Consider the following 72,089-nt stretch of genomic DNA (forward strand, 5'->3'; position numbering starts at 1 on the left):
ATGTTATTATTTTATCCTGACCTTCGTATTTGTTCTGTGTTGACCCTCTGAGGTATGTGGTTTTATCATGAAGGTGTCTCACAGTATGGCTGCTCAGATGCTACTGAAACCCGAAAGTCACATGTTGGGTCTGACTGGAATCCAGAGACAAAGAAGCCTTTAAGGTCTAGGGTCTCCAGGACGCTGTGGTGCAGTCACATCTGCACACCTAACATCTCAGACACCCCTCCACCTCCCAACACCCTCACACTCCCACAGCTCACAGAGGTTAATGGAGCAAAACAGGTGCATGTTTAGGTTAAAAATGTTAGGTTGGAAAAATCCCTGAGGTTCTTTTTGACACTCTTGGCAGAAGCCTTCCCTCTCCACTAGGAAGCTTAAGGGGAGTGGGACTGAAATCCCCAAGCAGGAGGTTAAGAACCAAAGTAAGGGGCATCTGTGCATGACCTACCATGATGCACCGGTGTCCTGCAGGAGCTGTACAGCTAGAGCTCAACCTATGATACACTAGCACTGCTCCTAGCAATTGGCCATCTCCAGGGCTGTCTCTCAACGCACAGCACAGGAAAATACACAAATCCTGCAGCTTACTGTTCTCAGGATTGATCTGTAGCTGTGGTCCTGCTCCACTGGAACAAGCATTGCACTGCACCTCTCTTTCTATGTCTTCAGTGAGAAGCTGTCTGGAGTCTAAAACATTAGCATCTCCAGTCAAAGGACTCTTGTTTGTCCTTTTTGACTACCCATCACTCCCCAGTCCACTGACCCCAAGACCCATCGGAAACATATACTAGCTTTTTAAACTTCAGTATGTGTATGGTGTGCACGTATGTTATTGAGTGGGTACACGTGTGCTGTAGCACTCATATAGAAATCTGCTACTCATTTCACCATGAGAGTACTGGGGCAGAAGATGTGCACTGTGGTGTGGAGTTTTTAAATGGGCTCTGGGGATTTGAACTCAGGTCTTCACAATTGCATGGCAAGTGCCTTACCCACTGAGCCATCTCCCTAGCACATGCTCTAGCATTGTTTATTTGATTATTACATTGTTCTACAACCACTGCAATGTTATGGAAGTTAACTTGGATTTCACCTCTCAGCACGTTGCCTAATTTCACCCCTAAAATCGCAGCCCACCGCCCTGTCCCTATAATATGCACATCTTATAACAAATATTATCAATTTCCTATATTATGTTCTGTTCCTGAAGCCAGGCTACTTCACGTGATAGTTTCTGCCCATCTCTCTTCTCTGTCCCCAGGCCTTTGATCACCTCTGGGATGACTCTCCTTCCCCTTCCCAGCTTGAACTTTCTTGTACTGCTCCATGGACATTGTGGTCCCGACATTTTCCTGCCTCCTGCCCATGTGATCTTTTTAACCATAGAATTATCTTTTGAGATACATATGAATTTTTATTTTATCCACCTATAAATACATTGCTTCAAATAGAAAATGCACTTAGAACCATCTTCAGAGTGCAGAAAGGAGAGGGACATAGCACACAGGAGTCTGGCCAGCAGCTCAGGTCAGCAGACAAACCACTGTGAGATGTGGTGAAGACAGCCCAGATAGAATGGGCAGGCCTATCAAAGACTATTGGCTTTCCAAATTATGAGAAAGTAGAAAAGCCATAGTAAACCCCTCAGGTTTCTAGATGACACTTAGTAGTCTTTTTTTATTTGATTAAAATTCAATCAATGGTAGCTAATATAACATAAAAATAACTGGGGATGTGGTAACTGTCTATAGTCCCAACCAGCTGAGGCAGGAGGATTATTTGAGCCTATACATTTTGGTCAGAAAAAAAACTTGTGAGAAAAAAGTGTGTGTGTGTGTGTGTGTGTGTGTGTGTGTGTGTGTGTGTGTGTGTGTGTGTGTTTTCATGATATGTGTGTTTGTGCATGGTTTGTGTTCATGGATGCACATGTGGTTGTGTGTGTGTGTGAACATACATGCCCATATGTGTATATGTATAACACAGAGAACAAGACCATCAGTTCATTTTGAACTCCCATTGATATTGTCAGCAATTTTTTTTTTTTGGTTCTTTTTTTTCGGAGCTGGGGACCGAAACCAGGGCCTTGCGCTTCCTAGGTAAGCGCTCTACCACTGAGCTAAATCCCCAGCCCCAGCAAATTTTGATAAATCACTTGGATGTCCACTTCTCAGTTTCCTTATGCATACAGTGGAATATATTATATCAATTCCTAGACTGAGTTAACTATTGTATAAAATGTGCATTCATATATAATATAATACTATAGTATAGTTTATACATATATAATTAAGCAAACAAGAGAAGAATCAATAAAACTACAGTCATTAGAATTCAATCCTCTCAAAATGGACCACTTTTGTTACAAAAATACTGTGAGGCAATTTACTAGCAGTAGATTCTCAACCAGTGAGTAGATATTTCTAAACTTCATTTTCTTCCAGGTGTTGGTGAAATAAAATTTCACTGTATGACCTCACTTTCTCCTATAAAGATATGGATGGTCCCAATCAGACAGCTACAGAATTTCTCCTCCTGGGATTCTCAGAGCAGGAAGAGGTTGTCTTTGGAATGTTCTTGGGCATGTACATGGTCACCATCTCTGGGAACCTTCTCATCATCCTGGCCATCAGCTGTGACCCTCGACTCCACACACCCATGTATTTCTTCTTGGCCAACCTCTCCAGTGTTGACATCTGTTTTTCCTCAGTCACTGTCCCCAAGGCTCTAGTGAACCATGTGTTGGGAAGTAAGACCATCTCTTACACAGAGTGTATGGCCCAGATGTACTTCTTGTTCATATTTGGCAACATGGATGGCTTCCTTCTGAGCGTGATGGCCTATGACCGCTATGTGGCCATCTGTCACCCTCTCCACTACACCATGATGATGAGGCCCAGACTCTGTGTCCTCCTGGTGGCCATATCATGGGTCATCACAAACCTGCATGCTCTCTTGCACATTCTCCTCATGGTTCAACTCACCTTCTGTTCCTACAATGCAGTGCACCACTTCTTCTGTGACCCCTATCTTATCCTGAAGCTCTCTTGTTCTGATACCTTCATTAATGATGTTGCAGCCTTCACTGAGGGCCCCTTGATATTCCTGACACCGTTTATATGCATTGTCGTTTCTTATGCCTACATCTACGCTAAGGTCTTGAAGATTCCCTCTGCCCATGGAATAAAAAAAGCTCTGTCCACATGTGGGTCTCACCTCACTGTGGTCTGCCTCTTCTATGGGGCAATCCTGGGAGTTTATATGCATCCTTCTTCCTCATACTCACTCCAAGATGCAGTGGCCTCTGTCATCTTCACTGTGGTGACACCCATGGTCAACCCTTTCATCTACAGCATGAGGAATCGTGACATCAAAGGAGCCCTAAGAAGGATAATCCTCACATCCTAGAATATGAAATTTCTAGAGCTGAGAAGACTCCTAGATATCATGTATTTCTTCAGTTTTATAAACAGAGATCCAGACAAGTCCAGTGCTTAGCATGACTGTGCCTGGGGTTAGTGAGAGATAATCAAGATCATGGTTTTGAAATTGATCCTGCCACATATTCTCTGTTAAACAGTCCAAAATTTATCTCTTCAAAGGGGTAATTCTAAGACACTCATTTTATAGACAAAAAAGGAAAAAACTGAGAACGTTTGAAATTACTCTTATGATGTGTTTAACATTTCTCTAAGACGCTAGCTGTCACAATGATCAGGGAATTTTGATCAATGATCAAGTCACCTGCTCCCATGGCCTCAGACAAGTAGGTCTGTGACTAATCTGGTAAATTACCCACAGAAAGTTTAGTCCACTCATGCTAGACAACTAGAAGTTGTTGGTTATAGAATTCTCCATGCTTGGAGCCTCTGGTGATTGTGGTGTTGGTAATTTCCCTTTTTTCTCAACCTGGGGTCCCTCTCCTGCATCCCACAGCTCAGAACATCACTTCCTGCCTTCTCTTCCCACCTAAAATTTCGGGGTTTTGTTCTTCAACATGAGCACTGCATGAGGATGTACTCTTAGGGATGCTTAAGAACTACCAGGAAGCTTGGGCAGTGGCTGTGCCTATCCATAAAATTCTTGATGTCTCTTCAACTTTCATGGGCTGCAGGAAGCAGAGACTTTCTTACAAAGGTGAAGTGTCTGTCTAGAGTTTCAGCAAGGCTGAGGGGCAATGGGACTTGAATTGATGTCAGGTTTATTGTAGTGCGTTGGTCTGGTACTGCTATGTGTTCAAATGCTAAATACTGGTCCCCAAGATCTGGTTACCTGTGATGAGGAGATCCTCAAGTACACCAAATGGTGCTATGTAACCTGGCTTCCCAAGTTAATTGGACAATGAAAGGTTAAGTCCTGTGATTGGGCAGTAGTTAGAGGCAGGTGGGGTTTCTGTTACCTGGCTGGGGCTCACAGATAGGAAAAGAAAGGACACAGAGGGTAGAAAAGGCCACCATGAGAGAACCATGAGCAAGTAGCAAGGGACATATGGCTAAGGTACAAGTTATAATAGCTCTAAAACTTGCCCAAGCTAGGCTTACAGCTTATAATTAACATGCCCGGATTGTGAGTCTTTTATATGGGCTAACAAGAATTTATAATTCATTTTACAAATTCTAATTGGATCTCAGGACTTCAGAGTACAAATTTAACTCTGGTCAAATTGTCCAGAGCTCCAGCCCTCTTCTACAGCGTCCTAAAGACTAGGTGCCCACAATGTCAGATGTAATGTTCTTTCCTCATGTCCAGACACATCTGCCCTCTGCCTACTGGGATGGGGCAGCAGTCACTCCTCAGGGCCTTTCCCTTTGTAGCCTCTGGATCCTTACTTCTTTTCCCCCCAAGTCTCCTGGCTTATGGGCCCTTGCTAGCATCCCCATTAGCTCCTTCCAGAATGTCCTGCCTCTGACTTCAGTGTTCTTGATGCTGATCTCACTGCTTTCCTATACACCGGCTCTATATGTTCCTCCTCAGGCATTGACTGGGTCCTGTCACCCAACTCTCACAGAAACAGAGGCAAGGTAAAAATACTCCTTCTTCATATAGAAAAGCCTTACAGTGAATTGGCTTCAGGATTCCCCACTAAACTCTTCTCCTGTCCCCCAGGAGCTCAGAGTATAGTACCAACAGGTTCCAGGTGGGTCTTGGAACTGACTACAATCTACCCCAAGTCTCCTCAATTCTGATGGCAGGAATATCTCCTCCCATGTTTGTCACTACAACATACAATGGCCTTTGTTAAAATAGTGTTGGAATCACAGTCCTAGACCAGATAGTTACTGTGGTGGTTTGGATGAGAATGTCCCTTAAAGGCTCTGATATTTGAACACTTGGTCTTCAGTTGGTGGTGCTATTTATGGGGTTTAGGAGATGTGGCCTTGCTGGAAGAAGTGTGCTATATGATCTTTCTAGTTCATTCTCGCCTTTGAAGATGAGTCCTCAGCATCTGCATCCTATAGCTTGCTGCTATGCTTCTCTGTTGTGACAGACGCTCATCCCTCTGGAACCATCAGCCAAAATAAACTCTCTTTTCTAAGTTGTCTTGGTCATGGTGCTCTATCACAGCCACAGGAAAGTAGCCAATGCTGTGACTCTCCTGCAAGAGTTGTTTTCCCTCGGCCTTTTGGTAACAGCACAGCTCCTTCCTGCTCTCCACAGTGTCTGCTTTGACCACTCTAGAATTAGTCAGCTGCTGAGTAAGCTGAGGGCTGACCGTCACAGAAATCTTCTGAGACTATTAGTATTGAGGATCACCTTTTGGTCACAAGAAGCATCGCTGAGTGCCTGGAGTTTGAAGCTCAGTATTTCATCTGTTTGTATCCCTGATGCTAGTGGTTCGGCTCCCTCTGGCTAAGGGCCACAAGTAGATAATTTTATAAAGTAGGACTTAGCAGAGGCTTTTATTGAGGGCTTACAGCCCAGCATGGAGGCAGGCATACATGAAAGAAGCTTGCCTGTCTGACAATGAATCTGAAAACTGATGTGGAAACTTCTAGTTCTTTGGAAAGTTAATTATGTCAAATGATGTTTTGCTGGGGCACACAGGTGAAGGACGTCTTGCTAAAGCAACTACATGAAAGACCGTTTTCCTGAAGCAGACACAGGGGAAAGAATATTTGGATATAGCAGATATATTAAAGGACCAGTTATGGAGTATAAATACAATCCCACAGACGGTGGGAGGGACACACTGAGCATTGGTTTGATTTGCTCCGCCTCCCTGTTCTTCGCTAACACACTCATATATTGGTTTGCCTTACATAGCGTTGTTGAGCTCAACTCTTGGTAACGCTGCCATTGAGAGAAACTCACCCCAGAACTGCTCGTGAGGTTCCTACAGCAGCTTGCTGCCTCCTCGGCCTTGCCTTAGGCCAGTTGGCAAATGTCTTAGTTAGGGTTTTACTTCCATGAACAGACACCCTGGCCAAGAAAAGTCTTATAAAGTACAATATTTAATTATAGGTTCAGAGGTTCATCAAGGTGGAAGCATGGCAGCATCCAGGCAGGCATGGTGCCGGCAGACTGAGAGGTTCTTCATCCAAAGGCTGCTAGTGGAAGACTTCCAGGCAGCTAGGATGAGTATCTTAAAGCCCACATCCACAGTGACACACCTACTCCAACAGGGCTACACCTTCTAATAGTGCCACTCCCTGGACTGAGCATATACAAACCATCATAGCACGCTGGGTGTTCCCTTCAGGGTTGAACTGCAGATGCCTGGTATCTGTTTGCTGAAAGGACTGGACCGTAGCTGCAGTTGTTAAGTTGTATTTGGTGTTTGCTACGGGACTGAACTACAGCGAAAGATAATCAAGCTCATCCCCAAAGAACTTTCACAAAACAAGTCCACTTCCCCCATATCCTAATAAGTTTTCTCCTCCACTGTCTCTCCTGAATGGTGGGCTAGAGGAGAGGTTGAACCCATATTAAAAGTAGGTTGCCAAAAATATATGCCTATGGAAACCCATGTCACGTCTCTAGCTAGAAGGTTGCTGTGGTGTGTGTGCACACAGCTTCTAGACTCTTCCAGCAGCAGCTTCTCACATGTGGACTCTAGTTCCACCAATTGCAGGTCTGTGTGTGCAGTCTCCTCAGTTAATCATGAGCTCACCACTGAGCTTCTGGTCTCTGGTGGCTGTGCTCTTCTAAGACTAGAGTAAGAACAGCTCTATCTCTGAGGCAAGGTCACTCAGAACTTTTGAAGTTTGTTATGGCTACCGAGAGCTGTCCTGAAGCCAGCACAAATTGTCTGGAATAGCCATGACTAGAGCACGGTCTCTTGAGAAGTTCTGACTTCAGCAGCCTATCTCAGCTACATAGCAACTTTGAGGCCAGTCTGGGATACATGAGGTTCTGTCTTTAACTAATTAACTAACTAACCAACTAACTAACCAACCAACCAACCAATTAACTAACTAACCATATATCTAACTAACTAACTAACTAACTAACTAACTAAATAAATAAATAAATAAATAGTAATTGTTTGATGGACAGCTCTTGTTCAAGATACCTGGGCAGAAGGGCAGGGTCTGACCATTGCCAATCAAAGGGTCAAAACAGTTCAGTTCCCAAGAACCCAGCTGTTCTGGCTAGTTTAATGTCAACTTGACACAAACTTAGAGTAAACTGAAAGGAGGGAACTTCAACTGGGAAAATGTCTACATATTATCCAGCTATGAGGCATTTTTTTTTCTTTTTTAAAAGGTATTTTTATTCTCTGAGAATTTCATGCAATATATTTTGACCACATACAGCCTTTACTCCTTCCTCAACCCTTCCAGGGTCTACCCCTCCTCCACTCCCTCCCAACTCCATATCTTCACCTTTGTTTATTTTAATAACCCACAGAGTCTAATACGCGCTGCCCATGTACTCCTGAGTATGGGGCATTTGTATTTTCTTAGTATTGATTGGAAGTGGTGTCATTCCTGGGCTGATCCTGGGTTCTATAAGAAAGCAGGCTGAGCAAATCATGGGAGCAAGCCAGTAAGCAGTCCTGTCATGGCTTCTGCATCAGCTCCTGCCTCCAGGATCCTGTTCTATTTGAGTTCTCGTCCAGACTTCCTTCAATGATAAACAGTGCTGTGGAAGTGTAAGCTGAATAAACCCTTTCCTCCACAAGTTTCTTTGGTCACTGTGTTTCATAACAGTGACAGTAACCCTAACTAAGACACTAACTTAATTAAAGGAAAGCGAATATTAAAGAGTGCCTACATTAAAGGCCTTCTGAACATTGTTGGTGTTCATAACTTTATATAACAGGACTTGATGCTCAAGCAAAGCTTTCGGGAGAGTTGTGATTTTCTATCTGAGTCAATGGGAAATTGAGAAGTAACAGACAACAAAACTTAGAGCCATGAAAATTAGAATCTAGAGAACTCCAGCCCTGCAAACCCACTGTGGAATATAAGAAGTTTCATTGAATTCTGGACCCAGAGAAACAGTAACTGAAAGGACTGTGTGCAGAGCCCAGGGTTTTATTTGGCTGTTTTTAGGGTTGAGTCTTCTTGTGTTTTCCATTCTAGATTAAAACTCTTGTGTTCAGCAATCCTCCTGCCTCAGGTGCCAAATAACTAGTACTGCTGGTGTCTGAGCTTCAAAAGTTGGATGTGAATGACACTCATCTGATGGTATAAAGACAGATTATTGAAAGTGTAGTTAAGAATTATGTAGGTCGTGCTGGAGAGATGACTCAGTGGTTAAGAACACTGACCGCTCTTCCAGAGGACCTGAGTTCAATTCCCAGCAACCACATGGTGGCTCACGGCCAACTGTAATGGGATCTGATGCCCTCTTCTGGTGTGTCTGAAGATAGCAACAGTGTACTCACATAGAAATAAATAAATCTTTTTGAAAAAATGACGTAGGTTTAGTAGTGTTGCTTGTAGGTTCTCCTCTAAGAATCATGCTATCACTAGCTCTGGGTAGTTGGTTAGCTTTTGAGTAGCATGACTTTTCTGTTTGTGAGCAAATCCTGAGTCCAATTTAGAAAGCTGCTGGTTACTGCCAAGGTAAGCATGTCACTACAGTATCCTTAGGAATATGGTGCTATTAAGGTCACTCTTCCTTACAACAGAGGAGATCAACACAGAAGACCACAACCAATCAGAATGTACAATCATGGAGCCCAGTTGAAATGGATACATCTACAAGACAACTCCTGTGTCCAAGGCTCAGGAAACATTTGGCAAGAGGGGACAGAATGTTTAAGATCAGGGAGTTTTCTATGAGATTGTGTCTCTTGGAAAAGTAAGAAGATACACTCATAAAGTCTCACATACATGATTGCCTAAGTAGTAAGATGAATAAGGACAACAACAGACTCATGAAAGTGGACTGGGGAAAGCCCAGGAGACCTCAATGCTATACAAACAACTACAGGCAACTAAGGGATGCCAAGAGCAGAAGAGATTGTCTTACACACACACACACACACACACACACACACACACACACACACAGAGAGAGAGAGAGAGAGCTGCTGTGTGTGTATTTGTTTGCATATATGCATATAACAAAAATTAATGAAACAAAAGAGGCCATGAATTGAAGGAGAACAAGAAGGTTTATATGGGAGAGTTTGGAGGAAGGAAAGGGAAGGGGGAAATTATGTAATTGTATTATAATTTCAAAAGATAAAAGAAATATTTTTAAGTTGAATGAGAGGAGAATAGAGGATTAAGATGTAGGAAAGTCAATGACATTATTAAAGGATCAAGAGACAAAGGGGAAGCCATTCTCTATCCACATGTGTCCCATGTGAATTATCTTAGAAACTCATTATTTACTAGAAAGCTATATTGTTGTGCCCATGACATGCTGGTTAATTCTACACAAACTTCTTGGTTTTCATTCTTCTTCATGTGAGTGCCTACTTCTGTGCATCTGTCTATCTTCCTGAATCATTTCTCTCCAGCTTCCTGTACAGAGAGACACCAGAAGAAGGAAGAGATTCCTGCAGGAGTCTGTAGGCAGACTCCTCCTGGTCCTGGTTGTCTCTCTGTGAGGAACTCATGAGTAAGAAGAACAAGGTCCCAAGGAGGGTCCCTGGTGCCCTCTTCCCTCAGAGGCAGATACTGTACCAAAGTGGCATCTTGCTCCCCAGTGGTAGCCACATTGTCTGGTGACTTACCTCCCAAGACCTGAGTTAATAGAGACCAGACCTGGCCCTTTCTTTCCTCAGCCTAGACTCCAGAGAGACTGTGTGTACTCCTTTCCACACGCAATTCCTATTTACTATTAATTAGCCTTTGGGGAGTTGTCTCTTGGTGTGCCAATTAAACAACTTTAAAAAAAGTTTGATGTCAGCTCAGTGGATGTTGAAACAGTCATCCCTCAATGCTGCACAGTCCCCCAGACACTGCTCTCCCAGAGGGACCTGTGACTGTGGCACATTAGGGCCACTGGAGTCTCATGGAATCACCTCCCTTACACATGTGCACCAAGGCTATGAGCTTGCCAGGCCTATGTCTGTTACAAGCAGAAGAAGCCTCCATGCTATGGGCTGCCTATTATGACCTTCTGGAAATTATTGCTCTGTGGTAGTTTGACTCCTGGGTCTTCAAGGCATGGGCAAAGCTTTCTGGAACTTTCTTTCACACAAAGTCAATGAATGTTCAGTGGATGGCTTTGTTCTGGGCATTGCCCTCTTGCCATGTGGACTTAGATGTTGGCTTTGTCTACTTCCTGAGCTGAGTCCTGAACTTGGCTGTCTAGACTGAGTTCTCCTATTTATGTCTGAACATGTTTCCAAATACCTGGCCAGTGTGTGTGTGTGTGTGTGTGTGTGTGTGTGTGTGTGTGTGTGTGTGTGTGTGTGTGTGTGTGTGTGTGTGTGATAAAGCTCTGGGGCACCTTGTTCTGTAGAAAGGGAGTGATTTCCAAGAAGTGGGAAGGAAAGGGAGGAGACAGGGGAAAGGGGTGAAGAAAAGACCAGAGAAAAAAGAGGGATAAGGCTTGCCAAAAAGACACAGAAGCCAGAACGAAGGTGCTCCCCATGGCTAACAGACAACAGATAGAGTGTGGAAGAGTCCAAATTCTGAAATTTTAACATCCCCACCCCCAAGCCTGAGACTTTTTGGATGCGGACAGGATACAGAAATCCTTCAGGTGACCTAGTGTTCCCTGAAACAGGCACACTAAAGACACTGTGTAAAATCACCTCAGGCTACGTATGCACATGCAGGGGACCCATGAAACTAACACAGAGCTTCATGTTTACGCTGGGACCCCATTCCCATGGCGTTTCATTATCTATGTGCAAATATCTCAAGATTTGAAGAATTTGAAACACTAAACACTTCTGTTCCCAAACACGAAATGTATATTTCTCTCCATTTAGATATAAACACACATTATAAAGTTTTTACAATCAAACCCGTGAGCAGTCTAAAAGTTCTGCAAGTTATAATAGAAAATCTAGAAATACATAAAGATGCAAAATGGTGGAGCAGTTATCTCTAGGGTCTTCTGCTCAAAATAATCAGTAAAGATAAAGAGGGCTGGAGAGATGGCTCAGAGGTTAAGAGCACTGACTGCTCTTCCAGAGGTCCTGAGTTCAAGTCCCAGCAACCCTGTACTAGGAGGTCAGGACAGGCGTTTCATGAGGTTTGGTTCATCCTAGGCTTCATAAGGAGTTCCAGGCCACTCCAAGCTACTTAGCAAGACACAATTGTTAAAATGCAAAAGTAAATAAGAAAACAAAACCTTACGATTATTTATTGGAAACAACTATTCTTCCAAAATGAAGAGAAAATTAAGGTGTTTCTGGATTAGCACACACTGAGGAGTGCATTTTCAGTAAATTTGTACAATATATAGTAAAAGGAAACCTTTAGGCTGAGACGAAAGTGTGCTAGACATTGATGGTGGTAAACACACAGGCTGGTGATTATTGTGCTTGGGCCAACAATTCTCCCTTTCTATGTGATTCAAAGGCCAATGCATAAAATATTAATTATGCATTGATATTAGTTGTCGTACAATGTATAAAGATGTAATATGTGACCCGGATAAAAGGGAGAGACAGCAACGTTTATGAACTCATTTGAACCCAAGATATTGAGTCTTAAGTTGGTTTTACTCAGGCAAGGTTGTTAAAAGATTGAGATGTTAATTTCAGTTTTCAAAATAATAGTCAAGAAAACAACTTGAAATACAAAGAAAAAGAGATGAGAGGATCAAAGTAGAATGATACAAAAACAAAACAAAAAAAAAGAATCAACTGAATAACAAAAATTGACAATAAGAACTGAGAAACCAAGGATAAGACATGGAAAAAGCAACTTAATGGTAGAGGTAAACCCTTCTTTCATGGTAATCCTATTAAATGTAAATGAATTAAATTAGTTTTGATAAGCCGAGATGCATTTCAAAAAATATCCTTCTGCACTGAAGTTCTCACAGGCATCTGTAATCAGTGTGTGTGTGTGTGTGTGTGTGTGTGTGTGTGTGTGTGTGTGTGTGCAGACAGCATGCAGTAAGGTAATTGTTAGGAAGATGGGTTTGGGGTAGGGAGGTGGAGGAAAGGTAGAGAGGATGAGAGGATCTGGAGTGTGAAAATGCCCTAAACTCAGTATTTACGTATATGAAATTGTCAAAGGAAAAAAAAAACAAGGCTGGCATAGAATCCCCATGTAAATTGTATCCTGCTACCTGAAGTACTCTTATAATGTAGGGGAGGCGGGCATTTATTGTATTTTGTAGCCATATCTGGGCTACTGTAAAGGTCCTTGCTATGACAACTTAAAACTATCGCTTTATATATTTGGATAAGAGGGCAGGAAAAACATGGTTTAGTTAGTAAAGATGCTTGCTGGTAAGCTCTGGGCTCACTGGGTCCCCAGAACCAACACAGTAGAAGGAGAGAACCAGCTCTGACCTGCATATGTGCCCTCGATCACCTACACATACACAGGAAAGAAGGTGGAGAGGAAGAAAGGATAAAACAAGGCTGGAGGGACAAAGCACCTTGCCTGGCATGTGTGAAGCTCTGGTTTAAAACCTCAGCACAGCAATAAAATAATAAAATAAAAATAGTGAAGACAGCATGCTCACATTAATTGATGATAAATTAGCAAAATTATCCAGTGACAATTGAGTCGTCCTCACTGTCTACTTGGGGCTTGAATAGTGGCTCTGTCTTGAGAAGTACTCTAGTATCCCAGTAGACATCTAAATAGAGTAAAACTTGGGGCCGAAGAGGAGGATGATGGGTTAAGAACACTTGTTGCTCTTCTGGAGGACCCAGGATGAACCCTCAGCCCCCACATGGTGCTTGCTAATGTCTCTAACTCCAGTGACACTCCTAGCTCCTCCATCATTGCACGCATGGTACATAGACGTGAAAAGGCTCATATGCATAAAAAATAAAAATTAAAAACAGCAAAAAAAATGTATCTCCAAGGGTTTTCAGTTTCTATTTTGTGTGTACTGCATTTCCCATCTCAGAGTTTACAACTGGCTTTGGATATAAGCTACTTCCTCATGAGAGTGTGTGATGCTTTGTATATACTCAGCCCAGGGAGCAGCACTATTAGGAGGTGTGGCCCTGTTGGAATAGGTGTGTCACTGTAGGTGTGGGCTTTAAGACCCTTATCCTAGCTACCTGGAAGCCAGTATTCTGCTAGCAGCCTTCAGATGAAGATGTAGAACTCTCAGCTCCTCCTGCACCGTGCCTGCCTGGATGCTGCCATGCACCTGCCTTATGATGATGGACTGAACCTCTGACCCTGTAAGGCAACCCCAATTAAATGTTGGCCTTATAAGAGTTGCCTTGGTCATGGTGTCTGTTCACAGCAGGAAAACCCTAACTAAAACATAGTACATCTCTTCTCTGCCCTTTCTCTCACTGGCTTGTCAAAGAACAGGAAAGGAAAGAGAGGCAAGGAGGCCATGTCTGTACCAGTGTTTCATAAAAATTGATTTCAGGACAATATTTTCAGTGTTCAGACAGAACACAAACAGGGAGCATTTAGTATTTGTCCCTAGTGGGGACCTCCAGGGAATGGGCCCTAGGGGTGCCCCAGTGTGTTAGTCATTGTCACGGCAACCATGATCACCAGGGGTGGTGAGTCTATTAATTTACTCACTGAAGCTTGACCATAGACAGCCATGCATCACTTCTAGATGCTCTCCATTGGTGAATGCCCCACAAATGAATTGGCCCAAATCTTGCACCAAGCATGGAATCCACAGAGATGAGAATTATGTGAAAGCCACAGACGACACAGACAGTAACAGGTGAGTCAAACTGGGCAGGTAAATGGGCATCTCGGCATCAGACAGGATCACTGAGCCACAACCCAGGGAATGTATGTGGTATAAACTAGGTCCAGGATCAGAGGGAGCTTCTTGGTCAACACTCAGAACTTTGTCAAGATGTGCTGCTGCCCACCAAGAACAGGGCAGTCTCTCCCCAAGACTTTTCCTGATAGGAAAAGGAAGGGGGCCAGTTAGGTTTAGCAGGGCAAGAAACAAAGACTGCAGTTTACTGAGAAGCTTGGCCAGATGTAGCCAACCAAGAGGTGGGAGGGAGGAGAAGGAAGAGAAGAAAGATAGGGAAGAAGTAGGAAGGAGAGAACAAGAGCGTGAGAGTGACAGGGGGTGGGGAGGAGATGGAGTGAGAGTGAAATTGAGGGAGAAAGAGACATAGAGAAACAGAGACACTGAAAGATAGTCTCTGGGTAAATTCTCCAAACGTCTGCCTTGGTATTTCACTTTTATGTCTATTCATTGTGATCTGTGATCACACGAGGAATGTGCTTCTGACTAAAGCTACTTGGATACTTAGTCCCATGGAGGGACAGTGGTTGATTCTGGCCCAGGGAGTAACATCCTGCATTTGGAGATTCAGGGTCACCAGCACCCAATGATGTAGACACATCAGGCATTTCAAACACAGCCACACATCCTGTGACTCCCAAAAGATTAATGTAAGTCAACTAAATGTACATGTCAAAGGTAGTATTGGAGACCTCTCTCTCTCTCTCTCTCTCTCTCTCTCTCTCTCTCTCTCTCTCTCTCTCTCTCTCTCTCTCTCAAATCTTCAAAGGAGCTGAGTAAGATTTATAAGATATGTGGTGACTCTCCAGTCACAGCAGGAGGAACCATGGTGTAGTGGGTTCCCTACCGAATCAGAACATGACACTTTAAACCATGAAATGTACAATTCCAACACAACTGAACAGATCCCTCTTGCCATGCTACTCTCTCTCCCAGGGAAGCCATCTGCCATGAAGACCAGCATAGTATAAGCAACAGCCAGCACACTCCCTTTCTGCCTCATGACCTATCCCACAACCTCCCCTGACCCCTGACCTCTCAGTTCCATGTCCCCCTCGCTTTACCTGTGACCCATTGGCACTGTCTTCTAGCTTATCCACTGTGGTTCTAGATGATAGTGCGGGTAAGATGAGCTTACATCTCTGCACTGTGCTCCTGTTTTCACCAATTTCACTCACATGGGCTGGCACCTCACTGTCTCTATGATGTACATCTTTAGCCAACCCCACCAGGGCTCTCTCTGCTCTGGACGATCCAATACCTTCTTTTGGCTCCATAGACAGTACACTCAGCTGTACATATACACACAGAGACATACACAATAAATAAAGAAAGAAAGACAGAGAGAGGGAGGGAGGGGGAGAGAGAGAGAGAGAGAGAGAGAGAGAGAGAGAGAGAGAGAGAGAGAGAGAGAGAGAATCCTCAACAGTAATTCATTCAATTGTATCTGCCCTTCTTCTTGGGATGCAGGAAGTTGTTGGAGCTTGTGTGGAACTAGAGCAGTAGACCAAGAGCTGTGATCTAGGGTGAAAATGGCTTTGCGGTAGATAAAATGCTGAGAGTTTAAAACCAGTACACAGACTTATCGAAGCCCAAGGACATCCCAAAATTCTAAGAAAAGAGCATAGCTGCAAATACAAGTGCACTTTTGTAGGACAGCCTTTAACTAACACTTTGCTGTGTGGTTAAACTGCCGACAAATGGCAGCTGTATGCAGCACAGCAGAGAGATTGCCAGTTGGGTACTTCAACCCACAATCCCCAGTGCTGAGACCCCTAAGAGTGGGGGGATAGCAAATCGCTTGAGTCCATGATATCAAGACCAACCTGAGTGCCATAACAATGCTATGTGTACCTGCTAGTTTTGTGTCAACTTGACACAAACTAGAGCCATCAGGTAGGACAGAGTTTCGGTTCATGGAGGCATTTCCTCTATGGGGCAATCCTGAGCATTTTCTCAATTAGTGATCAATGACAGAGGGCCTATTGCCCTGTGAGTGGTTCCATCCCTGGTCTGGTGGTCCTGGGTTCTATAAGAAAGCAGGCTGAGAAAACCATGGACAGCAAGCCAGTAAGCAGCATTCCTCCATGGCCTCTGCCTCAGCTCCTCCCCCCAGGTTCTAGCCTTGTTTGAGTTCCTGTCCTGGCTTCTTTCAATGCTGGACTATGATCTGGAAGTGCAAGCTGATTAAATTCTTTCCTCCTCAGCTTACTTTTTGGTCATGGTGTTTGGTCATAGTAACCCTAAGACATCCTATCTCAAAAATATATAGCTTGTGTGCACACACGTGTGCATGTGCACACAGACACACACACACGTATGTGTGTTTATATGGTAAAAGGAAAATCACTAGATTATTTTGAATTCTCCTTTTTAATGTGTAATTGATTAATTGCATGACAGCTTCTATAGGTTTCTTTATCCATAAAGTGAATTATATTACCTCAATCATTAGACTAAATTTAATATTGTGTGTGGGGGGGAAGCAATCAAGTTTTGACAAATCAGTAGGAGTAGTTTACAAAGCAATAGCCACTTATAAGTGAAACATGTTGAAACTAACCAGGACTTTGTTTAAAATGACAAAAGAGACAATTCAGTTTCAGTTAGTTCTCAATCAATCACTAAACTCTTTTAAATTTTATGTTTTTGCTCAAATGCTAGCAAATGATCTGACTGCATGACAAAACTGTCCTCCACAGACATGGATGGGGACAATCAAACAACAGTCACAGAATTCATCCTCCTGGGACTCACTGGACAGTCCGAGAAAGAAGAGATTGTGTTTGGAATGTTCTTGTGGATGTACTTGGTCACCATTTCTGGGAACCTTCTAATCATCCTGGCCATCAGCTGTGACCCTCATCTCCACACACCCATGTACTTCTTCTTGGCCAACCTGTCCAGTGTTGACATTAGTGCTCCATCTGTCATTGTCCCCAAGGCACTGGTGAATCATATGCTGGGAAGCAAGTCCATCTCTTACATGGGGTGTATGATCCAGATCTATTTCTTCATCACGTTCAGCAACATGGATGGCTTCCTCCTGAGTGTGATGGCCTATGACCGATATGTGGCCATCTGTCACCCACTCCACTACACCATGATGATGAGACCCAGACTCTGTGTCCTCCTGGTGGCCATATCATGGGTCATCACAAACCTGCATGCTCTCTTGCACACTCTCCTCATGGTTCGACTCACCTTCTGTTCCCACAATGCAGTGCACCACTTCTTCTGTGACCCCTACCCTATCATGAAGCTCTCTTGTTCTGACACCTTTATCAATGACCTGATGGTCTTCACCATTGGTGGACTGGTATTTCTGACTCCATTTACATGCATTATTGTTTCCTATGCCTACATCTTCTCTAAGGTTCTGAAGTTAAAATCTGCCCATGGAATAAGGAAAGCCCTGTCTACATGTGGGTCTCACCTCACTGTGGTCTCCCTCTTCTATGGGGCGATCCTGGGCATCTATATGCATCCTTCATCTACATACACAGTACAGGACACAGTGGCCACCGTCATCTTCACAGTGGTAACACCCATGGTCAATCCCTTCATCTATAGCTTGAGGAATCGTGACATTAAAGGGGCTCTGAGGAAGATAATTCTCCGACCTTAGTATTTGAAGAAAATTTTTTATTTATTTGTTTATTTTATATGAGTACACTGTAGCTGTCTTCAGACACACCAGAAGAGGTCATCAGATCCCATTACAGATGGTTGTGAGCCACCATGTGGTTGCTGAGATTTGAACTCAGGACCTCTGGAAGAGCAGTCAGTGCTCTTAACCACTGAGCCATCTCTCCAGCCCAGTATTTGAAAATTTTAGGACTGAGAGGACATTGTGCTTTGTTCATCTTTACAGAGAAAACAATGTATATAGGTCCACACCTCACTGTAACCATTCCTGGAATTAAGGCTATGTGATCATGATCGCCTTTTAAATATGAAATTGACAAGAGGTTATTATGCCCCCAAAAACAATTTCTTATGTTTTTAAAGGGCTAGTTTTTGGTTCTTTTTTTTTTTTTTTCGGAGCTGGGGACCGAACCCAGGGCCTTGCGCATACTAGGCAAGTGCTCTACCACTGAGCCAAATTCCCAACCCCAAAGGGCTAGTTTTAAAACGTATTCACTTTATAGTCAAGGAAATTTGAAGTTTGGACATATTTGAAATTATTTGTCTGGGGAAAGTTTCAACAATCATCTAAGGCAAAGCTCCTATAGTGTACCAAGGACTTCAGAGGACTAACAGAGGACCCTCTTCAGAGTTTCAGGTCCCCAGAGGCCTCAGTTATCCTGGTGACTTACATAGAAAGACTAGTTTTCTTGGGCCTTAATAACTATGGGCTGTTAACTACAGAATGGTCATCTCTATTGTAAGGGTTCCTTCATTGCTGTCGGGAGCAGAGGGAACCCTGAGTAAATGTGCTTTGTTGGCACAGGCACAGCCATGTAGAGGAGTCCGTGGAGAGGCAGGTAAGGCTCAATTGGACTGGTAAAGCTTTCCTTGGGAATGCACGTGTGAGTGAGTGACCAGCGTGTGCAATGATTACCAACTATAGCTTTCTCCTCCAGCATGTTGCAGCTTGACACTCCTCACCTACAGAGAGCTCCTATGGAGATTAGCTAACCACTATCCCTATGGAGTAGGTAATAAACACACTGAGGTTCTGAGGGGTGGTGATAGTAGGTGCCCTCCATCAGGGTGAGCACACCTCCACCTGATCCCACCTTTACATGGGCCTGCCCTTTCTCCATTGCTTCATCACCATGTGTCAGGGTTCCAGGATCCAAGCTGCACCAGGTGACAGTTCCTTTCTATTTGGATGCCCCTTCCTGTGTCTTATGCCTATCATAGCTCAGGTTACAGTTCTTTTTTTTAAATGTTAAATACTCTTTATTTGATATCATACATAAACCACAGTAAATGCCTTTCAGTGGTGAAAGGCAGCATCATTGATGTAGGGAATTCTAATTAAAACAGCATTGTCAAGAATAGTTCCTTCCTGGTGTTTAGCATTGCCTGTCAGAGGCCGGTGAACACACACTGAAGCATGGGTGAACCTTCTTGTTTCTGAGACAGTGACAGAATTTTCCCAGTGTTTAAACGTATTCATATACCCAGTTATATAAATCTAAGTATAAAACCATTCAATAGGTTTGAGGCAACACCCCCATATTTATGGAAAGTAAAACATTACTAATTAAGTCCAATCTTATCTTGAGAAAGGGAGAGCAGGGATAGCATGTATACAACTGGAAGTGTTACTTTAAAAAAGATCACATCCACTTTATGACAAGTCAGTTTTACTTAAATCGGGGCTGTCCAACAAAAACATTGTTCGCCATTCATGATCTGAATTTGGTGTATGAATTAAATTATGGTATACATTAAAAGTCATGAGACATTTGTTTTGTAATAAATAAGGCAGTGGAATTACTCATTAGTAGCCTTTTTAAGATAAGCTATTAGGTCCGCCCTTTCTCCCTTCTTCTTAATTCCAGCGAAGATCATTTTTGTTCCAGAGATGTACTTTTTGGGATTTTCCAAATACTCCATCAGGGCATCCTCTCCCCAGGTGATGCCTTTGTTCTTGTTGGCATCTGTGTAAGAGAATCCAGCAGCCTGGCCTGTCTTCTGCCCAAGCAGACCATGGAGGTTTGGTCCAGTCTTATGCTTGCCTCCTTTTTCCACAGTGAGGCACTGGGCACACTTCTGAACAAAAATCTTCTTGCCTTTCTCAACATCACCCATTTTAAATTCGGTCCAGGCTGGTCAACACCACAAACAATCAGACTCTTGGACAGACGTCCCGCTCTCTAGGTTACAGTTCTTTATGAGCTCTCCAAGATACACACATTCACACAACCTGAGCTTTTTGGTGTTTCCTACTGAGCACAGGTACTAGACAGGGATGGGCAGTAGAAGCTTCAGATAGCATCTGCGTCCCAGATGCAATCCTCACTGTCCCTTCCAGTCTCTGCTGGAATCAGAGATTATATTAAAGTTGAAGTGTCCTACATTACTATGGCATCTTAGGGACATAGGGACATACATAACAAGAAGAGTAAGGAGCTGGTGAGATAGCTTGCTATATAACCTGACCACTTGGGTGGATCCCTGGATCACACAATGATCAGAGAAAAATGATACTCAAAAGATGTCCCCTGACCTCCATACATGTTCTGTGCCACACATGGACCCCACTCTCCAATAGTAAAATAATCAAAAAGGAGGATGAGGACAGTCAGTGTATTTGTCAAAGGATAATGAGTCAAAAGGAGGAAAAAAAATCACTTTACCTCCAACCTGTTGGTAAATCATGATTTGTCATAGCGAATGTTATGCTCAGAAGGAGTAAAAGAGTGTATATAGTTGAAATATATTATATACACTTGTGAAAAAGTCATACTGAAACTCATCATCCTTTATAGATAGTATCTGCTAATTAAAAAAAAAAACAATAAAAGCTTTAAAAAGAAGTGGGAATATGCAAGACCTCCATAAAGGACCCAGGCAATTTTTTTCTAAGGCTTGAGTTAGTAGACTTCAGGCCTAGTCCAAGAGCCCCTTTTCCCTCAGCCTAGACACTGAGAGCACCATAGGGACAATCTCTGTCTAGAACTAATAAGCCTTTGGAGACTAACTATTTGTAAACCAATGAAAACAGGAGAAACGTTTGACCTCAGTGGTTGTCAAAATGGCTGTCCCTCCCTCTGTACAGTTCTCCAGACACCCCTGTATCTGGACAAACCAGAGATCATGGATTGTCCTGGGTCAGGACATATAGAGCCCCATGAATCACCTCCCCCGGGCTCTCCAAGTGTTCATTCTACAGCTAGACCCATAGCTGTCTATCAATGTCCCAGTGAGGCTGGGGATGCAAACTCCCAGAGACCATTATGGTTCTTCTGCTGGTGCTGCAGGGCAGAAGCAAAGCTTTCTGCTTTTGACCCTGTCAGCAGATGACTCAGTTTGGGACACAGCCTTTTTGGCTCATGATTTCCATCTATTCAGTGGATTCTGAGCCTTTTACCTGGTTGTCTAGACTGTGTGTGAGTCTCAGAGCTCTACCAGGACCATTTTCAACAGACCCTTGAAATATACCCTTGGCTGGTATGTTCATTAATTTTCTGTTGCTGTGATGAAGTGCCTTGACCAAAAATAACTTAGAGGAGAAAAGTCCCAGAAGGGTTACATGCAGAGAAAGATGGACAGAGATGACATTTCCTCCCTACAAGGAACATAGAGGAAGAACAGGGAGTGGTAACAGGTTATAAAACTCGAGACCCACACCCAGTGATAAATTTCCTCCAGCAAGGCCTTATCCCCTAAAGGTTCCATAACCTTCCAAAATAGTGCCACCAACTGGGGTCCAAGTGTTAGTGAGCCTGTTGGGGGCATCTTTCATTCAAGCCATCACATCAGGGAATGTAGCTCAGCCTAGGAATTTGCCAAGTGTTCTAGAGGCCCTAGGTTTAGTCTCCAGTGAGCTGCCACTGACCCTCTTCTAATCCTACTCAGATTCAAACACGCCATTTAGTGTTTGTACCAAAGTTCAAAGTTATGCTGTATTTCTTTCTGGTCCACCATTTCTGGTTCATGATCTTGGGGGAAAAATCTACTTAGTTTAGGTTTGTGACATCTTGGAGTATAGGTCAAGGGAGGGAAGGAAGGAATGAGCTGTGGGAAGACACCCACAAAGTCAACCCAAATGAACTCCAGATAGTCAGAGCCAGAACCATTTATCAAGAAGTAAATGTAGTATTACAGTGTGAGTACCCTGGCAAGAAAATCAAAGCCCTAAGATAACCCCAAAATCTCATATTGACAAGTACCAACATGATACTACAGGTAGAAAATTCCATAACTGACCTTACCAGGCAGATAGCAATCAAAACGTGGGTGCACTAAAATATTGTATGAAGTTACTTTTCGGTTATATGTGTAAGTTACATATAAAACACAAATATTCATTTTACATTTATGATTAGTCGCATTCCAAGTTGTTTTATTATACAGAGAAAAATACTATGAAATACGAGAAAACCTGAAGCCTGAAATACGATTGATCCCAGGCGTTTTGGACCCAAGATATCCAACTTGTATTGCATTGTGACTTAAAACATGAAATAGATTTCAGAAGTCCTACTGATTAAAATAATTATTTGAGTAAGCAAAGCGATGAATAGGAACAGGTTTTGCATATAGGAAAAATTCCAAATGGGATGGGTATCCTGTAGTGGTTTGGATAAAAATGGCTCCCCAAGGACCATGTTCAAATGATTATTCACCAAGGGGTGGAACTGATTGAGAAGGATTACAAGGATTAGGAGGTGTGGCCTCCTTGGAGGAGGTGTGGCCTTGTTGGAGGAGGCAGGCCATTGGGGGTGGCTTTGAGGTTTCAAAGGCTCATGCCAGGCCCAAACTCTCTTTCTGCCTTTGGATCAGGATAGAGCTCTGAGCTATTTCTCCAGCACTGGGAGGGGAAAGATGCCTTAATAACTCATAGGCACCAGGAAGGAGAACCTGGGCAAGTATATTTACTCCCTCTACCACCATGTTCATTCTGTCCAGGAGTCGAACCCATAACTGAAAGAATTTTTTTCTGGCTCATTGCAAGTAGTTTTTAGAAGCTGCATTACCTACCAAACCAAAGAAAAATCCTTAGGGAGAGATGTAGTGAGACCATCCAGACAGGAGTTGGGGAACCCTGTGATCATCTACCGCATTAAATTATTGTTGGGATTCACCATTAAGTCCCATGGGTTAAAGGGACACAGACAGAAGAATAAGAGGATTTATGCTCATTTCTCCTCCCACTCCCATATTTCTCACCCACTAAAGCCGAGTGAAAGCTATGAAGCCATGCCACAGACAGAACCCCTCCTGGCAATTCTAAGCCAGTGGATGGAAAGGCAGTGCTTTTGGGACTGTGTTCTTATATCCACCCCAGAGTTCAAGGCTGGACACAGTGCCAATTTGCTTCTGGGGAAGATGCTTCCAGACAAGAAGGCCCTCGTGAAATCTTTGGCATGTTTCCTTTGCTCAGTAGGTGAATATCGCTTAGTACGAGAATGCAAACAAACACTATGCACATGGCTTCCCTGACTCTCTGGCAAGAACTGCAGGATACATTTTAATAAAAAGATGTCTAGGCACTGCAGGAGACCATGAAACTTCTTCCAAGTACAAAGTAGATATAAGATGTAATGATTACATCTGTCACAATGGCATCTAATATCACACGGTTCCCTGGAAACTAGAAAGGTATGTACGTTCCAGTGCCCAAAAGTTGGGGGATTGAAAATCCTAATCAGAATGCTGTGGTGCTGGGATGCTGGGATGCTGTGATGCTGTGATGCTGTGATGCTGTGTTGTTGTGATGCTGTGATGCTGTGATGCTGTGATGCTGTGATGCTGGGATGCTGGGATGCTGGGATGCTGGGATGCTGGGATGCTGGGATGCTGTGATGCTGTGATGCTGGGATGCTGGGATGCTGGGATGCTGTGATGCTGTGTTGCCGTGATGCTGTGATGCTGTGATGCTGTGATGCTGTGATGCTGTGATGCTGTGATGCTGTGATGCTGGGATGCTGGGATGCTGGGATGCTGGGATGCTGTGATGCTGTGATGCTGTGATGCTGTGTTGTTGTGATGCTGTGTTTCCGTGATGCTGTGATGCTGTGATGCTGTGATGCTGTGATGCTGTGATGCTGGGATGCTGGGATGCTGGGATGCTGGGATGCTGTGATGCTGTGATGCTGGGATGCTGGGATGCTGTGATGCTGTGATGCTGTGATGCTGGGATGCTGTGATGCTGGGATGCTGTGATGCTGTGATGCTGGGATGCTGGGATGCTGGGATGCTGGGGTGCTGGGATGCTGGGATGCTGGGATGCTGGGATGCTGGGATGCTGGGATGCTGTGATGCTGTGATGCTGGGATGCTGGGATGCTGGGATGCTGGGATGCTTTGATGCTGTGATGCTGGGATGCTGTGATGCTGGGATGCTGGGATGCTGGGATGCTGGGATGCTGGGAAGCTATGATGCTGTCATTCTATGATGCTGTGATGCTGGAATACTGTGGTGCTGTGATGCTATTACTCTATGGTTGTGTGATGATGTGGTGCTGAGATGTTGTGGTGCTGGGCTGTGATGCTCTGATGATCCACCTTAATATTAGACTTTTATGGACTTAGGTTCAACATGGGAACCTACCTTTGAGCATGTCTACATATATGACTCCAAAAAAAGTTTAGCTGAGTGGATACCTACCCTGAATGTAGGAGCCACTATCCCAGGTGAGTTGAGCACCTCTCTCTCTGCTTCCTGACTGTAATATGGCTAGCTGACTCATATGCCACCATCATCGTGTTTCTCTATGATACACTGTGTCCCCTCAAACCAGGAGCCAGAACAAACCATTCCTCACCCTACTTTAGTCAGACATTTTGTCATAGAAGTAAGAAGAGACACTGAAGAGCAGAACCCGGTCCCGTGTCCCTTTCCTGAAATTCTCTAGCTCTCGGTGTCAATCAAATCTCCCCAAACTTTATTTTATTTTATTATTTTTTTCCATTTCATCCAACTTCAAACAAATATACTATAACTACACACTAGTTGGGTCCACTGCCAAATAGGATCTGTGCTCTTCACGTTTCTCCTCATCCTTTGATAAGAGTATATGAATGAGCACGGAATATTTAGAAAGGACACGGACAACATCTCTAGTGATTCTTCAGGAGTCCCATTTCTACTGGGATTGAATTATTTTTAAGTGACCCACTTTGAATGTACTATTAATCTACAGTATGGACAATCTTCCCCTTCCTTCGTAAGTCCTTAGGGAGTCAGAGGAAGCAGACAAACTCCCTCCTGAATCACCTGTAATAAGGCACTTTGGGGCTTCTCTCATTTCTAGACATCATAAAATGAACAACATGCATTAAATGCAACTATGTTCCAGCCCTAAAGGAAAGCAAACTATTCTTCCAGGAGGCCAGGTACAGCACCATCACCACAGAGCAGTGAGAACACAGGGGCCTGCAACCTACATAGGGGTAGCCGTTGTTGTTTGCTTTTGCTTTAATTGCTCAAAGGTTCATGGCACTTGCTCTCGTGCCTGGGAACAGTCAACAGTGGAGAAGGTAAGGAATTGACCTGTGGGAGAAGTCTTAATACATATTGATGTCTAGATAATATTTTGGATGCTGTTTCATAGTGGCTTGAGAGCACTACACCTCACCAACTCTATACCAAGTGGAAAATGTGTATTCGTTCATCCCTGGAGCCAGTGCTGTGGCCCCCTTATGTCCATAGTCACCCAGGTAGCTGCACATTCTCCGTCCCAAAAGTTCCCCCAGATTTACTTTGTCCTCTACACAATGACTTTGTAAAGTGTGCTTCAGACCACACTGCCTAAGAACTCAGAGCCACCCTAAACCCCAAAACTATAGAGGTTTTAAACATGTGAGTGGGAAGGAAGTAGACCACTTTGGGGAAATGTAAGGTCCCACCCCTGATGGGAGCCATGTGTTAGAAGGGTCAGATAGGTTTCAGAAAGGGTTCCGTGGGTGGCAGGTGGAACCATTCATGTCACCTCCCAGGACTCCTGCCAAATTCCTCTGCTCAGGTGGGCAGACATGGAACATCAGTTTGCTTCCAGAGAGACAAGAGGTCGCCAGGGCCAGAATCAAGGGATAGGAATTCAGACCAGCTCAGGCAGATGGGTAATATGAGGTTGGATTTGAGGAGTTGATTTGCACCTATGCCACCTAAACCTGAGGCAAGCATGATACATGAATGGACTGGGGTTTTGAGCCTGGGTTTCCATGTTCTTATTTCATTGTATAAAACTAAGGACAGAGATGTGTGCATAGTAGAAAACTGGAGAAGGTCTGGTGAAGGAGAAAGACCCTTCAGAGTAGGACAATTGTCCAGGGCTGGTGAAAGCCCAAAAGCCCAGGTACACTGAAACATTTGCACAAACCCTAGGTTTTCAGCACATGCTCCATTTCCTGTTAGCCCTGGTGAGTTCTCTGTCCTTCCTTTTCTCATGATAAACTACTGTGGCACTAATACTCAAACCCAGTGCCTTGTGCATGTGAGGTCAGTACTTAAACACTGAATTATCCCCTTGGTCCTCTCAATGCCTCTCCCTCCACCCTATTCTTTTGTTATTGTCCCCTTGGCCACATTGTGACTTTACTCAGTGTGGGAAGGGCCTGATAGTCTATTCTGCATTCTCTTAGTGTTCTGTCTGGTAGTGACTGTGATCAAATGAAATGTAGGACAGCCTGGTAGGTGTAACTACCAATTACCAGGGTGGAGTCAGACACTGTGAACACCCCCTCCCCTTGTTTCTCACTATTGTCACCCAGACCAGGTGATGGGGGACACTGAGAAGAGCCAACTGCTCAATTTCTAGATTAACCAGGAGCCAGGATGGGAGGAGAAGCACCAGCCTCCTCTGTCTTTGTCTGCCCACTTTCTTCTTGTATAGCAGAGGAGGGGATGTGGGGATCAGGATTGGGTCCCACTCAACGTACAAGGTTCTGATCAGCCAGAAAGGGTGCTAATGTTTCTCTTGAGATTATTAAATGATGGTAGGTAATATTGACTTTCAAAGACAATATTTTTAAATTGCTTTTTATCCTGTCATATTCTCCATACATTTTCCCAGTAAGCCAATCACCACATACCTCAGACTCTTAATAATTTTGATACATCTGAACTGTCCCTTCATTGTCTTTTGTATTCTTCCTTCTTCTTCCCCTCCCTTCCTTCCTTCCTGTATGCCTTTCTACCTGTTTGTAAGTGTATGTATGAATGCATTTTTGAGACAGGGTGTCATATACCTCTAGGCTGGACTCAAATTATATGGTTGAGGATGACTTTGAATTTCTGATCCTCTTGCCTCCACCTCTCAAGTGCTAGAATCACAGGTGTTTACCACCACCCCTGGTTTGTGCTGTGCTAGGGTTCAAAGCCAGAACCTCATGGATGCTAGGCTAGTGCTCCACTGAGTTACAGCCCTGTCCTTCCTGCCAAGGCTCAAAGTAGGAACCTCAGGGACACTAGGCAAGAACTCCACTCAGCTGCAGCCCTGCCCATCTGCCTCTCCTTCAAACTTTTCACTTATGTGTCTCTTTGGAGCTTTCTGGAACATATCGGTCTTATTAGAGGACAGGATCTGGTCCTGATTATCTGGTGGTTTGACAAGGATGAAACAGCACACTGCATGTGCCCCTTCTCAATGCCTGAGTGAGCTACTGGACAAGAGCCCCTCATGTCTGCCATTTACCTTGGACCTGAATGAAAATAAAAGGTGTTCTGTAAGAATTCAAACTGTGGGGGGGTTGGGGATTTAGCTCAGTGGTAGAGCGCTTGCCTAGCAAGCACAAGGCCCTGGGTTCGGTCCTCAGCTCTGGAAAAAAAAAGATTTATTTATTTAAGAATTCAAACTGTGATGGCTGCTATGTCTGTACCAGAAGGTGGAGGCAGAGTTCAGAAGTTCAGGGTTCATCTTTGGCTATATAGCAAGGTCAAGGCCACCCTGAGCTACATCAGACCAAGTGTCGAAAAAAAAAAGAAAAAGAAAAAGAAAAAAAAAGGAAAAGAAAGAAAGAAAAAGAAAACCATTAAGAATTTCTTACATGTTTTTCTGTTTCAAATGATCAAATGAATGGTCTATATCTAAAATTGCCTTGTCTTATTTTTTGGTTGTCAGCCTAACCTTTAACAGCTGAGCTATCTCTCCAGCCCTAAAATTGCCTTTTCTTCACAGACAGAGCTCTGTCTTTTTCTCAGCTTTTAGAACTGCTTCAGCGTCTCCACCAAACTGATCACCAGGCAGAACCTAGAAAGGGTAACAGACAGGAATTGTTCACACTCTGGACATTTCCCCCGAGGACTCCAACACCAGATGAACAGGAGACCATGGTGATCAGAACCGACTGCATGGAGCAGAGAATGTTTTCTCTGCTGCCCGGGGAGTCCCCTATCTCTGCTGTGCTTCCTAGTCTACTGGGGACATGTGTAAACTTACTACAGAGGAAGGCTCTTAAGGGACACAAAGGAAGTCAGCATAGAGAACATAGAGGGCATTTTCAAAAGTACAGAGATTTTTCATTGATTATTAATGTTTCCACTTTCCTGACTGACTGATGCCCTATGAGAAGGTGTGGAGAATTGTTCTCTGGCTAAGCTTTCCCTAAGAATCAGAAATCCAGGTTTCCTATGAAACTTTTGAACTATCATCATGACTGAAATGTTTTGCAGTACATTATCAATCTCTATTCATCAGGTTCCATTGCTATAAGTCACATCTGAGGCAGTCGACTTGAGAGATGGAAGGTTGATTTGGGCTCATGCTTTTAGAGGGGTTTTGCTCCAGAGTTCACTGCCTTCTTTGTTTGTGGCCTATGGTAAGGCAGCACATGGTGGTAGGAATGTGTGATGTAACAAACCCATGCATGTGGTAGGCAGAACAAGAAATATGAAAATGGAAGGACTGGGGTCACCTCAAGCACACAACCCAGGTGCTAGAAGACCTAACAGCAGTTCAATTGCAAAAAATTGTCTGTCTGTCATTCTGTCTGTCTGTCTGTCTATCCATATATATTTGATTTCTATCTACCTATGAATCTATCATCTTTATGTACCTATCTTTTTGTGTACCACATATCTATCACCTGACTATTCAATATCACCTATCTATTATCTATCATCTCTATCTACCTATCCATGTTTGTCTGTCTATTATCCATCCATCTATCTCTATCTATCTATCTATCTATCTATCTATCTATCTATCTATCTATCTATCTATCTATCTATCTATCTATCTACCTTTCTTTCTATTTATCTATCTATATTATCTATCTATCTATCTATCTATCTATCTATCTATCTATCTATCTATCTACTATTGCTTGCATGAGTATTTTGCCTGGAGCCCAGAAGAGGTCATATATCCCCTAAAACTGGAAGTGCATATTTTGAGCTGGCATGAGTGGCCAGCACACTTATCCAGCCTAGACACTGTTCCCAGCCCAGTCCCTTCTCCTTCAAATTTTCACCACTTCCCAGCAGTTCACCCTGGAAACCACAACAACATAGAAGCCTTTGTGGAACAGTCCAGATACAAGCAAATAGAAATACACATGGTGGCAAGGTGTGACTGGTAGAAACCTGTTTACCCACCGCTGATCTGAGTAGTCACAGGCCCTGTGTTACTAGGAGGCTCCACATGTCATCCTCTTCCATGGTATCACAGAAGAAACTCCTGTAGACCTTAGACTTGTCAACACTGGCCCTGACTGAACACTGTAAGGGTCAACTCTCAATTCTAACTATATAGGACTGAATCTCATGCTTTAAATGTCTGTTTTATTTTATTTTATTTTATTTAAAAAAATTTGTGTAGGGGGAGTATGTTCAGGCAGATACTTTTGGAGGCCAGAAGAGGGCACTGGACCAATGGAACTGGAGATTCAGATAGAGGGGTTAACCTCCTGCCTTGGATGCTGGGAACTATACTCCTGTACTCTGAAAGAGTAGGAAGTCCTGTTAAGCACTGAGACCTCTCACTTTTATTTCATCAGTGGGCTTCTTATTTACAACCTGACATTTCTATTGCAGCTGCGCTTTTATGTTGCTGGATTTTAGTGTGCAAGGCCTTTGTGAACATTCTTTCCTTTGACTACTTTCTTGGGCACCTACTATGCGTCAGGCATTGTTCCAGGCACTGAGCAGTGACTGAGACAGTTGTGTCTCTGTTCTGGGGAATGCATAGCCTCATGAGGAAAACACACCATAAATGACTCAATGAGGAAGCAAATTTGCATAGAGGTGTAAGTAAGGAGCTTGTACACAAAGGAACGCATATTGAAATTGCAGACAGAGTCTGGTGAGGTGGCTCAGAAGGTAGTCCTGGCTATGTTCCTTAATTAGTGATTGATGGGAGGGCCTAGCACATTGTAGATGGGACCAACCCTGAGGTGGAGGCTCTGAGACAATAAGGAAGCAGACTGAGCAAGCCACTAAGCAGCACCCCTTCATGGCTTCTGCATCTGCCATAGTTAGGGCTACTATTTCTGTAATAAAACACCATGACCAACACAACTTGGGGAGGTAAAGGTTTATTTCTCTTAGACCTCCACATTACTGTTCATCATTGGAGGAAGTCAGGACAGGAACTCAAACAGGACAGGAACCTGGAGGCAGAAGCTGATGCCATGGAAGGGTCCTGCTTTCTGGCTTGCTCCCTTTGGCTTGATTAGCCTGCTTTCTTATAGAATCCTGAACCCCAGGCACAGGCTTGGTACTAACCACAATGCCCCTCCCCCTGCTTCAATCCCTATTTAAGAAAATGCCCTACATATCTGACTGCAGCCTGATCTTATGGTTGAGTTTTCTCAGTTACAGCTCTCTCCTTTCCTATGACCACAACCTGTGTCAAGTTTACATAAAGCTCTCCAGCATACAATATGATCTTGCTTGCCTGAGTCCCATCCCTACAGCCAATGGTAGTGGGAGAGAACTGTCTCCTTAAAGTTCTCCTGTGACTTACACACACACACACACACACACACACACACACACAGAGAGAGAGAGAGAGAGACAGAGAGAGAGACAGAGAGAGAGACAGAGAGAGAGACAGAGAGAGAGACAGAGAGAGACAGAGAGAGAGAATTCTGATAGGAAGCTCCTCTATATGAGCTATGACTTGATTCTGAACACAAAATGAGTTGTAATGTTTGACTTATTTGCCTCAGGAGCCTAAGCAGCTGCAAGATGTCCAAGTGGGGAGAGAATGAGACTGGAGTCAGTGAGTTTCTCCTGCTTGGCATCACAAATGACCCACAACAGCAACGAATCCTCTTCTGGGCTTTCCTGTGCATGTACCTGGTCACGGTGGCTGGGAACACACTCATCTTCCTGGCCATCAGCTCTGACCCACACTTGCACACCCCCATGTATTTCTTCCTTGCCAACCTTTCCTTTGATGATGTCTGCTTCACCACCAATATCATCCCCAGGCTCTTGGCTAGCCACATGTCTGGAACGGAGACCATCTCTTATGCCTACTGCCTAACTCAGATGTATTTCCTAATTTCCTTTGGAAATGTGGACACCTTTCTGCTTGCTGCCATGGCACTGGACAGATTTGTGGCCATCTGCTACCCACTAGAGTACCACACTATCATAACATCCCGGCTCTGTGTGGGGCTGGCAGCTGTTGTGTGGATATGCTCTGGGCTCATCTCTCTGGTGCACACACTCCTCATGAGCAGACTGACCTTCTGCTCCTCCATTCCAGAGATCTCTCACTTCTACTGTGATGCTTATCTGCTCATGAAGTTGGCCTGCTCAGACACACGGATCAATCAACTTGTCTTCCTGGGAGCTGTGGTCTTCTTTGTGGCCCCCTGCATTCTCATTGTGTTCTCTTATGTCCGAATCTCTATGGCAGTCTTTCAGATACCTTCTGCCAAGGGCAGGCACAAGGCATTTTCCACGTGTAGCTCCCACTTAACTGTGGTCATTCTGTTCTATGGGACAGTTTTGGGGATCTACATACGACCTCCAGACTCCTTCTCCACTCAGGACACAGTAGCCACCATCATGTTTACTGTGGTTACTCCCATGCTGAACCCCTTCATTTACAGCCTGAGGAACAAGGACATGAAGGAGACGGTGACAAGGCTCCTCCATAGAGGCTCAAAGTCCTCGTAGCAGGTACGTATCTGTTTGGTGCCAGGATATCCCAGATCACAAAAATGGGGACTGACCTTGAATGTCACCTGTACTATCTCCTCCCTTTCTGCTACTCTGACTGTGTTTTTGAAGAGAAAGAAAAATCAGACATTAAAATAGAATATCACTATTATTAGCAGATACACTTGAATCTCAGTTTCGGGGAACAGAAAATCCTGATTATATTTAGTTAAACTAAATAAGAGTTTATGAGTATCATTATTTCCATAATTACAAATCCAAAATAGAAAATGCAAAGCCAGAAATGAGATTCTGTCCAGGCCTCTCCTCCATGATCCCTGCAGTAGGCCTGCCCTAGTGGGAACTTCACTGTTGTTGGTTCTTCTTGAGGCAGTGAAGGGATAAGAGTGTCGATAGAGGGTAACACTTTGTCCTAGGAAATATTTATGTTTGCTGTAAAATAATAAAAATTTTACCTAAGTCGAAATTACTATGGTACTGTAGTTGACCTGCCTTCTGTGATCCTCTGAGGCCAGAAACTGCAGTCTCTGGCACTTAGCACTTCCTCCTAAAACAGCAGGAGATTAAGTAAAGGATGAATTGCTAGAGCCTTTTCCCTTTTGTCCAGATGCTTCTTGCTTTTCAGGCTAAGGGGAAGTTTGGAGCAATAAATTTCTACTGAATCAAGCAAAGAGAATAATACTTGTAGAAGGAAAACTTTTACATAGGCCAATATGCATAAACTCACATACACAGATTCACATATGAGAATTTATACATTTCCATTCATACACGTTGGGTCCACCTTGCATGCAGTCTCACAATTACATACTTACATACACTTATCCATACTTAGATATGCATATGGAGATAAAGACCAAGCACTGGTACAGAAAGAACTCACTCATTCTGGATAAAAATGCAAGCTAAATCTTTATTGCATGGAGAAAGAAAAAGTGTCTATCCTTTTAATGCTAAATGAATTAAACCAAAGTTTGTAAGAAGAAAGCTTTGTTCCTTTAATAAGACTATGTCTGCCTTGTTATTGTGAAAAGACCTGTTCTGTCCTTGGTAAGGTGAAGCCTGCCTGCTCCTTCTGCTCTCTACAGCTTCTTCTTTTTCCTCGGCATTCTGCACATTGTTCTCTTATTTTTTATGTTACCTATAGTTTCTAAGTTATTCCATTCTGTATTCTCCTTATAATCTTGCTCTCTCCTCTTGCTCTGATGTCACAGTAATGCTCTTACTCTCAATGCCTTTTCTCCCAATGCTGTGTTTATACTTCTAAGTTCCTCTTGAGTTAAGTTCTGTCTAAAAAGTGTTGTGTCTAAAAACTTCTCCTCAGTTCCATTCTCTCTCTTCTCTTTGTCCTCAGCATTTAAAACATCTTTCAGAGTACATGATCACATGTTAAAAAGCTTATCACAAGTTCACACATAAAATCAAATCACAAATTGAAATAGAAGTTTACAACAGAGAATGTTTACATGTATAGCCATTAGGAACGATTATCTGGCTAAGCACCATCACAAGTGATGTCAGGACACAGGATGTCAAATGCACAGAGGACATGACTAGCAGACAAGCTGTGAATGAGTAAAGAATCCATACTGCTCCCATGCTGTAGTGACTAAGACAGCTCTAAGCCACATCCTCATCAGCCTCCTCCTCAAACTCTCCCTCCTCCTCAGCTGTAGCATCCTGGTACTGCTGGTACTCAGACACCAGGTCATTTATGTTGCTCTCAGTCTTGGTGAACTCCATCTCATCCATGCCCTCGCCCGTGTACCAGTGTAGGAAGGCCTTGCGTCAGAACATGGCTGTGAACTGCTCTGAGATGCATTTGAACAGCTCCTTAATAGCTGTGCTGTTGCCAATGAATGTGGCAGATATTTTTAGGCCCCGAGGTGTAATGTCACAGACAGCTGTTTTCACGTTGTTGGGGATCCACCCAACAAAGTAGCTACTATTCTTGTTTTGGATGTTAAGCATCTGTTCATCCACCTCCTTCATAGACATGTGGCCCCTGAATATGGCAGCCACTGTCAAGTAGCGCCCATGGCAGGAATCACAGGCAGCCATCATGTTCTTGGCATCAAACATCTGTTGGATGAGCTCAGGAACTGTCAGGGCATGGTACTGCTGGCTTCCTCAGCTGGTCAAGGGGGCAAAGCTAGGCGTGAAGAAGTGCAGGCGAGGGAAGGGCACCATATTTACAGCCAGTTTTCTCAGGTCAGCATTCATCTGGCCAGGGAATCACAGGCCAGTTTCTTCTTGCTTTTCAGAAGTAGTCACCCCACTCATGGTGGCAGACACCATAAGTGGGTGTGGTCAGCTTTAGGGTTCTGAAGCAGATGTCATAAAGTGGTTCATTATCAATATAATAGGTCTCATCTGTGTTTTCAGCAAGCTGGTGGACTGAAAGGGTGGCATTGTAGGGCTCAACCACTGTGTCCGACACCTTGGGGGAAGGAAACACACTGGAGGTGATCATGATTCTGTCTGGGTACTCCTCCTGGATCTTGCTGATAAGGAGGGTAACCATCCCAGACCCAGTCCCCCCACACAGGGAGTTGGTCAGCTGGAAGCCCTGCAGGCAGTCACAGCTCTCAGTTTCCTTCCTTACAGGGTCTAACAACGAGTCAACCAGCTCTGCACCTTCTGTGTAGTGCCCCTTGGCCCAGTTGTTCCCAGTCCCACTCTGACCAAAGAGTAAGTTATCAGGTCTGAAGATCTGCCCAAAGGGCCCTGAACACACTGAGTCCATGGTGCCGGGCTCTAAGTCCATGAGCAGAGTGTCAGGCACATACTTGCCACCAGTACAGGTTGTACTGTACTTGTAGTACAGGTTGATGTGCTCCAGCTGGAGGTCGCTATCTCCATGGTACGTAACAGTGGGATCAATGCCATGCTAGTCACTGATTACCTACCAGAACTTGGCACCAATCTGGTTGTTGCCCAGCCTGCAGGTGCATGATCTCTCTCATGGCGGGGGCGACTGCAGAGCTGTTGTAGAAGAGGAACACTTAGGGAGGAGCAGGAGCACAGAGTCAAAGTCAATATTTTATCTTCTGACGTACCATCTATGTAAATCATTAGTTCTCTTTTTATGAACTTTGGATAATTGTTTTATAACCTCTTTGAATGTGCTTTGAGTAGGAGAAAGTCTGGTTACTATGTAAGAGCAATTAACTGCTGACACACCAGAGACTGAGAGAGTTCTTATTGCAATTTTGACTATCAGAAAAAGTCCTAATAGCATTTCTACAATAAAAGAGCTTAATAATCACTGATATAATTTTAGGAAATCTTATAGGATCATCACTAAGACTTAAGTCATCTATTTGTCTACATAGCATCACTATAGTGGAGTATATCCACATAGATTTGCAGACATCTAAAAAAGACGGGCTAATACCCAGGGACTATTATATATTTAATAATAAGATGAAAAGCATATCAATAACAGGAAAAATTCCTAAAATGAAATCTCTTAAGTCCTTGTCGACAGGAGTAAGTCTGTCACAGATTAATCCGAAGCAGACTATGTCAGGAAGATCACCTACTAGTTATTAGCTTGTCCTATTGTGGCTCCTTTCAGGCCCCAAGAACACACATTGACACCAATGTTTCCAAGGTGGCTAATGTGGCAACACCCATTTGTAGCACCCCAGGCAAGAAAAGGAAAGTCAAAGAGGGCTTCCCAAAAACATTCTGAGAAACTTCACTTGCCAACCATTGGCCACATGGCAGTGACTCTCAGAGAAGCCTATGGGAGACAGCTGTGGGTTTGGTCATGACTCCTATTATCCAGCCTTTCATTGGCTAGAGTTAGGCTCATTGCAGCTCAAAGTAGAGTAGAATTCCCCTTAGGAAAGGAAGGGTCAAACAACAAGCAGGGAACAGGCTGGACACACATCCAATCTTGCTTTCAATTCCAGGTGAGCTGAGCACCAGCATCTACCTCTCTTTCTGCTTCCTGACTGTGGCTGTGACAGCTGCCTCATACACCACCACCACTGCATTTCTCTATGGTAGACTGTGTGGTCTCAAACCATGAACCAGAACAAACATTCTTTAAGCTACTTTTTTCAGACATTTTGTCATATCAGTAAAAAGAGAAACTGAAGAGACACTGAAAAAGAACTGGACCCAGTCCAGTGACCCCTTCCAGATATTTTCTAGCTCTTGGTGTCAGTCAAATCCACCAACAATTTATTTTGGGCCATTTTACCCAACTTCAAACAAATATATTCTAAACACAGAATAGTTAGGTCCGTTGCCTAACTATTATTATTAGGATCTGTGCTCTTCATGTCTCTCCTCATCCTTTGATAAGAGTATATAAATGAGCACAGAATATTATATTTATAAGACTTGAATTAGTTTGAACTTCCCCGATTTAAATTTACCATTAATCTGCAGTAAGGACAATCTTCCCCTTCCTTTATAATTCCTTAGGGAATCAGAGGAAGTAGACAAGATCCCTCCTGAATCACCAGTAATGAGGCACTTTGGGGGTTCTCTCACTTCTAGACATCATAAAACAAACAAAATGCATGAAATGAAACTATGTTCCAGCCTGAAAGGAAGGCAAATTATTCTTCCAGGAGTCCATGTACAGAACCCTCAATACAGAGCAGTGAGAAACAAGGGGCTGGCACCAACACAGAGGTAGCCGTTGTTGGTTACTTTTGCTTTAATTGCTCAAAGGTTCATGGTACTTGCTCTCAGGCCTGGGAACAGCCAACAGTGAAGAAGGTAAGGAATTAACCTGTGGGAGAAGTCTTTTTTTTTGTTAAGATTTTATTTACTTGTTTATTATATATAAGTACATTGTAGCTGTCTTCGGACACACCAGAAGAGGGAATCAGATCCCATTACAGATGGTTGTGAGTCACCATGTGGTTGCTGGGAATTGAACTGAGGACCTCTGGAAGAGCAGTCAATGCCCTTAACCTCCGAGTCATCTCTCCAGCCCGGGAGAAGTCTTAATACATTTAGATGTCTAGATAATATGTTGGATGCCGTTTCATAGTGGCTTGAGAGCACTAGACCTCACCAACTCTACACTAATTAGAAAATGTGTATTTGTTCATCCCTGGAACTAGGGCAGTGGTCCCATTATGTTGACAGTCACCCAGGTAACTGCACATTCTCTGCCGCAAAAGTTCCCCCAGATATACTTAGTTCTCTACACAATGACTTTGTAAAGTGTGCTTCGAACCACCCCACATAAGACCTCAGGGCCACCCTTAGCCTCCAAACTATAGAGGTTTTAAACATGTGAGTGGAAAGGAAGTAGACCACTTTGGGGAAATGGAAGGTCCCACCCCTGATGGGAGACATGTGTTTGAAGGATCAGATAGGTTTCAGCAAGGGGTTCCGTGGGTGGCAGGTGGAACCATTCATGTCACCTCCCAGGACTCCTGCCAATCTCCTCTGCTCAGGGAGGCAGACATGGAACATCAGTTTGCTTCCAGAGAGACAAGAGGACGCCAGGGTCAGAATCAAGGGGTGGAAATTCAGACCATCTTAGGCAGATGGGTACGATAAGGTTGATTGTAATTAGGGATTGTTCTGTTACCTATGTCACCTGAGACTGGAGCCAGCATGCTATAGGAATGAACTGGCTTATTGAGCCTGAGTTTCCATGTTCCTATTGTTCTTATATACAATTATGCACAGAGATATGTGCCTAATAAGATAACTGGAGATGGTCTGGTGAAGGAGAAAGAACCTTCAGAATAGGACAATTGTCCAGGGCTAATAAAAGCCCAAAAGCTCAATGATGCCAGATACACTGAAATATTTGCATGAAGTAAAGGTTTTCAGCACATGCTCTATTTCCTGTCAGCCCGGTGTGTTCTCTGTCCTTGCTTTCTCTGTCCTTGATAAACTTCTATGGTGCTGATACTCAAACTCAGTGCCTCAGGTGAGCTCAGTACTTAAATAATGAATTATTCCTTTGGTTCTCTCAATGACTCTCCCTCCACCCTACTCTTTTGTTACTGTCCCCTTGGCCACATTGTGACTTTACTCAGTGTGGGAAGGGCCTGATAATCTATTGTGCATTCTCTTAGTGTTCTGTCTGGTAGTGACTGTGTTCAAATAAAATGTAGGACAGCCTGGTAGCTGCAACTACCAATTACCAGGGTGGAGTCAAACACTTTGAACACACCCTCCGCCTGTTCCTCACTATTGTCACCCAGACCAGGTGATGGGGGACACTGAGAAGAGCCAACTGCTCAATTTCTAGATTAACCAGGAGCCAGGATGGGAGCAGAAGCACCAGCCTCCTCTGTCTTTGTCTGCCCCACTTTCTTCTTGTGTAGCAGAGGAGGGGATGTGGGGATCAGGATTGGGTCCCACTCAACGTACATGTTTCTGTTCAACCCAAGAGCATGCTATTATTTCTCTTGAGATTATTAAATGATGCTAGGTAATACTGACTTTCAAAGACAGTATTTTTAAATTGAATTTCATCATGTGATATTCTCCATACATCTTCCCTGTAAGCCAATCACTGTCTATCTGAGACTCTAAATAAACTTTGGTAGATCTCAATTGTACCTTCATTGTCTTTCTTATTCTTCCTTCATCCTCCCCTCCATTCCTCCCTTCCTGTATGCCTTTCTACCTGTTTGTATATGTATATATGAAGGCATTTTTGAGACAGGGTGTCATATACCTCCAGGCTGGTCTCAAATTATATGGTTGAGGTTGACCTTTGATATCTGACCCTCTTGCCTACACTTCTTGAGTGCTAGAATCACAGGAAGGCACCACAACTCCTGCCTTGCGCTGTGCTAGGGCTCAAACCAGAACCTCATGGATGCTAGGCTAGTGCTCCACTGAGCTACAGCCCTGTCCATCCAGCTAAGCTTCAAAGCAGGATCATCATGAACACTGGGCAAGAACTCCACTGAGCTGCAGCCTGCCCATCCTCCTTTCCTTGGATCGTGTCACTTATGTGTCTCTTTGGAGCTCTCAGGAATATATCAGTATTTTTGAAGGACAGAATATGGTCCTGAGTATCTGGCAGTCTGAGAAGGACAAAATAACACACCACATGTGCAACCTTCTCGATGTCTGAGTGAGCTACTGGACAAGAAATACTCATGTCTCCCATTTCACTTTGAACCTGAATGAAAGTACAAGGTGTTCTTTAAGAATTCAAACTCTCTGATAGCTGTTATGTCAGTACCAGGAGGCAGAATTCAGGAGTTCAGGGGTCATCTTCTGCTATATAGCAAGTTCAAGACTTCAAGGCCACCCTGACCCTGTTTCAAAAAAAAAACACTCAGAATTTCTTTCATTTTGTTTCTGTTTTGAAGGATAAAATGAATGGTCTATATCTAAAATTGCCTTTTCTTAAAAGACAGACCTCTGTTTTCATCTCAGCTTTTAGAACTGCTTCAGAGTCTCCATCGTCCAGAGCACCAGACAGGTCCTAGAAAGGGTAACAGGCAGAAAATGTTCATACTGTGGATGTATCCACCAATGACTCTGGGGCCAGATAAACCAGGGAACATGGTGATCACAACCAACTGTATGGAGCAGAGAGTTTTCTCTGCCACCTGGGAAGTCCCCTATCTCTGCTGTGCTTCCTAGTCTGCTGGGGACATGTGTAAACTTACTACAGAGGAAGGCTCTTAAGGGACACAAAGGAAGTCAGCATAGAGAGCTGCCACAGGGCATTTTCTAAAGCACAGTGGTTTTTTTCATTGATTATTAGTGTTTCCACTTTCCTGAGTGAGTAACACCCTATGAGAACATGTAGAGAATTGTTCTCAGACTAACATTTCCCAAGAGTCTGAAATCCAGATTTTAATGAAATGTTTGAACTATCATCCTAAGTAAAATGTTTGCACAACATTAAACATCTGTGTTTATCAGTTTCCATTGCTGTAAGTCACATGTGAAGCAGTCAACTGGAGAGATGGAAGGTTGATTTGGGCTCACGGGTTTAGAAGGGGTTCCCTCCAGAATCAAGTGGATCTTTTGTTGGTGGCCTGTTGGGAAGCAACACATGGTGGTAACATTTGTGTGATGTAACAAAGTCACGTATCTTGTGAATAGGAGAAGAAATCAGAGAGGGGAAGGACTGGGGTCCCCTCAAGCACACAACCCAATAGCCAGAAGAACTACCAGCACTTCAACTCCAAAAAATTCATCTGTGTGCTTGTCTATCATCTATCTATCTAACATCTATGCCTCTCTCATCTATCTATCACGTAGCTATAATCTAGTTATCTATCATCGATCATCTCTCTATCTACCTATCTATCAATCATCTATTTATCTGTCTTCTATCAAAATATCATCTTTTATCTATAATCTATCTATCATCTCTTTTAGATTTTATCATCTACCTATCTATCCATGTACCATCTACCTATCATCTATCTGTCATCTTTCTATTGTCTATCTTTTATCTGTCCACATAACTATTATCTACCTATTATCTATCTATATATTGATAATCTCTCTATCTCTCTACCCATCTACCTATTTATCCATTTATCACTTCACTTTATCATCTATCTTTTTATCATCTATTGTGTATCTGTATCCTATTTATTTATTATCTATCCATCTAATATCTGTCATCTACCTATCATCTACCTATTATCTATCAATCAATCATTTATCTACCTATGTACCTATAATTTATCTATTATCTACCTACATCTACCTATCTAGCTATCCATCATCATCTATCATCTAACTCTACTCTTTTTGTCTCTCTCTCTCATCTCTGTATCATCTCTATGTATCTATCATATATATGTCTATCATTTCTATACCTATCTCCCATTCTACCTTTTTATCGATCTATCTATTATCAATTCATTTTAGTGCATGTGACTATTTTGCCTGCCATCTATGCATTGAAAAACCCGTGTAAAGTACCCACGGAGGCCAAAAGGGAGCATCACATTCCCTAAAACTGGAAGTATATATTTTGAGCTGCCATGAATGGCCAGCAAGCTTATCCAGCCCAGACATGGATCCACCACTTCCCAGCCGTTCACCCTGAAAACCAAACCATAGAAGTCTTCTGGGAACATCCAGACATAAGCTCATAGAAATATACATGGTGAGGAGGTGTGATTGTTAGAAACCTGTTTACCTACCTCTGAACTGAGTAGTCACAGGCCCTGTGTTACTTGGAGTCTCTACATGCCATCCTCTTACATGGTATCACAGAAGAAACTCCTATAGGCCTTAGACTTGTCAAAACTGGCCCTGAGTGAACACTGTCAAGGACAACTCTCAATTCTAACTATGTAGGACTGCATATCATGCTTTAAATGTCTGTTGTGTTTTCTTTTAAATTTGTGTTGGGGGGAGGCCAGAAGAGGGTACTGGATACCCATGAGTTGGAGATACAGACAGTGGTTAACCTCCTGCTTTGGGTGCAGGGAACTGTTCTGTACTCTCAAAGAGTAGGAAGTCCTCTTAAACACTGAGTCCCCTCAGTTTTGTTTCTTGAATGGGCTGCTTAATTACAACCTGACGTTTCTACTGCAGCTGCATTTTTATGTTGCTGGATTTTAGTGTGCAAGGCCTTTCTGAACATTCTTTCTTTAGACTACTTTCTTGGGCACCTACTATGTGTCAGGCATTGTTCCAGGCACTGAGCAGTGACTGAAACAAACGTGTCTCTGTTCTGGGGAATGCATAGTGCTCATGAGGAAAACATGCCATAAATGACTCAATGACAAAATTTGCAAAGAGATATAAGTAAGGAGCTTGCACACAAAGGAACACATTGAAATTTTAGACGGGGGCCAGTGATGTGGCTCAGAAGGTAGCCCTGAGTATGTGCCTTAATTAGTGATGGATGGGGAGAGCCTAACCCATTATAGGTGGGGCCGTGTCTGACCTGGAGTCCATGAGTCAATAAAAAAAGCAGGCTGAGCAAGCCAGTAAGCAGCACCCCTTCATGGCTTCTGAATCTGCCATAGTTAAGATTATTATTTCGATGATAAAACATCATGAACAACACATCTTGGGGAGGTAAAGGTTTATTTCCCTTAGACCTCCACATTACTGTTCATAATTTGAGGAAATCAGGACAGAAACTCAAACAGGACAGGACCCTGTAAGCAGAAGTGATACCATGGAAGTATGTTGCATTCTGGATTGCTCCCCTTGGCTTGATTAGCCTAGTTTCTTATAGAACCCAGAACCCTTGGCCCAGGGATGGTACTAATCACATGCCCCTCCCTGCTTTTAACCACTATTTAAGAAAATGTCTTACATATCTGAGTACAGCCTGATCTTATGGTTGAGTTTTCTTAGTTACAGCTCTCTCCTATGACCACAGCTTGTGTCAAGTTTACATAAAACTCTCCAAAACACACTGTGAGTTTGGTCACCTGAGATTCACCCCTAAAGTCAGTGGTAGAGGGAGAGAACTTACTCCTTCAAGTTCTCCTGTGAAGTTTACACACACACACACACACACACACACACAGAGAGAGAGAGAGAGAGAGAGAGAGAGAGAGAGAGAGAGAGAGAGAGAGAGAGAGAGAATGAAATAAAATGAATGAACAACAATAAAGAAATTAGGGCAGGCAATAGCCTTTTTGTTTTTGAGAAGGTGCCACTTGACAGAAGACAAAGCAGAAAGAATTCCAGGCCAAAATCACAGGCATCACAAAGGCCCCAAAGCAGGAAGGCCTTGAAGTCTGGTGATCCTTGCAAGTGATGGAATAAGAAAAGTGAGTGAAAATCAGGGAACAGAGGACTTGGTACACTATGGAGAACACTGTACTCCAGCACTGGGGAGTTTTAAGAACCTGAGTGTCTCAATCCCTTTGAGCATTTAATCAAGGAAATGCTGAAGCTTGGGTGGAATGTGGTGTAGGCTGACACATTCTGGGTTTTCTTGAAACCCTGCTGTGAAAAACAAGGGCTGCACTGCCTCTTGGTTTGGCTTCCTGGGGACAGACTCTTCAAAGGGTGTGTCTTAGGGTTTTACTGCTATGAACAGATAAGATGACCACAGCAACTCTTGTAAGGACAACATGTAATTGAGGCTGCCTTAGAGGTCCAGAGATTCAGTCCAGTATCTTCAAGACAGGAACATGGCGGCATCCAGGCAGCCATGGTGCAAGAGTTCTAGCTTTTCATCTGTAGGCTCCTGGTGGAAGACTGACTTCAGGAACCTAGGATGAGGGAGAATCTTAAGCCCACATCCACAGTGACACACCTACTCCAACAGGGTTACAGGTTCTAATAGTGACAGGCCCTGGGTCGAACATATACAAACAATCACAAGCTGAGACCCTGTGGGACACAGGGAGACACACAGATCAGAGGACTGGTGTGAAATTCTCCAGCCAGCACTGGGTTGGGCCTTGCAGGGAACAATGGCTTTGTGCGTGTGTCTATTACAGGCTGGTCACACATTGCTTCTGAACATTCTGGAAATGTTTGCCAGGACTTTCCCACTGTGCTCTGCCTCCTCACTGTGGATACTCTGAGGCCAGGCTCATTTCCTGGTGTCCCTCACTTCACAGCTGCTGTGGGATGAGGAAGAGTGCACTGTGTGGTCAAAGCCCTAATGTCCAATCCTTGCCCTCAGCACATAGCACCTGAGGACCAACAAGGGTGTGCTCACCGGATGCCAGAGAGAGCAGAGTTGTTGATTCAGACCATGGTAGATTTGAAATCCTTTTTCTCTCTATTGTGGGTGTGTTCCATTTGAAGATTAGGCACAAGGAAAGAACTCATATGTTGAGAACAAGGAAAATCACACATGATCTCTAGTACAATTGAACTCAATTAAAGCATGGCTATTACAGGCTAAAGCATGGGTCACAACCCCCTTGGAGTCTGGGCAACCTTTCTACAAGGGTCTCCTAAGACAATCAGAAAACATAGATATTTACATTATGATTTCAACCAATATCAAAATGACAGGTATGAAGTAGCATGGAAAATAAGTGTATGATTGGGGGTTACCACAGCGTGAGGAACTGTATTGAAGAGTCACAGCAGTAGGAAAACTGAGAACCACTGGGTTAGAGAGATGGCTCTGTAGGTAGTGCTTGTCAGACAAGCATGAGCACCTGAGCTTGATGTCCAAAGTCCCATTGGACAAAGAGACAGTCCCAGCTGGACAGGACAACAATTCCAGTGCTGGGAAGGCAGACAAGGGGATGATTGTGGTTCACAGGTGAGCCAAGACCAGAAAGAGACTCTGCCTCAACCAAAGTTGTGGAAAAACCCTATTAATAAGGGGGTATAAGATGAAGAGAGAATTCAGTGGGAAGAACACATGGATCTTACAGAGGACTCAAGTTCAGTTCCTAGCACCCACATATGGAGGCTCAAAGCTACCTATAACTCCAGTATCAGGGAAAATGATGCCCTCTTCTGAACACACACACACACGCACGCACGCACGCACGCACGCACGCACGCACACACGCACGCACGCACACACACACACACGCACGCACGCACGCACGCGCACGCGCACACACACACTCACATGCACACGCACAGGAACACACAGTTCTCATAGGAAGTTCTTACACATGAGGTATGACCTGATTCTGAACACACAATGAGTTGCGGTCTCTGACCTGTTCCCTTCAGGAGCCTGAGCCTCTGGAAGATGTCCAAATGGGGAGAGAATGAGACTAGAGCCAGTGGGTTTCTCCTTCTTGGCATCACCAATGACCCACAACAGCAACAAATTCTCTTCTGGGCTTTCCTGTGCATGTACCTGGTCACGGTGGCTGGGAACACACTCTTCTTCCTGGCCATCATCTCTGACCCGCGCTTACACACCCCCATGTACTTCTTCCTCGCCAACCTTTCCTTTGTTGATGTCTGCTTCACCACCAATCTCATCCCCAGGCTTTTGGCTAGCCACGTGTCTGGAATAGGAACCATCTCTTATGCCCACTGCCTCACTCAGATGTACTTTCTAATTTCCTTTGCCAATGTGGACACCTTTCTCCTAGCTGCCATGGCACTGGACAGATTCGTGGCCATCTGCTACCCACTACAGTACCACACTATCATAACACCCCAGCTCTGTGTGGGGCTGGCAGCTGTTGTGTGGATAAGCTGTGGGCTCATAGCTCTGGTGCACACACTCCTCATGAGCAGACTGACCTTCTGCTCCTCCATTCCAGAGATCTCTCACTTCTACTGTGATGCTTATCTGCTCATGAAGTTGGCCTGCTCAGACACACGGATCAATCAACTTGTCTTCCTGGGAGCCGTGGTCCTCTTTGTGGCCCCCTGCATTCTCATTGTGTTCTCTTATGTCCGAATCGCTATGGCAGTCTTTCAGATACCTTCTGCCAAGGGCAGGCACAAGGCATTTTCCACGTGTAGCTCCCACTTGTCTGTGGTTATTCTGTTCTATGGGACAATTCTGGGGATCTACATACGACCTCCAGACTCCTTCTCCACCCAGGATACAGTAGCCACCATCATGTATACTGTGGTTACCCCCATGCTGAACCCCTTCATTTACAGCCTGAGGAACAAGGACATGAAGCAGACAGTGACAAGGCTTTTCAACAGAGGCTCACAGTCCTCATAGCATAAACATATCAGCTTGGTTCCAGGATGTCTCAGATCGAAAGACATGGGGTCTGACCTTGAATGTCACCTGTACTGTCTCCTCAGTCATTCAGCCACTGAGACTATTTTTCGAAAAGAAAGAACATTCAGAAATTAAAATGGAATATAACTATGATTAGGGGAGACACTTGAATCTCAGTTCTGGAGAACAGAAAAGCCTTAATATATTTAGTTAAACTAAACAAGAGTTTATGAGTATCATTATTTCCATAATGACAAATCCAGCGTAGAAAATGCAAAGCAAGAAATGAGGTTCCATCCAGTCCTCTCCCACATGGTCCCTGCTGTGGGCCTGCCCTAGTGGGTTCTTCCCTCTTGTCAGTTCTTCTTGAGGCAGTGGAGGCATAAGAGTGTCATGGAAAGTTAAGACTATGTCTTATGAAATAATAGGTGTGATGTATAATAATAAAAAGTTTACTTGCGTCTAAGTTACTATGATACTGATCTGCCTTCTGTGACACTGTGAGGCCAGAAACTGCAGTCTCTGGCACTTAGAATTTCATCTTAAAACAACAGGAGATTAAGTAAAGAATTAATTGCTAGAGGCTTCTCCCTTTTGTCCAGATGCCTCTCGATTTTCAGGCTAAGGGGGAAATTTGGAGCAATAAATTTCTATTGAACCAATAGAAGAGAATAGCACGTACAGAACAAAAAACTTTTACATAGGCAAATATGCATAAACTCACATACATAGATTCACAAATGAGCACTTGCACATTTCTTTTACAACAAGTTGGGGCCAGCTTGCATGCAGTCTTACAATTACATACTTACACACACTTACACATACTTACATATGCATATGGAGCAGAAGACCAAGCACCAGTGTAGAAAGAATTCACTCATTCTGAATAAACATATGAGCTAAATCTTTATTGCATGGAGAAAGAAAAAGCTTCTACCCTTTTAATGCTAAATGAACTAAATCCAAGGTTGTAAGAAGAAAGCATCATTTCTTTAATAAGCCTAAGTCTGCCTTGTTATTATGAAAAGACCTGTGTTCTGTCCCATGGTAAGGAGAAGCCTGCCTGCTCCTTCTGCTCTCGGCAGTGTCTCCTTTACCCTCTTTCCCTCTGCATATTGCACATTGATCTCTTAGTTTTTATGTTACCTATAGTTTTTAAGTTAATCTACTCTGCCTTCTCTTTCTAAACTTTCTCTCTCCTCTTGCTCTGATGTCACAATAATGTTCTTATTCTCAAGGCCTTTTCCCCCAATGCTGTGCCTCTCCTTCTAAATTCTTCTTGAGTTAAGTTCTGTCTAAAAAGTATTCTGTCTAAAATCTTCTCCTCAGCTCCATTCTCACTCTTCTCTTTGTCCTCAGCACTTAAAATGTCTTTCAGAATACATGATCACATGTTAAAAAGTTTATCACAAGTTCACACATAAAATCAAATCATAAATTGAAATAGAAGCTTACAACAGAGAATGTTTACATGCATATCCTTATCTGGCTAAGCACCATCACCTGTCACAGCTCCACAGAAAGTTAAAAACCATAACTAAGTTACTTGAGTAGTTCTGTATAAATAAACATAGTCAATATTTTATCTTTTGACCTAACACCTATAATAAATCATTAGTTCCCTTTTATGACCTTTAGGTAATCGTTTTGTAACATCTTGGAATGTGCTTTTAGTAGGAGTAAATCTGGTTATATCTAAAGGCAACTAAATGGTGACACATCATAGACTGACAGAGTTCTTATTGCAGTTTTGACGATCAGAAATGGACCTAATTGCAGTTCCACAATAAAAGAGCTTAATAATCACTGATATAACTTTAGGAAATCTTATAAGATCATCACTGAGACTTAAGTCATCTATTTGTCTATGTGGTGTCACTATAAGGGAGTATATCTACATAGATTTGCAGACATCTGCTCAAAAAGTCAGGCTAATGCCCATTGATTATTATATATATTTAATAATAACATCAAAAGCATATAAATAACAGGAAAAAATCCTAAAATGAAAAAATTTAAATCCCTGTCTATAAGAGTAAGTCTGTTACAGATTAATCCGATGCAGAGCATGTCAGGAAGATTACCTTCTAGTTATTAGCTTGTCCTATTGTGGGTCCTGGAAGGCTCCCAGTAAAACAAATTAACACTAATGTTTCCAAGGTGGCTAATGTGGCATGTGCCATTCTGTAGCGTCCCAGGCAAGGAGAGGAAAGTCAAAGAGGGCTTCCCAAACACATTCTGAGAAACTTCACTTGCCTCCCATTGGTCACATGGCAGTGATGCTCAGAGAAGCCTATGGGAGACGGCTGTGGGTTTGGTCATGACTGCTATTATCCAGCCTTTCATTGGCTAGAATTAGGCTCATTGCAGCTCAAAGTAGAGTAGAATTTCCCTTAGAAAGGAAAGGAATGATCAAACAATAAGCAGGGGACAGGCTGGACACACATCCAATCTTGTCTTTCAATTCCAGGTGAGCTGAGCACCAGCATCTACCTCTCTTTTCTGCTTCCTGACTGTGGATGTGACATGACCAGCTGCCTCATACACCACCACCACTGCATTTCTCTATGGTAGACTGTGTGCCCTCAAACCATGAACCATAACAAACAATCCTTTAAGCTACTTTTGTCACACATTTTGTCATATCAGTAAGAAGAGACACTAAAGAGACACTGAAGAGGAGCTGGACCTACTCTAGTGACCCCTCCCAGATATTTTCTAGCTCTTGGTATCATTCAAGTCACCCAACAATTTTTTTGGGCCTTTTCATCCAACTTTACACAAATATATTATAAATACAGAATAGTTAAGTCCATTGCCAGATAGGATCTGTGTTCTTCATGTCTATCCTCATCCTTTGATAAGAGTATATATATGAGCACAGAATATTATATTCAGAAGTCTTGGATTAATTTGAAGTTCCCCACTTTGAATTAGCCATTAATATGCAGTAAGGACAATCTTTCCCTTCCTTTGTAAGTCCTTAGGGAGTCAGAGGAAGAAGATAAACTCCCTCCTGAATCACCTGTAATAAGGCACTTTGGGGGCTCTTTTGCTTCTAGACATCATAAAACAAACAACATTCATGAAATGAAGCTATGTTCCAACCCTAAATGAAGGCAAACTATTTTTCCAGGAGCCCAGGTACAACACCCTCACCACAGAGAAGTGAGAACACAGGGGGCTGCCACCTACACAGAGGTAACCGTTGTTGATTAGCTTTTGCCTTAATTGCGCAAAGTTTCATGGCACTTGCTCTCATGCCTGGGAACAGTCAACAGTGAAGAAGGTAAGAAATTGACCTGTAGGAAAGACTATACCTCACCATCTCTATACCAAGTAGAAATCGTGTCTTTAATCAACCCTGGAACCAGGGCAGTGGTCCTGTTATGTCCACAGTCACCCAGGTAACTGCAGATCCTCCACACCAAATGTTCCTCCAGATTTACTTTGTCCTCTACACAATGACTTTGTAAAGTGTGCTGCAAACTACCCCACATAAGACCTCAGGGCCACCCTAAACTCCCAAACTGTAGAGGTTTTAAACATGTGAGTGCAAAGGATATAGACCACTTTGGGGAAATGGAGGTTCCAACCGTTGATGGCAGGACTCCTGCCAATCTCTTTTCAGGTGGGCATTCATGGAGTATCAGTTTGCTTCCAAAGAGACAAGAGGGTGCCAGGACCAGAAACAAGGGATAGGAATTTAGATCAGTTCAGGCAGTTGGGTAAGATGAGATTAGTTGGAATTGAGGAGTTGATTTGTCACCTATGTCACCTAGGACTGGGGCCAGCATGATACATGAATGGACTGGGGTCTTGAGCCTGGGTTTCTCAGTTCCTATGTTCTTCTATAAAATTATGCACAGAGATATGTGCATGGTAACAAAACTGGAAAATGTCTGGTGAAGGAGAAGACACTTCAGAGTAGGACAATTGTCCAGGGCTGGTGAAAGCCCAAAAGCTCAATGAGACCAGGTACACTGGAACATTTGCACAAAGACTAGGTTTTCAGCACATGCTCCATTTCCTGTCAGCCCTTTGTGTTCTCTGTCCTTGCTCTCTCTCATAGGATAAACTGCCATGGTGCTAATACTCAAACCCAGTGCCTTGTGCATGTGAAGTCAGTCCTTAACCACCAAATTATCTCCTAGGTTCTCTCAATGCCTCTCCCTCCATGTTACTCTTCTGTTATTGTCCCCTTGGCCACATTGTGACTTTACTCAGTGTGGGAAGGGCCTGATAGTCTATTGTGTGTTTTCTTAGTGTTCTGTCTGGTAGTGACTATGATCAAATAAAATGTAGGACAGCCTGGTAGCTGTAACTACCATTTACCAGGGTCAGTCAGCCCCTGTGAACACACCCTTCCCTTGTTTCTCACTATGTCACCTAGACCAGGTGATGGGGGAAACTGAGCAAACAGGATCCAGGATGGGAACAGAAGCACCAGCCTCCTTCGTCTTTGTCTGTCCCAATTTCTTCTTGTGTAACAGAATAGAGAGGAGGGGATGTGGAAATCAGGATTGGGTTCCACTCAAAATACAAGGTTCTGTTCAAAGGGAAAGGGTGCTAATCATTCCCTTGAGATTATTAAACAATGGTAGGGAATATCGACTCAAAGAGAATATTTTTAAATTCCATTTGATGATGTTATATTCTCCACACATTTTCCTGTAAGCCAAGCACTCTTTGAAACTCTTAATAATTTTTGATACATCTCAATTGTCTCTTCATTGTCTTTCTTATTCTTCCTTCTTCCTTCCATCTTGCTCCTCTAACTTCCTTCCTTCTTTCCAGTATGCTTTTCTACCTGTTCGCACGTTTATATTTAATGCACTTTTGAGACAGGGTGTCATATACCCAGGCTTGTCTCAAATTATATGATTGAAGAGGACCTTGGATTTCTGACCTCTTGTTTTCACCTCCAGAGTGCTGGAATCACAGGTGTTCACCACCACTCCAGCCTTGTGCTGTGCAAGGGTTCCAAGCCAGAGCCTCATGGATGCTAGGCTAGTGCTCCACTGAGCTACAGCCTCAGTCATCCTACTAAGCATCAAAAAGAGGACCCCATAAACACTGGGCAAGAACTCCACTAAGCTACAGCCCTGCCCATCCTCCTCTCCTTGATCTTTAGAGCATTCTGATACATATCAGTATTATAGAAGGAGAGGATCTGGTCCTGATTATCTGGTGGTCTGACAAGGACAAAAACAGCTCACTGCATGTGCAGCCTTCTCAATGCCTGAGCGGCAACTGGACAACAACTTCAATTCTTCCATTTCACTTTTGAATCTGAATGAAACTAAAAGGTACTTTTAAGAATTCAACTTCAGTGATGGCTGCTATATCAGTACCAGGAGGTGGAGGCAAAGTTTAGTAATTCAGGGTTCATCTTTTTGTATGTAGAAATTTCAGGGCCACACTGGGCAACACTGACCTTGTTTCAAAAAAGAAAGAAACAAAGAAAGAAGGAAAGAAAAGAAGGGAGAAAAATCAAAACCATTAAGAATTTCTTATATTTTGTTTCTATTTCAAGGGATAAAATGAATGGTCTATATCTAACATTGCCTTTTCTTCACAGTCAGACCTCTGTTTCCATCTCAGCTTTTAGAACTGCTTCAGAGTCTCCACCACCCAGAGCACCAGACAGATCCTAGAAAGGGTAACAGGTAGGAAGCATTCACACTGTGGACATTTCCCCCAATGACTCCAGGACCAAATTAGCAGGGGACCAGGGTGATCAGAGCCACCTGCATGGAGCAGAGAATGTTTTCTCTGCTGCCTGGGGAGTTCCCTATCTCTGCTGTGCTTCCTAGTCTACTGGGGACATGTGTAAACTTACTACAGAGGAAGGCTCTTAAGGGACACAGAAGAAGTCAGCATAGAGAGCTGCCATAGGGCATTTTCTATAGCACAGTGGTTTTTCATTGATTACTAGTATTTCCACTTTCGTGACTGACTGACACCCTATGAGAATGTGTGGAGAATTGTTCTCAGACTAACATTTCCCAAGAGTCTGAAATCCAGATTTCTTATGAAAATTTTAAACTATTTGCCTGAGTGAACTGTTTTGTAGAACATTAAAAAATCTGTATTTATCAGTTTCCATTGTTGTAAGTCACATCTGAGGCAGTCAACTTGAGAGGTGGAAGGTTGATTTGTGCTCATGGTTTTAGAGGGGGTTTACTCCAGAATCAAGTCTTTCCTTTGTTTGTGGCCTATAGAGAGACAGCACATGCTGGTAACATTTGTGTGATGTAACAAAGCCCTATATGTTGTGGACAGGACAAGAAAGAGGAGAGGGGAAGGACTGGGGTCCCCTCAAGCACACAACCCAATGGCCAGAAGACCTACCAGAAGTTCAACTCCAAAAAATTCATCTGTGTGTCTGTCTGTCATCTGTCTATTTATCATGTATACATCTCCCAGCTACCTGTCAGCTATCTATCATGCAGCTATCATCTAGTTATCTATCATCTATCATCTCTCTACTATCTATCAATCATGTATTTACTTATCTATCAATCTATCATCAGTTATCTATCATCTATCTGTCATCTCTTCATTGATCTAAAATTTATCATCTACCTATCTGTCAATGTATCATCTACCTATCATCTATCTGTCATGTTTTACTCATCTATTTATCTATCATCTATTTGTCTATCGTCTATCTACATTAACTATCCATTATCTATCTATCTATTTATCATCTATCTATATGTCTATCTACCTATCTACCTATTTATCCATTTATTGCCTCTCTTTTTATCATCTATTGTCTGTCTATCCTATTTATTATGTATCCATCTAATATCTATCATCTACCTATCTATTTTTCATCTATCTATTATCTATCAGTCAACCAATCATTTATCTACCTATGTACCTATCATTTATCTATTATCTATTTATCATCTAATTACCTACTTATCCATCATCATCCATCATCTAACTATACTCTTTCTGTCTCTGTCTCTCATCTCTGTATCATATCTATCTATCTATCATCTATATATATCATCTCTATACCTATATACAATTCTACCTTTTTATCCATCTATCTATCATTTATTCATTTTAGTGCATATGACTATTTTGCCTGCCATGTATGCACTGCAAATCTGTGTGAAGTACCCATGGAGGCCAGAACACAGCATCACATCCTCTAAGACTGGAAGTACTTATTTTGAGCTGCCATGAGCAGCCAGCACTCTTGTTCAGCCCAGATATGGCTCAAGGCCCATGCCCTGCTTCTTTGTTTACCACTTCCCAGCAGTTCACCCTGATAACCACAACAACATAGAAGCCTTCTGGGAACCTCCAGACACAATCTCATAGAAGTACACAGAAAGAGGTATAATTTTAGAAACCAGTTTACTCACCTCTGATCTGAGTAGTCACAGATGTTGTGTTACTAGGAGGCTCTACATGCCATCCTCTTTCCTTGTGTCACAGAAGAAACTCCTATATACTTTAGACTTGTCAACACGGACCCTGGGTGAACACTGTAAGGGTCAACTCTCAATTCTAACTATGCATAACTGCATCTCATGCTTGAAATGTCTGTTTTATTTTACTTTATTTAAAAAAAATTGTGTGTGGGAGGCCAGAAGAGGGCACTGGATACCCGGGAGCTAGAGATACAAATAGTGGTTAACCTCCTGCTTTTGGTGCTGGGAACTGTTCTCCTGTACACTGAAAGAGTAGGAAGTCCTGTTAAGCACTGAGACCTCTCAGTTTTATTTCTTGAATGGGCTGCTTAATTACAACCTGAGATTTCTACTGCAGCTGCGCTTTTATGTTGCTGGATTTTAGTGTGCAAGGCCTTTCTGAACATTCTTTCCTTTGACTACATTCTTGGGCAACTACTATGTGCCAGGTATTGTTCCAGGCACTGAACAGTGACTGAGACAAACGTGTCTCTGTTCTGGAGAATGCATAGCCTCATGAGGAAAACACGCCATAAATGACTCAGTGAGGAAACAAATTTCATAGAGATGTAAGTAAGGAGCTTGCACACAAAGGAACGCATATTGAAATTGCAGACAGAGTCTGGTGATGTATCTCAGAAGGTAATCCTGGCTATGTTCCTTAATTAATGATCAATGGGGAGGGCCTAGTTCATTGTAGCTGGGGCCAACCCTGAGCTGAAGGCCCTGGATCAATAAGGAAGCAGACTGAGCAAGCCAGTAAGCAGCATCCCTTCACGGCTTCTGCATCTGCCCTTGTTAGGGTTACTACTTCTGTAATAAATCACCATGACCAACACAACTTGGGGAGGTAAAGGTTTATTTTTCTTAGACCTCCACATTACTGTTCATCATTGGAGGAAGTCAGGACAGGAACTCAAACAGGACAGGAACCTGGAGGCAGAAGCTGATGCCATGGAAGGGTCCTGCTTTCTGGATTGCTCCCTGACTTGATTGGCCAAGTTTTATAGAATCCAGAACACATGGCTCAGGTTGGTACTAACCACAATGCCCCTCACCCCCCTTCAATCACTATTTGAGAAAATGCCCTACATATCTGACTGCACCCTGATCTTATGGTTGAGTTTTCTCAGTTACAGCTCTCTCCTGTCCTATGACCACAGCTTGTGTCAAGTTTACATAAAACTCTCCAGCACACAATTTGAGCTTGGTCGCCTGAGTCCCATCCCTAGAGCCAATGGTAGAGGGAGAGAACTAAGTCCTTAAAGTTCTCCTGTGACTTATACACACACACACACACACACACACACACACACACACACACACACACACACACACACACACACACACAGAGAGAGAGAGAGAGAGAGAGAGAGAGAGAGAGAGAGAGAATGAAATAAAAGAACAACAATAAAGAAAGTAGGGCAAGGAAGAGGCTTTTGTTAAGAAGTTCCCATTTGACTGGAGACAAAACAGAAAGAATTCCAGGCCAAAAATCACAGGAATCACAAAGGCCCCAAGGCAGGAAGAGCTTGAAGTCTGGTGAGCCTGGCAGGACATGCAGTGAGAAAAGTGAGTGAAAATCAGGGAACAGAAGACTTGGTACACGTTGGTGAAGGCTGAGCATCAGCACTGGGGCGTTTTAAGCAGCTGAGTGTCTCAATCCCTTTGAGCATTTGAGAAGATGCTGAAGCTTGGGGAGGGTGTGAGGTGCAGGCTGACACATTCTGGGCCTTCTTGAAACCCTGCTGTGAAAAACAAATACTATACTGCCTCTTGGTTTGGTTTCATTGGAGCAGACTCCTCAATGTGTTTTTCCTAATTAGGGTTTTACTGCTGTGAACAGGCAACATGACCAAGGCAAGCCTTAGAAGGACTACATTTAATGGAGGTTCATTTAGAGGTTCAGATGTTCAGTCTGTTTTCATGAAGGCGAGACGATTGCAGTGTCCAATCAGTCATGGGTGCAGGAGGAGCTGAGAGGTCTAGGTATTCATATGTAGGCTTCTAGTGGAAGACTGATAACAGGAACCTAGGATGAGGGGGGATATTAAGCCCACAACCACAGTGACCCACCTACTCCAACAGGGATAGAGTTTCTAATAGTGCCAGACACTGAGTCAAGCATCTACAAACCATCAAATGGTAAGACACTATGTGACACAGGGAGACACACAGAGCAGAAGACTGCTCTGAAATTCTCCAGGGAGCAGTGTGTTGGGCCATGCATGGAGCAATGGCTTTGTGCGTATGTCTATTACAGGCTGGTCATTCATTGCTTCTGAGCATTCTGGAAATGTTTGCCAGCACTTTGCCACTGTGCTCTGCCTCCTCACTGTAGGTGCTCCGAAACCAGGGCTCATTTCCTAGTGTCCTCTCACTTCACAGCTGCTGTGTGATAAAGAGGATTTCACTCTGTGGCCAAAACCCTAGTTCCTAAGTCTTTGCCTTCAGCACATAGCACTTGAAGACCAACCAGGCTGTGCTCACAAGATGCCAGAGAGAGCAGAGCTGTGGATTCAGACCGTGGTGGATTTGAAGTCCTTTGTCCCTCCAGTGTCAGTGTGTTCCATTTGAAGAGTAGACACAAGAAAAGAGCTCATATGGTGAGAACAAGGAAAATCACACATGATCTCTAGCACCATGGAACTCAATTAAACCATGGTTAATACAGTCTAAAGCATGGGTTACAACTCCCTTGAAGACTGGCCAACCCTTCTACAGGGATCAACTAAGACCATCAGAAATCATAGACATTTACATTATGATTCATAATATTGTCAAAATTACACTAATGGAGTAGCAACGAAAATGAGCTCATGGCTGGGGGTCACCACAGCCTGAGGAACAGTATTAAAGGGTCATGGCAGTAAGAAAGCTGAGAACCACTGGGTTAGAGAGATGGCTCTGTATGTATTGCTTGTCAGACAAGCATGAGCACCTGAGCTTGATGTCCTAAGTCCCCTTAGGCAAACAGACAAACATAGCTTGACAGGAAGGTTATTCCAGTGTTGGGAAGGCAGAGAGGGGGATGATTGGCGCTCACTGGTCAGCCACCTGAGAGAAATTGGCAATGTTCAGAACCCAAGAGACTCTGTCTCAAAAAAAGGAGGGCAAGACCTCTATTAATAAGGAAGGGTAAGCTGGAGAGAGGATTCAGGAGGAAAAAACACATGGATTTTCCAGAGGACTCAAGTTCAGTTCCTACCACATATGGTGACTCACAACTACCTATTACTCCAGCATCAGGGAAAATGATTCCCTCTTCTGGACACATACACACACACACACACACACACACACACACACACACACACACATTCTGCTCTGGTAGGAAGCTCTTACATATAAGCTGTGACCTGATTCTGAACACACAATGAATTGCAGTGTCTCACCCGTTCCCTCCAGGAGCCTGAAACACTGGAAGATGTCCAAGTGGGGAGAGAATGAGACTGGAGTCAGTGAATTTCTCCTGCTTGGCATCACCAATGACCCACAACAGCAACAAATTCTCTTCTGGGCTTTTCTGTGCATGTACCTAGTCACGGTGGCTGGGAACACACTCATCTTTCTGGCCATCAGCTCTGACCCTCGCTTACACACCCCCATGTACTTCTTCCTCGCCAACCTTTCTTTCAATGAAGTCTGCTTCACCACCAATCTCATCCCCAGGCTCTTGGCTAGCCACGTGTCTGGAATAGGAACCATCTCTTATGCCCACTGCCTCACTCAGATGTACTTTCTAATTTCCTTTGCCGATGTGGACTTCTGTCTGCTAACTGCCATGGCACTGGACAGATTTGTGGCCATCTGCTACCCACTACAGTATCACACAATCATAACACCCCGGCTCTGTGTGGGGCTGGCAGCCGTTGTGTGGATATGCTGTGGGCTCATAGCTCTGGTGCACACGCTCCTCATGAGCAGACTGACCTTCTGCTCCTCCATTCCAGAGATCTCTCACTTCTACTGTGACCCTTACCTGCTCATGAAGTTGGCCTGTTCAGACACTCGAGTTGATCAACTTGTCTTCCTGGGAGCTGTGGTCCTTTTTGTGGCCCCCTGCATTCTCATTGTGTTCTCTTATGTTCGAATTGCTGTCGCAGTCTTTCAGATACCTTCTGCCAAGGGCAGGCACAAGGCATTTTCCACATGTAGCTCCCACTTAACCGTGGTCATTTTGTTCTATGGGACAGTTCTGGGGATCTACATACGACCTCCAGACTCCTTCTCCACACAGGATACAGTAGCCACCATCATGTATACTGTGGTTACCCCCATGCTGAACCCCTTCATTTACAGCCTGAGGAACAAAGACATGAAGGAGACGGTGACAAGGCTCCTCCATAGATGTTCAAAGTCCTCATAGCATGGACATATCTGCTTGTGCCAGGATGTCTCAGATTGTAAGACATGGGGTCTGACCTTGAATGTCACCTGTACTCTCTCCTCCCTCTCAGCCACTCTGACTGTGTTTTTGAAAAGAAAGAACTTCCAGACATTAAAATAGAATATTACTATTATTAGGAAAGACACTTAAATCTCAGTTCAGGGGAACAGAAAATCCTGATTATATTTAGTTAAACCACACCAGAGTTCATGAGTATCATTATTTCTATAATGACAAATCCAGAGTAGAAAATGCAAAGCCAGAAATGAGGTTTCATCCAGTCCTGTCCCCCATGATCCCTGTTTTAGGCCTGGCCTAGGGTCTTTCCTCTTGTTGGTTCTTCTTAGGCAGTGAAGGAGCAAGACTGTCAAAGGAGTGTACGACTTTGTTTTAGGAAATATTTAGGTTCCCTGTATAATACTAAAAAATAATTTAAATCTATGTTATTATGGTACTTTAGTTGTCCTGTTTTCTGTGATCCTGTGAGGCCAGAAACTGCAGTCTCTGACACTCAGCATTTCATCCTAAAATAGCAGGAGATTAAGTAAAAGATGAATTGCTAGTGCGTTTTCCCTTTTGTCCAGATCCTTCTTGCTTTTCAGGGTAAAGGGAAGTTTGGAGCAATAAATTTCTATTGAACCAAGAGAAGAGAATAATACTTGCAGAAGGAAAAACTTTTACATAGGCAATATGCATAAACTCACATAAAGAGATTCATATATGAGAATTGATATACTTCCATTCTTACATGTTGGGTCCACCTTGCATGCAGTCTCACAATTACATACTTACATACACTTATCCATACTTACATATGCATGTGGAGCAAAAGACAAAGCCCCAGTGCAGAAAGAACTCATTCATTCTAGATAAAATTATGAGCTAAATCTTTATTGCACAAAGAAAGAAAAAGCTTCTACCCTTTTAATGCTAAATGAATTAAAACCAAGCTTGCAAGAAGAAAGCTTCATTCCTTTAACAAGATTAAGTCTACCTTCTTATTGTGAAAAGACCTGTTCTGTCCCTTGGTGATGTGAAGCCTGCCTGCTCCTTCTCCTCTCTGCAGCTTCTTCTTTTTCCTATTTCCCATTCTGCACATTGATCTTTTAGTTTTTTATGTTACCTATAGTTTCTAAGTTATTCCACTCTACATTCACTTTCTAATCTTGCTCTCTCCTCTTGCTCTGATGTCACAATACTGCTCTTACTCTCAAGGCCTTTTCTCCCAATGCTATGCCTATACTTCTCAGTTCCTCTTGAGTTAAGTTCTGTCTAAAAAGTGTTGTGTCTAAAAACTTCTCCTCAGCTCCATTCTCTCTCTTCTCTTTGTCCTCAACACTTAAGACATCTTTCAGAATACATGATCACATGTTCAAAAGCTTATCACAAGTTCACACATAAAATCAAATCATAAATTGAAATAGAAGCTTACAACAGAGAATGTTTACATGTATAACCATTAGGAACAATTATCTAGCTAAGCACCATCACCTGTCACAGCTCCACAGAAAGTTAAAAACCAAAACTAAGTTACTTGTGTAGTTTTGTGGGAAAAAACACAGCCAATATTTTATCTTCTGATATATCACCTATATTATATTATTATTTCCCTTTTTATGACCTTTGAGTAACTGTTTTATAACCTCTTGGAATGTGCTTTGAGTAGGAGAAAGCCTGGTTACTACCTAACAGTAATTAACTGCTGACACATCAGAGACTGAGAGAGTTCTTATTGGGATTTTGACTATCAGAAAAGGTCCTAATAGCAGTTCCACAATAAAAGAGCTTAATAATCATTGATATAACTTTAGGAAATCTTATAAGATCATCACTAAGACTTAAGTCATCTATTTGTCTATGTGGTGTCACTATAAGAGAGTATATCTGCATAGATTTGCAGACGTCTGTTCAAAAAGACAAGCTAATGCCCATTGATTATTATATATTTAATAATAACATGAAAATCATATAAATAACAGGAAAATTCCTAAAATGAACATTTTTTAGTCCTTGTCTATGAGAGTAAGTCTTTTGTAGATTAATCCGATGCAGACCATGTCAGCAAGATTGCCTTCTAGTTATTAGCTTGTCCTATTGTGGGTCCTGAAAGGCTCCCAGTAAAACAAATTAACACCAATGTTTACTAGGTGACTAATGTGGCAATTGACATCCTGAAGCATCCCAGGCAAGAAAAGGAAAGTCAAAGAGGGCTTCCCAAAAACATTCTGAGAAACTTCACTTGCCAACCATTGGCCACATGGCAGTGACTCTCAGAGAAGCCTATGGGAGACAGCTGTGGGTTTGGTCATGACTCCTATTATCCAGCCTTTCATTGGCTAGAGTTAGGCTCATTGCAGCTCAAAGTAGAGTAGAATTCCTCTTAGAAAGGAAAAGAAGGGTCAAACAACAAGCAGGGAATAGGTTGGACACACATCCAATCTTGTCTTTCAATTCCAGGTGAGGTGAGCACAAGCATCTATCTCTCTTTCTGCTTCCTGACTGTGGATGTGACAGCTGCCTCATACACCACCACCACTGCATTTCTCTATGGTAGACTGTGTGCCTTCAAACCATGAACCAGAACAAACAATTCTTTAAGCTACTTTTGTTACACACTTTGTCATATCAGTAAGAAGAGACACTGAAGAGGAGTTGGACCTAATCCAGTGACCCCTCCCAGACATTTTCTAGCTCTTGGTGTCATTCAAGTCACCCAACAATTTTTGGGCCATTTCACCCAACTTTAAATAAATACATTCTAAATACAGAATACTTAGGTTCATTGCCAATTAGGATCTGTGTTCTTCATGTCTATCCTCATCCTTTGATAAGAGTATATATATGAGCACAGAATGTTATATTCAGAAGACTTGGATTAATTTGAAGTTCCCCACTTTGAATTAGCCATTAATATGCAGTAAGGACAATCTTTCCCATCCTTTGTTAAGTCCTTAGGGAGTCAGAGGAAGCAGGCAAAATCCCTCCTGAATCACCTAAGTAATAAGGGACTTTGGGGGTTCTCTCGCTTCTAGACATCATAAAACAAACAACATTCAGGAAATGAAATTATGTTCCAGTCCTAAATGAAGGCAAACTATTCTTTCAGGAGCCCAGGTACAACACCCTCACCACAGAGAAGTGAGAACACAGGGGGCTGCCACCTACACAGAGGTAACTCTTCTTGGTTAGCTTTTGCCTTTATCACTCAAAGTTTCATGGCACTTGCTCCCATGCCTGGGAATAGTCAATAGTAAAGAAGGTAAGGAATTGAACTGTGGGAATGAATATACCTCACCATCTCTATACCAAGTAGAAAACATGTCTTTGATCAACCCTGGAACCAGGGCACTTGTCCTCTTATGTCCACAGTCACCCAGGTAACTGCAGATCCTCCACCCCAAAAGTTCCCCCATATTTACTTTGTCCTTTACAAAATGACTTTGTAAAGTGTGCTTCAAACTAGCCTGCATAAGACCCCAGGGCCACCATAAGCCCCCAAACTGTAGAGGTCTTAAACATGTGAGTGGAAAGGAAATAGACCACTTTGGGGAAATGGAGGTTCCAATCCCTGATGGGAGACATGTTTTAGAAGGGTCAGATAGGTTTCAGCAATGGGCTGCATGGGTAGCAGATGGAACCATTCATGTCACTTCCCAGGACTCCTGCCAATCTCCTCTGTTCAGGTGGGCATTCATGGAATATCAGTTTGCTTCCAGAGAGACAAAAGGGTGCCAGGACCAGAATCAAGGGATAGGAATTCAGACCAGTTCAGGGAGATGGGTAAGATGAGGTTAGTTGGATTTGAGGAGTTTATTTGTCACCTATGTCAACTAGGACTGGGGCCAGCATGCTACATGAATGGACTGGGGTTTTGAGCCTGGGTTTCCCAGTTTCTATGTTCTTCTATAAAATTATGCACAGAGATGTGTGCATGGTAACAAAACTGGAGATTGTCTGGTGAAGGAGAAAGACACTTCAGAGTAGGACAATTGTCCAGGGCTGGTGAAAGTCCAAAAGCTCAATGAGGCCAGGTACACTGAAACATTTGTACAAAGACTAGGTTTTCAGCACATGCTCCATTTCCTGTCAGCCCTGGTGAGTTTTCTGCCCTGCCTTTCTCTCATGATAAACTGCTGTGGTGCTAATACGTCAGTACTTAAACACTGAATTATCCCCTTAGTCCTCTCAATGCCTCTCCCTCCATGTTACTCCTCTGTTACTGTCTCCTTGGCCACATTGTGACTTTACTCAGTGTGGGAAGGGCCTGATAGTCTATTGTGTGTTTTCTTAGTGTTCTGTCTGGTAGTGACTGTGATCAAGTAAAATGTACGACAGCCTGGTAGCTGTAACTACCATTTACCAGGGTCAGTCAGCCCCTGTGAACACACCCTTCCCTTGTTTCTCACTATGTCACCTAGACTAGGTGATGGAGGAAACTGAACAAACAGGATCCAGGATGGGAGCAGAAGCACCAGCCTCCTTTGTCTTTGTCTGTCCCAATTTCTTCTTGTGTAGCAGAGTACAGAGGAGGGGATGTGGAAATCAGGATTGGGTTCCACTCAAAATACAAGGTTCTGTTCAAAGGGAAAGGGTGCTAATCATTCCCTTGAGATTATTAAACAATGGTAGGGAATATCGACTCAAAGAGAATATTTTTAAATTCCATTTGATGATGTTATATTCTCCACACATTTTCCCTGTAAGCCAAGCACTCTTTGAAACTCTTAATAATTTTTGATACATCTCAATTGTCTCTTCATTGTCTTTCTTATTCTTCCTTCTTCCTTCCATCTTGCTCCTCTAACTTCCTTCCTTCTTTCCAGTATGCTTTTCTACCTGTTCGTACGTTTATACGAATGCACTTTTTGAGACAGGGTGTCATATACCTCCAGGCTTGTCTCAAATTATATGATTGAAGAGGACCTTGGATTTCTGACCCTCTTGCCTTCACCTCCAGAGTGCTGGAATCACAGGTGTTCACCACCACTCCAGCCTTGTGCTGTGCAAGGGTTCCAAGCCAGAGCCTCATGGATGCTAGGCTAGTGCTCCACTGAGCTACAGCCTCAGTCATCCTGCTAAGCATCAAAAGAGGACCCCATAAACACTGGGCAAGAACTCCACTAAGCTACAGCCCTGCCCATCCTCCTCTCCTTGGATCTTTAGAGCATTCTGATACATATCAGTATTATAGAAGGAGAGGATCTGGTCCTGATTATCTGGTGGTCTGACAAGGACAAAACAGCTCACTGCATGTGCAGCCTTCTCAATGCCTGAGCGGGCAACTGGACAACAACTTCTCAATTCTTCCATTTCACTTTGAATCTGAATGAAACTAAAAGGTACTCTTTAAGAATTCAACTTCAGTGATGGCTGCTATATCAGTACCAGGAGGTGGAGGCAAAGTTTAGTAATTCAGGGTTCATCTTTTGCTATGTAGAAATTTCAGGGCCACACTGGGCAACACTGGACCTTGTTTCAAAAAAAGAAAGAAACAAAGAAAGAAGGAAAGAAAAGAAGGGAGAAAAATCAAAACCATTAAGAATTTCTTATATTTTGTTTCTATTTCAAGGGATAAAATGAATGGTCTATATCTAACATTGCCTTTTCTTCGCAGTCAGACCTCTGTTTCCATCTCAGCTTTTAGAACTGCTTCAGAGTCTCCACCACCCAGAGCACCAGACAGATCCTAGAAAGGGTAACAGTCAGGAATTGTTCACACTGTGGACATTTCCCCCAATGACTCCAGGACCAAATTAGCAGGGGACCATGGTGATCAGAACCACCTGCATGGAGCAGAGAATGTTTTCTCTGTTGCCCGGGGAGTTCCCTATCTCTGCTGTGCTTCCTAATCTACTGGGGACATGTGTAAACTTACTACAGAGGAAGGCTCTTAAGGGACACAGAAGAAGTCAGCATAGAGAGCTGCCATAGGGCATTTTCTACAGCACAGTGTTTTTTCATTGATTATTAACATTTCCACTTTTGTGACTGACTGACACCCTATGAGAATGTGTGGAGAATTGTTCTCAGACTAACATTTCCCAAGAGTCTGAAATCCAGATTTCTCATGAAATTTTTTAACTATTTGTCTGTGTGAAATATTTTGCAGAACATTAAAAATCTGTATCAGTTTCCATTGCTGTAAGTCACATCTGAGGCAGTCGACTTGAGAGATGGGAGGTTGATTTGGGATCATGTTTTTAGAGGGGATTTTCTCCAGAATCAAGTATTTTCCTTTGTTTGCGGCCTATGGGGAAGCAGCACATGGTTGTAACATTGATGTGATGTAACAAAGCCCTAATGTTGTGGCCAGCACAAAAAGAGGAGAGGGGAAGGACTAGGGTTCCCTCAAGCACACAACCCAATGGCCAGAACACATTCAGCAGCTCAACTCCAAAAAATTTATCTGTGTGCCTATCCACTATCTATCTATCATCTATACATCTCCCAGCTTTCACGTAGCTATCATCTAGTTATCTATCATCTATCATTTCTCTACCTATCAATCACCTATTTACCTATCATCTATAAATCTATCATCTCTCATCTATCACCTATCTATCATCTCTTCATCCATCTAATATTCATTATCTACCGTGTATCGTCTACCTATCATCTATCTGTCATTTTTCTCTCATCTATTTATCTATCATCTATCTATTTGTCTATTGTCTATATATATAACTATCCATTATCTGTCATCTATCTATATATCTATCTACGTATCTACCTATTTATCCATTTATCACCTCTTTTTATCATTTATTGTCTATCTATTGTCTACCTATTTATTATGCATCCATCTAGTATCTATCATCTACCTATTTCTTTTTCATCTATCTATTATCTCTCAGTCAATCATTTATTTACCTATGTACCTATCATTTATCTACTATCTATTTATCATCTACCTACCTACTATCATCGTATATCATCTAACTATTCTCTCTCTCTCTCTCTCTCTTTCTCTCTCTCTCTCTCTCATATCTCTGTATCACATCCATGTATCTAATCTATATATATCATCTATATACAATTCTACCTTTTTATCCATCTATCTATCTATCATCTATTCATTTTAGTGCATATGACTATTTGCCTGCTATCTATGCACTGCAAAAACTGTGTGAAGTACCCATGGAGGCCAGAACGGAGGATCACATCCTCTAAGACTGGAAGTACTTATTTTGAGCTGCCATGAGCAGCCAGCACTCTTGTCCAGCCCAGACATGGCTCAAGGCCCATGCCCTGCTTCTTTGTTTACCACTTCCCAGCAGTTCACCCTGATAACCACAACAACATAGAAGCCTTCTGGGAACCTCCAGACACAATCTCATAGAAGTACACATGGTGGGGAGGTATAATTTTAGAAACCAGTTTACCCACCTCTGATCTGAGTAGTCACAGATGCTGTGTTACTAGGAGGCTCTACATGCCATCCTCTTTCCTTGTGTCACAGAAGAAACTCCTATAGGCCTTAGACTTGTCAACACTGGCCCTGGGTGAACACTGTCAGGGTCAACTCTCAATTCTAACTATGTAGGACTGCATCTCATGCTTTAAATATCTGTTTTACTTTATTTTATTTTTTAAAAAAAATTGTGTCGGGGGGCAGAAGAGGGCACTGGATCCCCGGGAGCTGGAGATACAAACAGTGGTTAACCTCCTGCTTTGGGTGCTGAGAACTGTTCTCCTGTACTCTCAAAGAGTAGGAAGTCCTCTTAAGCACTGAGACCCTCAGTTTTCTTTCTTCGATGCGCTGCTTTATTACAACCTGACATTTCTTCTGCAGCTGCATTTTCATGTTGCTGGATTTTAGTGTGCAAGAACGTTGTGAACATTCTTTCCTTTGACTACTTTCTTGGGCACCTACTATGTGTCAGGCATTGTTCCTGGCACTGAGCAGTGACTGAGACAGATGTGCCTCTCTTCTGGGAAATGCATAGCCTCATGAGGAAAACATGCCATAAATGACTCAACAAGAATACAAATTTGCACGGAAATACAAGTAAGGAGCTTGCACACAAAGGAACACATATTGAAATTGCAGACAGAGGCTAGCGAGGTGGCTCAGCTATGTCCTTAATTAGTGATCAATGTGGAGGGCCTAGTCCATTGTAACTGGGGCCAACCCTGAGCTGAAGGCCCTGGATCAATAAGGAAGCAGACTGAGCAAGCCACTAAGCAGCATCCCTTCATGGCTTCTGCATCTGCCATAGTTAGGGTTACTATTTCTGTAATAAAACTCCATGACCAACACAACTTGGGGAGGTAAAGGTTTATTTCTCTTAGACCTCCACATTACTGTTCATCATTGGAGGAAGTCAGGACAGGAACTCAAACAGGACAGGAACCTGGAGGCAGAAGCTGATGCCATGGAAGGTTGCTGCTTTCTGGATTGCTCCCCTTGACTTGATTGGCCAAGTTTCTTATAGAATCCAGAACACATGGCTCAGGGTTGGTACTAACCACAATGCCCCTCACCCCCTTCAATCACTATTTGAGAAAATGCCCTACATATCTGACTGCACCCTGATCTTATGGTTGAGTTTTCTCAGTTACAGCTCTCTCCTGTCCTATGACCACAGCTTGTGTCAGTTTACATAAAACTCTCCAGCACACAATTTGAGCTTGGTCGCCTGAGTCCCGTCCCTAGAGCCAATGGTAGAGGGAGAGAACTGACTCCTTAAAGTTCTCCTGTGACTTATACACACATGCACACATGCACGCCCGCATGCATGCACACACACACACACACACACACACACACACACACACACACACACACAGAGAGAGAGAGAGAGAGAGAGAGAGAGAGAATGACATAAAATAAAAGAACAATAATAAAGAAAATAGGGTAAGCAAAAGGTTTTTGTTGAGAAGGTGACTGGAGACAAAACAGAAAGAATCCCAGGTCAAAATCACAGGAATCACAAAGGCCCCAAGGCAGGAAAGGCCTGAAGTCTGGTGAGCCTGGCAGGAGATGCAGTGAGAAAAAGAGTGAAAATCAGGGAACGGAAGACTTGGTACACTTTGGTGGAGGCTGAGCATCAGCACTGGGGAGTTTTAAGCAGCTGAATGTTTCAATCCCTTTGAGCATTTAATTGAGTAGATGCTTAAGTTGGGTAGGGTGTGAGGTGCAGGCTGACACATTCTGAACATTCTTGATACCATGCTGTGGAAAACAAGGGTGGTACTGTCTGTTGGATGGGTTTCATGGGGACAGACTCTTCAATGTATGTATCTTACATACATTGTTTTCCTGCTGTGAGCAGACAGCATGACCAAGGCAAGACTTAAAAGGACATTTAATTGAGGCTGCCTTAAAGTTTCAGATGTTCACTCCATTTTCCTCAAGGCAAGAAGATGGTAGCATACAATCAGTCATGCATGCAGGAGGAGCTGGGAGGTCTAGGTATTCATATGTAGGCTTTTAGTGCGAGACTGACTACAGGAAGCTAGGATGAGAGGTGATATTGAGCCCACAACCACAGTGAACAACCTGTTCCAACAGGGATAGAGTTTCTAGTAGTACCAGTCCCTGGGTTGAGCATATACAAACCATCACAGGGTGAGACATTGTGGGACACAGGGAGACACACAGATCAGAGGACTGGTGTGAAATTCTCCAGCCAGCACTGGGTTGGGCCTTGCATGGAGCAATGGCTTTGTGTGTATGTCTATTATAGGCTGGTCATTCATTGCTTCTGAGCATTCTGGAAATGTTTGCCAGTACTTTCCCATTGTGCTGTGCCTCCTCACTGTGGGTGCTCTGAAGCCAGGGCTCATTTCCTAGTGTCCTCTCACTTCACAGCTGCTGTGTGATAAGGAGGATTTCACTGTGTGGCCAAAGCCCTAGTTCCCAAGTCTTTGCCCTCAGCACATAGCACCTGAAGACCAACCAGGCTGTGCTCACAAGATGCCAGAGAGAGCAGAGCTGTGGGTTGAGACTATGGTGGATTTGAAGTCCTTTGTCCCTCCAGTGTCAGTGTGTTCCATTTGAAGAGTAGACACAAGAAAAGAGCTCATATGGTGAGAACAAGGAAAATCACACATGATCTCTAGCACCATGGAACTCAATTAAACCATGGTTAATACAGTCTAAAGCATGGGTTACAACTCCCTTGAAGACTGGGCAACCCTTCTACAGGGATCAACTAAGACCATCAGAAATCATAGATATTTACATTATGATTCATAATATTGTCAAAATTACACTTATGAAGTAGCAACAAAAATGAGCTCATGGTTGGGGGTCACCACAGCTTGAGGAACAGTATTAAAGGGTCATGGCAGTAAGAAAGCTAAGAACCACTGGGTTAGAGAGATGGCTCTGTATGTAGTACTTGTCAGACAAGCATGAGCACCTGAGCTTGATGTTCTAAGTCTCCTTAGGCAAACAGACAAACACAGCTTAGCAGGAAGGTAATTCCAGTGTTGGGAAAGAGGGGGATGATTGGGGCTCACTAGTCAGGCACCTGAGAGAAACTGGCAACGTTCAGACCCCAAGAGACTCTGCCTCAAAAAAAGGAGGGCAAAACCTCTGGTAATAAGGAAAGGTAAGCTGGAGAGAGGATTTAGGAGGAAAAAACACTTGGATTTTCCAGAGGACTCAAGTTCAGTTCCTACATATGGTGACTCACAGCTACCTATAACTCCAGCATCAAGCAACATGATTCCCTCTTCTGGACACACACACACACACACACACACACACACACACACACACACACACACACATTCTGTTCTGGTAGGAAGCTCTTACATATAAGCTATGACCTGATTCTGAACACACAATGAGTTGCAGTGCCTCACCCGTTCTCTCCAGGAGCCTGAAACGCTGGAATATGTCCATGGCAGGAGAGAATGAGACTGGAGTCAGCGGGTTTCTCCTGCTTGGCATCACCAATGACCCACAACAGCAACAAATTCTCTTCTGGGCTTTCCTGTGCATGTACCTGGTCACGGTGGCTGGGAACACACTCATCTTCATGGCCATCAGCTCTGACCCGCGCTTGCACACCCCCATGTACTTCTTCCTCACCAACCTTTCCTTCGATGACATCTGCTTCACCACCAATATCATCCCCAGGCTCTTGGCTAGCCATGTGTCTGGAATAGAGACCATCTCTTATGCCCACTGCCTGACTCAAATGTTCTTTCTAATTTCCTTTGCCAATGTGGACACCTTTCTCCTAGCTGCCATGGCACTGGACAGATTTGTGGCCATCTGCTACCCACTACAGTATCACACAATCATAACACCCCGGCTCTGTGTGGGGCTGGCAGCCGTTGTGTGGATATGCTGTGGGCTCATAGCTCTGGTGCACACGCTCCTCATGAGCAGACTGACCTTCTGCTCCTCCATTCCAGAGATCTCTCACTTCTACTGTGACCCTTACCTGCTCATGAAGTTGGCCTGTTCAGACAAACAAGTCAATCAACTTGTCTTCCTGGGAGCCGTGGTCCTCTTTGTGGCCCCTGCATTCTCATTGTGTTCTCTTGTGTCCGAATCTCTATGGCAGTCTTTTCAGATACCCTTCTGCCAAGGGCAGGCACAAGGCATTTTCCACGTGTAGCTCCCACTTAACTGTGGTCATTCTGTTCTATGGGACAGTTCTGGGGATCTACATACGACCTCCAGACTCCTACTCCACCCAGGACACAGTAGCCACCATTATGTTTACTGTGGTTACCCCTATGCTGAACCCCTTCATTTACAGCCTGAGGAACAAGGACATGAAAGAGACAGTGACAAGGCTCCTCAATAGAGGTTCAAAGTCCTCATAGCATGGACATATCTGCTTGTGCCAGGATGTCTCAGATTGAAAGACATGCGGCCTGATCTTGAATGTCACCTGTACTCTCTCCTCCCTCTCAGCCACTCTGAGTATGTTTTTGAAAAGAATGAACTTCCAGACATTAAAATAGAATATCACTATTATTACGAAAGACACTTAAGTCTCAGTTCAGGGGAACAGAAAATCCTGATTATATTTAGTTAAACTATACAAGAATTTATGAGTATCATTATTTCCATAATGACAAATCCAGAGTAGAAAATGCAAAGCCAGAAATGAGTTTTCATCCAGGCCTGTCCCCCATGATTCCTGCCATAGGCCTGGCCTAGTGGGGTCTTCCCTCTTGTTGGTTCTTCTTGAGGCAGTGAAGGGGTAAGAGTGTCAAAGGAGTGTAAGACTTTGTTTTAGGAAATATTTAGGTTCCCTGTATAAAAATAAAAATTTACTTAAGTCTGTTATAATGGTACTGTAGCTGTCCTGTTTTCTGTAGTCCTGTGAGGCCAGAAACCGCAGTCTCTGGCACTTAGCACTTCATTCTAAAATAGCAGGAGATACAGTAAAGGATGATTTGCTAGCACCTTTTCCCTTTTGTCCAGATCCTTCTTGCTTTTCAGGCTAAGGGGAAGTTTGGAGCAATAAACTTCTATTGAATCAAGAGAAGAGAATAGCAATTGCAGAAGGAAAAACTTTTACATAGGCAAATATGCATAAACTCATATACACTGATATACATATTAGCATTTATTCATTTCCATTTGCACAAGTTGTGCTCAACTTGCATCCATTCTCACAATTACACACTTATACACACATATCCATTCTTACATATGCATATGGAGCAAAAGACCAAGCCCCAGTGCAGAAAGAACTCACTCATTCTGGATAAAAATATGAGCTAAATCTTTATTGCATGGAGAAAGAAAAAGCTTCTACCCTTTTAATGCTAAATGAACTAAATCCAAGGTTGTAAGAAGAAAGTTTCATTCCTTTAATAAGACTAAGTCTGACTTGTTATTAGGAAAAGACCTGTGTTCTGTCCCATGGTAAGGTGAAGCCTGCCTGCTCCTTCTCCTCTCTGCAGCTTCTTCTTTTTTCCTATTTCCCTCTGCATTCTGAACATTGCTCTCTTAGTTTTTTATTTTACCTATGGTTTCTGTTATTCCACTCTACGTTCTCCTTCTAGTCTTGCTCTCTCCTCTTGCTCTGATGTCACAATGATGCTCTTATTCTCAAGGCCTTTTCCCCCAATGCTATGCCTATACTTCTCAGTTCCTCTTGAGTTAAGTTCTGTCTAAAAAGAGTTGTGTCTAAAAACTTCTCCTCAGCTCCATTCTCTCTCTTCTCTTTGTCCTCAACACTTAAAACACCTTACAGAGTACATGATCACATATTTAAAAGCTTATCACAAGTTCACACATAAAATCAAATCATAAATTGAAATAGAAGCTTACAACAGAGAATGTTTACATGCATATCCCTTAGCAACAATTATGACTAAGCCTTCATCACCTGTCACAGCTCCACTGAAATTTAAAAGCCATAATTAAGTTACTTGAGTAGTTCTGTATAAATAAACACAGTCAATATTTTATCTTCTGACCTAACACCTATAATAAATCATTAGCTTCCTTTTTATGACCTTTAGGTAATTGTTTTGTAACATCTTGGAATGTGCTTTGAGTAGGAGAAAGTCTGGTTACTACCTAACAGCAGTTAACTGCTGACACATCAGATACTGACAGAGTTCTCATTGCAGTTTTGACTATCAGAAAAGAATCTAATAGCAGTTCCACAATAAAAGAGCTTAATAATCACTGATAAAATTTTAGGAAATCTTATATAATCATCACTAAGTCTTAAGTCATCTATTTGTCTACATAGCGTCACTATAGGAGAGTATATCTACATAGATTTACAGACATCTGCTCAAAATGATGGGCTAATACCCAGGGATTATTATATATATTTAATAATAACATGAAAAGCCTATTAATAACAGGAAAACATCCTAAAATGAAATCTCTCAAGTCCTTGTTAATAGGAGTAAGTCTGTCGCAGATTAATCCGAAGCAGACTATGTCAGGAAAATGACCTACTAGTTATAAGCTTGTCCTATTGTGGCTCCTGACAGGCCCCAAGAACACACATTAACACCAGTGTTTCCAAGGTGGCTAATGTGGCAACACCCATTTGTAGCATCCCAGGTAAGGAAAGGAAAGGCAAAGAGGGCTTCCCAATGTTCATTCTGAGAAACTTCATTTGCCACACATTGGCCACATGGCAGTGATGCTCAGAGAAGCCTATGGGAGACAGCTGTGGGTTTGGTCATGACTGCTATTATCCAGCCTTTCATTGGCTAGAGTTAGGCTCATTGCAGCTCAAAGTAGAGTAGGATTCCCCTTAGAAAGGAAAGGAAGGATCAAATATCAAGCAGGGAACAGGCTGGACACACATCCAATCTTGCTTTCAATTCCAGGTGAGCTGAGCACCAGCATCTACCTCTCTTTCTGCTTCCTGACTGTGGCTGTGACAGCTGCCTCATACACCACCACCACTGCATTTCTCTATGGTAGACTGTGTGCCCTCAAACCGTGAACCAGAACAAACAGTTCTTTAAGCTACTTTTGCCAGACATTGTCATAGCAGTAAGAAGAGACACTGAAGAGGAGCTGGACCCAGTCCAGTGACCCCTCTCACATATTTTCTAGCTCTTGGTGTCAGTCAAATCCCCCAACAATTTATTTTGGGCCATTTCACCCAATTTCAAACAAATATATTCTAAATACAGAATAGTTAGATTCATTGCCCATTAGAAACTGTGTTCTTCATGTCTCTCCTCATCCTTTGATAAGAGTATA

The 72,089-nt window shown here is 43.1% G+C and overlaps 6 protein-coding genes and 2 pseudogenes across 6 annotated transcripts; 6 read left to right on the plus strand and 2 right to left on the minus strand.

The window, feature by feature from the left end:
* The first annotated feature begins 2,496 nt into the window (after window positions 1-2,496).
* LOC116910081 (olfactory receptor 1361-like) lies at window positions 2,497-3,408 on the plus strand. The gene has a single exon (XM_032913897.1). It carries the CDS (start codon window positions 2,497-2,499, stop codon window positions 3,406-3,408), a length of 912 nt encoding a protein of 303 aa, XP_032769788.1.
* Window positions 3,409-16,990: 13,582 nt separating this feature from the next.
* Window positions 16,991-17,914, plus strand: LOC116910103 (olfactory receptor 1361-like). Its single transcript, XM_032913930.1, has one exon. The coding sequence runs from the start codon at window positions 16,991-16,993 to the stop codon at window positions 17,912-17,914; it is 924 nt and encodes a 307-aa protein (XP_032769821.1).
* A 1,486-nt stretch (window positions 17,915-19,400) lies between these two features.
* LOC116909803 (cytochrome c, somatic-like) lies at window positions 19,401-20,052 on the minus strand. Its single transcript, XM_032913498.1, has one exon. It carries the CDS (start codon window positions 20,050-20,052, stop codon window positions 19,735-19,737), a length of 318 nt encoding a protein of 105 aa, XP_032769389.1. The 3' UTR covers window positions 19,401-19,734.
* An 11,046-nt stretch (window positions 20,053-31,098) lies between these two features.
* LOC116910115 (olfactory receptor 1D2-like) lies at window positions 31,099-32,040 on the plus strand. The gene has a single exon (XM_032913945.1). It carries the CDS (start codon window positions 31,099-31,101, stop codon window positions 32,038-32,040), a length of 942 nt encoding a protein of 313 aa, XP_032769836.1.
* Window positions 32,041-33,639: 1,599 nt separating this feature from the next.
* LOC116908852 lies at window positions 33,640-35,009 on the minus strand (annotated as a pseudogene).
* Window positions 35,010-44,659: 9,650 nt separating this feature from the next.
* LOC116910456 (olfactory receptor 1D2-like) lies at window positions 44,660-45,601 on the plus strand. Its single transcript, XM_032914321.1, has one exon. The coding sequence runs from the start codon at window positions 44,660-44,662 to the stop codon at window positions 45,599-45,601; it is 942 nt and encodes a 313-aa protein (XP_032770212.1).
* Window positions 45,602-56,467: 10,866 nt separating this feature from the next.
* Window positions 56,468-57,409, plus strand: LOC116910457 (olfactory receptor 1D2-like). Its single transcript, XM_032914323.1, has one exon. It carries the CDS (start codon window positions 56,468-56,470, stop codon window positions 57,407-57,409), a length of 942 nt encoding a protein of 313 aa, XP_032770214.1.
* A 10,868-nt stretch (window positions 57,410-68,277) lies between these two features.
* Window positions 68,278-69,220, plus strand: LOC116910443 (annotated as a pseudogene).
* Window positions 69,221-72,089: the final 2,869 nt, after the last annotated feature.

Source organism: Rattus rattus, chromosome 9 (genome assembly GCF_011064425.1).
Source record: "Rattus rattus isolate New Zealand chromosome 9, Rrattus_CSIRO_v1, whole genome shotgun sequence".
NCBI lineage: Eukaryota > Metazoa > Chordata > Mammalia > Rodentia > Muridae > Rattus > Rattus rattus.

What these genes read in the sequence shown, in the direction of transcription:
- LOC116910081 (XM_032913897.1), top strand. Translation starts at nt 2,497, where the DNA reads ATGGATGGTCCCAATCAGACAGCTACAGAATTTCTCCTCCTGGGATTC.
- LOC116910103 (XM_032913930.1), top strand. Translation starts at nt 16,991, where the DNA reads ATGGATGGGGACAATCAAACAACAGTCACAGAATTCATCCTCCTGGGA.
- LOC116909803 (XM_032913498.1), bottom strand. Translation starts at nt 20,052, where the DNA reads ATGGGTGATGTTGAGAAAGGCAAGAAGATTTTTGTTCAGAAGTGTGCC.
- LOC116910115 (XM_032913945.1), top strand. Translation starts at nt 31,099, where the DNA reads ATGTCCAAGTGGGGAGAGAATGAGACTGGAGTCAGTGAGTTTCTCCTG.
- LOC116910456 (XM_032914321.1), top strand. Translation starts at nt 44,660, where the DNA reads ATGTCCAAATGGGGAGAGAATGAGACTAGAGCCAGTGGGTTTCTCCTT.
- LOC116910457 (XM_032914323.1), top strand. Translation starts at nt 56,468, where the DNA reads ATGTCCAAGTGGGGAGAGAATGAGACTGGAGTCAGTGAATTTCTCCTG.